Source organism: Homo sapiens, chromosome 11 (genome assembly GCF_000001405.40).
Source record: "Homo sapiens chromosome 11, GRCh38.p14 Primary Assembly".
Taxonomy (NCBI): Eukaryota; Metazoa; Chordata; class Mammalia; order Primates; family Hominidae; genus Homo; species Homo sapiens.
The window spans coordinates 104,403,706-104,475,794 of NC_000011.10; the positions used below are offsets into that span (position 1 = coordinate 104,403,706).

The following is a 72,089-nucleotide window of genomic DNA, read 5'->3' on the forward strand; positions in this document are numbered from 1 at the left end:
ACACTTGCCTTTTTGTTCCTTCTATGGTATATTGACAATTTAACCTTCTTTTATTATGATGTATGCAAATAATTTAACTCCATTAAAATCGATATAACCAAATTGAGTTTTTCTTCAAACAAGGTTGTTACCTGAGCATTGAGCTGTGCCTTAGGGAAGCTTTTATTCTGATGAAGACAGCAATTCCTCTGTTCAGAGCCAAATAAAATCTTCCTTCTGGAATTATATTGTAGACCCCTATTCTCCTGGTATCAAAATCAAGGCACTTTATAGGAAATGAAAAGGAACAGCTGTGAGATCATAAATGCCAACTTTAATTAAAAAAAACTTCATTTTCTAGTACTCCATATACATGATTGTGGAATCTGTGCAAACTGAGAGGTTTCCTAATTACTTTGCTCAGTAATATCAGGGCAGGATTCGTTTCCACGTGAAAGTGTAGGCACAAACCCAATTACTGTTGTTCTGCCAATGAAGATTATTAACCTGCTGTATGATAGTTCTACAAGCTAAGTGTTTGGTTCACAAATCTGATTTCCATATAGATTTTATAGATATACTCCTGTTTACTGAAAGCACAGTGTGTTTGGGAAATCCCTGTCACAACATACTGAGTTGGGTGATAACTTGATAAGCAGGGCTGAATTATATGACTCCCCAATATTCAGAGTTCATGGAATATCAGTGTTTGGTGGGACCATAAAGACCATCTATTCCCACCATGGTCCCACAATAAAAGTTTGTTACCAAAAAGGGGTCCCTATCCAGACCCCAAGAGAGGGTTCTTGGATCACACACAAGAAAGAATTTGAGGCAAATTCATACAGTAAAGTGAAAGCAAATTTATTAAGAAAGTAAAGAAATAAAAGAATGGCTGTTCCATAGGCAGAGTGACATGGGCTGCTCAGCTGCTTTTACTTATGGTTACTTCTTGATTGTATGCTAAACAAGAGGTGAATTATTCATGTGTTTTCCGGGAAAGGAGTGGGCAATTCCTGCAACTGAGCATTCCTCTTCTTTTTAGACAATATAGGGTAACTTCCTGACATTGACATGGCATCTGTAAACTGTCATGGCGCTGGTGGGAGTGTCTTTTAGCATGCTAATACATTATAATTAGCATATAATGAGCAGTGAGGATGACCAGAAGTCACTCTTGTTGCCATCTTTGTTTTGGTGGGTTTTGGCTAGCTTCTTTACTGCAACCTGTTTTATCACCAAGGTCTTTGTGACCTTTAATTTCTGCCGAGCTCCTATTTCATCCTGTGACTAAGAATGCCTTAACCTCCTGGGAATGCAGCCCAGTAGGTCTCAGCCTTATTCTACCCAGCCCCCATTCAAGATAGAGTCTCTCTGGTTCAAAAGCCTCTGACAAGTTGACACATTCATAATCACAGATTTAGTAAATGGTAAAGCCAGCTCCTGAGTTCAGGTCCTCTTATGATACTGGGTTCCAGGTATAGTAGATATCCTTCCAATGCCATTTTCTTTGATTATATGACTTTAGTGTAAAGATTCTGAGAGTTATGGTTGCTCATATACTACAGATAGCCTTAAGACAAGCCAGAAAAATATATTCAATACCATTCAATATAAGAATTTTCTAGAAAAGTAGATTGTGTACATGATTTGTATTAATGAGATACCATGACATAATAAAAAATTAAAGGGTGATAAGATTTAGTGTTCTTAAAATAAAGAATTCAAAGTTTCTTCAAAATACCAAGAGGGGGCCATATTTTGCTTTAGTTTGTCATAATATTGTGCAATAATCTTTGAGACAACCTTGTTAGCAAGGCAGTCGGAACATGTGTTCACTTTGATGTGTTAGCAACTCAATACTACCCACATTATTGTAAATTCTGCTTAAGTGGATAGCATTTATAGATATTAATTTTATTTGATAGTAATACAATAAGTCATAGTCACCTTTTTGATATTAAGCATTATGCTTTTATTTATAGAGTAAAAGGAAAAAACATACGTTTTCTGTTGTCTTTAAAGTTGGAGCTTCATAAAGTGTAATAATAAATTCTTATACAGTACTTTTGTTGAAATCTGTATCTAATTGAAACTATCATGTCGCAAGATCAATCTTAGTTTGTAAGTAGGCTTGATTAGTTTCCATGGCCTTTGTTAGATTTGCCAGTCTGTAATCCTTTCTGTTGATCTCCCTCTTTTTGTTATCATGGTATATTAATTAATGTAGCCCTCATTAGAAAGTTCTGAAGAACTTAGCATATCAAAGAACTTGGATGGATAAAAGGGGAAAGGAGTCGGAAGGCATTGTCTGCATGGGGTTTCTTGACTTTCTGTGACTATTACCCAGCTTTAGACACCTGAAGGTTATTGCCCTTCGGATAGCACTGTTCAGAAAAAGAGTTTATTCCATAAGCGTTTGGTTTGTTACATAATACTGTGGCCCATGATCTAGAATGTAGCCAATAAAGGGCAGAGATTAAAAATTGAGGCCAAGATGGAGAGTTTGAATACCAATTATATTTTATATTTACCATTTGACTAGCACACAATATTTAACTCTTTGAACCAACAATAATAATTGCATCAATTTCATAGAGCTTTTATGAAAATTAAACATATTCATTCATGCAAAATGCTAACCACATGCGTGGAACCTAGTAAGTGGGCAATCACAGTAAGGAATAATAATCGTGATGCTTACGGTACTCTTTCTATCCTTAACCATTGAATCCCAGAATGCTCATTGGGTAAAATCACCTTTCTGCTCTTGGAAAAAGTCCTGGTGTGTCTCCTAAACTGAGTGCCCAGACCAAAAATAAAGAGGGAGGGGTTGAGGGGGGTAAGCTGAAAAGAGAGATTTATCACACTCTTTTATAGTAAGACTGTCAGCTTGAGTCTTATTATTTATAGATATCTCTTCATCCTATTTGTAGAAGTTATATTTCTCTAGGGAATACTGCTGTGGGTGAGGAGCTTAAAAAATATATCGAAGTGACCTTTCTACTAAAGAAAATGGGGGAAAAACAACAACAACAAAAAAGTCCATTTGTCAATAGGACCACAATGCAGCTAACTCACTGAACCTCTCGGTCAAATGGAAAAATACAATTCATAAAACTTTAAAGCCCTTTGAAGAATTAAAAAGCTAAATTCTAAAATCTTAGTCCTAAGAAAAACAAATGATTGGGATGTATTGTAACATATATTTATAAAATACGTTCTTATTACTCACAGTCTCAACAAGGACATGGAGTTATATACACTTTACAAAGTTTGGTTTATGCAAACATACAAACTGGATTCAGCAGAATCAAGATTTTGTTGAATATCATTTGTTGTATCATAAGGTTTATCAGGAGAAAAAAGCTCCAGATTTGTAAAATGTTCTAACATTTATTGAGTGCATAATAGGCACTGTTGGATGCTTGAATACAAAAATATATAAGCCCTCAAGCAATTTGCCGTCTGGTGGGAGCAACACAGAATTCTCTTACAGCATTTTACACAAGCTTATTTTCAGACATTTGCAACAAAATATTGTCAGAAACTATTTGTGTGTCTGTTGCACACACTGAACGTTGATTTTCTTAAGGCACGGTGTTATGCTTTTCTCATTGTGGTTTCCCAGAACCTGGAACAAAAAACTCTTTCTAAAACACTGTGAAATACCTTTAAGGAATCATTTATTTCCCACTTTCAGCCTATTGCTTTTCTCATTGTGGTTTCCCAGAACCTGGAACAAAAAACCTTTTCTAAAACACTGTGAAATACCTTTAAGGAATCATTTATTTCCCACTTTCAGCCTATGTGGATTGGGTGGGTTGAATCCCATCTTCAGCTTCCTAGAATGTCTATAACTGATAAGATTTCGAAGTATGAATCTGGTGGGGGTTACAAACATTCAGACCATATTAGATGCCTCACTTTATTTACTACAGTCTTGATTTTGTGCTTTATTAATTTTTAATTTTTCCATAAGAGATAGATTAGGCTGGGACCCATAATCTAGGGAAGCCAGCACTCACTGACTTGTAGATACTTTTGCCTGTTTCTCCAAAAGATGTATGCACAAATAACACACTTATAAGCAATCAATTTTTATTTCAAAATGAGTTATTAATATTATACAAATTAGGGCATTTGAAAAATGAAGGGGGGCACATTTACTAATTATTATGAGTGTAAGCCATTTACTTTAGGTTTCGATACCAAACGTGAAGGTGTCCAAATAAACTTGTCATTTGTCTATGAATAGGTTTCCCAGGTCTTCTGTCCTGACCTCATCTAAGACCTTATGGAGAAACCAGAGCTCTATAAACTTGAGTGTCTCTCATCTGCCTTATAATGGTGTTTCTAATACTTCCCTTGTCTAGGTCACAGAGTTTTGTTTTTGTTTGTTTGTTTGTTTAACAAAATACAATGTGATCATTCATGTCAAGTGCTATTATAAAATATATTTAAGCGCTGTATCTTCCTTTTACATGACTTAACTTACAATTACTTTTTTAATACCCTGGAGCATCATTAGATAATGGAGCTCTGACTTCTTTCACAGAAAACAAAAAAATAATACTGAGGTTTAGCGTACTTCATCAGTAGTGAATGAAAGAACCCAGATTTCAGTTGAGGTGTGTTTTCTGTAAATTATTGTCTTTCTTCATAGACTTATTTTAGAAATCTTAAAAAGTTTAGAGTTTACTTTTATAATCTTGGATTTTGAAATTGTTGAAATCTATATATCTATTTAACTACCTATCATCTCTTTATCTGTATGTATATATGTGTATGTGCATGTGAACATAATTCTACAATGTGCTAACAAAATTATGTTAGTAGCTACTGTGCTACCCTTTCTATTCAAAGCCTCACATTTTAAATATTTGTAACTGGGAAAAATACATCCCAATCTAAATTAGGAAATGAAAAGAAAGAGACAAAACTTTTTGATGTTACAGGATGAGTATGGAACTAGACTTTGTAAGCCTTGACCATATTTGTAATGTAATATAGATGACTTTCCTCATCTATAACTTGAGGGATGTATTCAGTGTGATGATTTCAAAGGTAGTGTCCAGACCGTAAAGTTGATACCATTTTGATGTTCTGTTCATATTGGGCCTATTTTTAGACACATTTATTCCTGGAAGTCACTTTTGAAAGTGCATGCCTATGAGGTTAAGTCCACCAGTGTATCTTATCTTTTCCTGATATATGCATTGCTGATGTTTTCTCTTCTGACCCTGAAAAAAGCAATGAAACAACAGCATGCAGTGAGAAGCAATGGTTCTAAATTACATGGCTACAGATGCATAGTTTTGCAAAATGTGAAGCTCTGAAAAATGTAGCCTATATTGAATAAAACCATTTAAAGGTAAGAAGTTTTTTTTTCTGTAAATGCATATAAGAATTGACTAGCAAATGCAGTATTTAGCATAGTGATTCCAGTATAGTAGCTGTGTTTCTTATGGATTTATTCTAGAAGTTAAATCAATATTAATTATTATTTAACATTATTTACAGACTAGCAAACTGTATAGATGTGCTATAAATTTCTGAAAAATTGATATCTCAAATAAGCAATTCTCACAAGAGTTTTACTTCCTATTAGAACAGTATATTCATCACTAAAAAAGCAAGAAATCAAATGAATAAGTAAATAAATAAAATTAGATAACTGGTTATGAAGTAAAACTTAACACATTTTTAAGAAATTTGTTTTCTTTGAATATAAATTTTCTAATTTGTCTCTAGTGTTTGACTAACTTTGAATTTGGAATATTTAGAAAATCATCTTGATGAATCTCTTCTTAGTATAATCTGAGTTGATTTAGTGTGGCATTTACACATCTCTCTTTCAGTGAATAATCCAATATCAACTGTGAAAAGGCAAGAGCCATATTGTATTCAAAGCTAACCTCAAGACATTTAGAAACTTTTTATAGAGAAAAAAATTATTCAGTTTTTTAATTACCTACCCTAGCTCTGCTCTTCCAATGTTGGTATTGCTCCCACTGAAATTAATGATCTGGTAAAGATTTGCACTTATGAAACTAACAGTCTGGATGAATAAATGAAAAAACAAACTTTGGATCAAACTGTCATTAATCATAGTCAAATATGCCACTGGCAGCAAAGAATCTGTGGTGAAAGTCAAAGGCTGATGAAATTCTCCTGCATAATCATCATGAGGAATACTAAAAGCTCGTGGCTGAAGAAAGCTAAATGCCCTGTAAACAATGGAAATATGGATACAGTAAAAAAAAAAAAAAAAAAAAAAAAAAAAAAAAATATATATATATATATATATATATATATATATATATATATATATATTTTCCTTTTCCTTTTGTTTTTAAGGGGCCTGTGTTTTACTGGTTAAGACTGAACAATCAATGTTTAGTTTTCAGGGTAGAAAAATCATTTCTAAGTCTTTCACCTTTACCTAAGGAAGTTGATACATATTTATTAAATATCTACACTATGTTCAGTAGGTTTTAACTTGGTTTAGATAAAAGATGAATCCACTAGATCTAAGAAAATAGCTGAAATGTTTCCTAGGTTACTTTCATAGCATTTACAAATTAGATTGAGGTATTAGAACCACAGTTTTATGCCTGGAAAATGCAAATCCTCTCTAAACAGGATTCTAGTTGCAAAATGACACTCTTTTTTATTTAGGTATTTCAATAGCTTCTGCTAAATATACAATAGAATTATAGCATTTGATCATGTAAAATACCTATTTCACATGTTTGTAGATAAGCCTAAAGGTTCTTCACATGTAAGCACTTGCAACAGGATGGTAACATTGTGTCTGGAGTTGGTTCCTTCTGTGGGTTTGTGGTCTTGCTGACTTCAAGAATGGAGCTGCAGACCTTCGTGGTGAGTGTTACAGCTCTTAAAGATGGCATGGACCCAAAGAGTGAGTGGTAGCAAGATGTATTGTGATGAGCAAAAGAACAAAGCTTCCACAGCGTGGAAGGGGACCCAAGCAGGTTGCCACTGCTGGCTGAGGTGGTCAGATTTTATTTCCTTATTTCTTGCCTCCCATGTTCCATTTCTGTCCTATCAGAGTGCCCTTTTTTCAGTCCTCCCTGCAATTGGCTACTTTTAGACTGCTGCTGATTGGTGCGTTTTACAGAGTGCTGATTGGTGCATTTTACAAAGCGCTGATTGGTGCATTTTACAATCCTCTTGTAAGACAGAAATGTTCTCCAAGTCCCCACTTGACCCAGGAAGTCCAGCTGGCTTCACCTCTCAACATGATCACGTGGTGTTCTTTCAGGAATTAAAGAGCTACTGCAAGTTAACAATGAAGCATTTTAGCAGTGTGCAAAATGTTTCAGTGGGTGTGTGGGCTCCCGAGTCAGACCTGCATTTATTCCGGTCTCTATCATTTTCTGTGTAATGTGGGATAAATTACTGAAACTCTGTGTCAGTTTCCTGATCTGAAAATATGTGTGTGTGTGTGTGTGTGTGTATGTGAAAAAAAAAAAAACATATATATATATATTTTCTACTTCTTTCCTAGAATTGCAAAGTATATATTCTGAAGAAACCCCAGTCATAAAAGAAAAAATTAAATGGAACAAGAAAAGAAACAGTGAACTAGAAAAATAACTTAGTAGAAAACTACTCACAAACTAGGGTAGCCTTAGGGAAAAATCTGATAATCGGCCCTGTGAGCTGTCTTGTACACTTCAGGCCTCTGCAAATGATACAGCTGAAGCTGAAATCCTTGCACTAAGTTGGAACCCCAAAGGGAGAGGTTCTAAAGGAAATAAACCTAACTCAGCACTTCAGCATTTCCCAAATTAACTGTAGTTAAATATAATCTCACAATCAAAAGAAAAAGAAAAATTTCTATCCTAAAGAAACAAGTCACCATGACAGAGTCAGCAAAAACAACCACAGCAGATTTGGAACTCCAAGAACTGCAAATAATATACATCTTATTAAATAGATATCCATGAACAGCTTAAAAATTAAAAAAAAAAGACGTCTAGCTAAAAGAAAATTCTGATATGATAAAAGATGATTAGGATTTAAAAAAACCCAAATAAAAGTATTCAAAGTGAAAATGTAATCATTTAAGTTAAAAATTCAATGTCTAGATTAAACTGTGGTTAGACCCAAAAGAGAATTTTTGAACTGAAAGACAAATCTGGAGAAATTTTCCATAAAACAGCTTAGAAAGACAAGGAAATTGAATCCTGGAAAAAAAAAATTAAAAGCTTTATACATGAAAGATAAAACGAGAAATCCTTTATATCTAATCGGAGTTCTAGAAGACAAAGAAAAGGAGAAGAGACAATATTGAAGAGGTAATGGCTAAAGATTTTTCAAAGCAGATAAATAATATCGATTTGCTAATACTTGAAGCATTATCTGTACCAAGCAGAGCAAATAAAAAGAGACTCACACATAGTTTTAAGATAAATAGTAGTATATTAAACATTTTTAAATAAATCAGAGAAAACACAGATTATCCCCCCCAAAAAAGTTTTTATGTAACAAAAGACTGCAAGAGAAATAAGGAAGGCAAGAAGACAGTAGAATAGTACCTTTAAGTGTCAAAAGCAAACAATAACAGCAAAAATATGCCTTAACCTAAAATCTTCAACCTAGGAGAAATATATTTTAGGAATAAGGAATAAATAAAAATATTTTCTGATAATTGAAAATGAAGAGAATTAGCCACCAAAATACTTTTCAAAAGAAATTTAACTAAAAAGATGCATTTTAAGAAAGAGAAAAAAAAATAAGTATCACAGAAGGATGACCTAAGATGAAAGAACAAATGGTAAGCAAAGAAATAGTCATATAGGTATGCAAATTTAAAAGTAATTATGTTTTTATAAAATAATCATAATATATAATTTGTGACATTAATATTAATTGCAGAACTAAAATATAAAAAATGTCCTATTTAGGTCAGGAGGAGGCAGATGGCATTATTTGCATTCTTTTGTTGTCCTTGTATTTTCCAGGAAATTTGCTAAGATAGCAAATAATTTTAGAAATCATTAAGTTGTTAATGGAATTTTAAGAGTAACTACTACAGGAACAGAAAGAAACTCAAGTACAGCTTCTAAAGCAGTAGGTAGAAAAACAAAACTAGAAAAATAAAGTTTGAAAAAAGACAGTAAAATAAATTTTGGAAAACATTTAACTATATATGTGTATGTAACTATGTATATAATTATGTAAATGTATAACATAACTTACATATGTATACATGTTATGCAGAACTACATACATTATACATGCATGCATGCATACATACATGTATACATAACTACTATATATGTATATAAACTACCTATTAATATGCAGATACGTGTGTATATACACACACACCTTCATAATAAACATAAATGGGACTGAACTTTTCAGTAATAAGACTGTTAGAATGAATTTTAAAAAGAATACATTCTATTTATAAGACATATTAAAAATCATATAAGTTCAAAATTTTAAAAAAGAAAAAATATGCCCTGATAAATATTAAGTAAAAGGACCTTGCAGTGTCATAATAGTATTAGATAAATTAGATTTTACACCAAAAAACATTATTTGACATAATGTAACATAGATTACTATTTTAGGCAGTGGTTTAATTTATTGGGAAAATTTGTAGGTACTTAATAATCTCAAATATATAAAAAGCAAGAATAATAAAATACTAGGAGTTGATGAATCCACCATCATGTTTGGGTAATTAATGAAAATTTTGTTACTAATAGGTCAAGCAAATATTTGTAAATATACCAAGATTTCAACAAATATTAAAAATCTTTATTATAGATGTAAACAGAACACATCACTCCATAACATATTAAAACTCTTAAGCATACCCTGAACATTTACAAAAATTCCCTGCATAGGAGACAAAAAGCAACTCTCAACACATTTTAAAGAATTGATTTTATACAGATCATGTTCTTTGACCACAATTCTTAGAAATCAATAGCAGAGCACAAAAGAAATGACTGTGATATTGTGACATAATAAGAAATATATATCTGGTCTCTATCCCCAGTTTCTGGCACAAAGCGCTAAAAACTCTTGTCAATTACCGGAGCCGTAGAGGTGCTAGGTGCATCTTTTGTTCTAATATTTGGCCTTTGACCCAGGTTTCTGACACAGAGATTCTAATCCTTTGGAATTTCCTGGGTGACAGGAGTGTCTTTTATTGTAAGGGGGCAACTCTTGGTGGGCTCTTAGATAGGATCTGGTCACCAGAGACCAAGCCCTGATTAAAAGATTGGAACATTCATCCCCTCCCATCCTCTGAGAAGGGGAGAGGAATTGGAGATTGAGTTAATAATCAGTCATGGCTGTGTGATGAAGCCTTCCATAAAAAGTCCGAGAACCATAGGGTTCAGAAAGTGACCAATTAACTGAACACATGTGGAAGTCTGGAAAGGTAGCACACCTTTCAGAGGGCACAGAAACTTCACATCTCTTCCCCCATCCTTGCCCTGTGCATCTCTTCCATCTGGCTGTGCTTTTGTTTCCTTTACAATATCCTTTATAATAAATTGGTAAATGTAAGTAACTCTTTAGTTCTGTGAGCCATTCTAGTAAATGACAAAAACTGAAGAGGAGGTTGTGGGAACCCCCAGTTTATAACTAGTTAGTCAGAAGTGCTGGAGGCCTGGATATGTGATTGGCGTCTAATGTGGGAGCAGTCTTGTGGGACTGAGCCCTTAACTGGTGGAATCTAATGTTAACTCCTGGTAGTTTCAGAATTAAATTACAAGGCACCGAGTTGGTGTCCACCAGAGAATTGATGTGTGGGGGAAAAAGCCACACATTTGGTGTCAGAAGTGATGTATTGAGAGTGTTTTGAAAGTATGGTAGGAGAGAGCTGTTGTGTTTGTTTTTTCCTTACAGACCCCCATATATTTACAAATTTTAAAAATATATATGCAAATTGTTGATGGGTCAAGTAATAATTTCTAATGAAAATTGTTTAAATACTTAGAACTGATGATACAAAAAACAATACATGTCAACACTTGTGTGACACAACAAAAGCAGTATTTTAGAGGAACTCTATAGAATTAATGGATAGCAAGAAAACATAAAGACTGAAGATTCATAGACTAATGGTTCAAATGAAGTTATTTTCATTGAGGTTAAATTTACATAAATATTAAAATCATTTTAAAATGAACAATTCAATGGCAGTTAGTCATTCACAATATTGTGCAATTGCTACCTCTATCTAGTTCCAAAACAATTTATCAACCCAAAAAGAAATATCCTACTATCAAGCCCTCTACTCAGTCCCTGGAAACCGCAGATCTACTTTCTGTCTCAATGGACTTGATTATTCTGAACATTTCATATAAATGTAATCATAACGTATATGACCTTTTCTGTCTGGAAAATTAAATTATTTTTAAAAGAATAACATAGTAAACTCAGATAAACTAGAAGAAAGAATATCGTAAAGCTAAAGATTGAAATTGATAAAATTGAGATCAAAGTTATGCAAAGAACCACTAAAAATCTGGTAAAATGAACTGGGGAGGGGGACAGAGAGAGAAAATTAGAAATAATTACAAATGCAATCGAAATTAAAAATTTAAAACTACATCTATGAAAGATTGTGTTAAATAAAAAATACAAAAAGATGTTTAACCTCATTAGTGCTGAGAGAAGTAAAATTAAAATTACTGTTAGAAACTGTTCAATAAACAAAAGCTGACACCTGACTATTAGTGAGTGTGTAAATTGATCTAATCAATTTAGAAAGTGCTCTGGCATTATTTTAAAATTGGACATGTACATTTCTTACTATTCAGTTATTTTGTTACTAGAAATATATCAAAAATTTAATCTCACATTCATGTACTAAGTGAATTATGCAAAAATCTTCATAGGAACACTGCATGTAATGGAAAAAAAAATGGAAATAATCCCTGTGGTACAATCATACATGTAAGATTGTACACACCTATACAATTATACATATTGTGTTACAATCATACATACATTTACAGTATTAAAATGGTATTTAAGCACACTAGGAGATATTTTGAGTTTGATTCTAGACTACTGTATTAAAGTGAATGTCACAATGAAGTGAATACTACAATGAGGCAGGTCACAAAAATTTGTTGGTTTTCCAGTGTATATAAAAGTTATGTTTACACTACACTGTAATCTATTAAGTGTACAACAGCATTATGTCTAAAAAACGTGCAGTTGACTCTTGAACAACAAAGGTTTTAACTGTGAGTCCATTTATGTGTGGATCTTTTTCAACCAAATGTGGATCAAGAATACAATATTCATTGGATGCAAAAACCCATGTATGTGGAGGCTAACTTTTTATACATGCAGGTTAAGCAGGGCTGACTGTGGGACTTTATGCACGGATTTATGTATATATGTGGGAGTCCTAGTACCAATCCCCTGTGTATACCTAGAGATGCCTATAGATACCTTAATTTAAAAAAATTGCTAAAAATGTCAGTGATAATCTGAGCCTTCAGCAAGTTGTAATCTTTTTGCTGGTGGAGGGTCTTGCCATGATATTGATGGCTGCTGGTTGATCAGGGTAGTCATTGCTGAGGTTGGGGTGATGTGGCTGTTTCTTAAAATAAGACAACAATGAAGTTTTTTAACTCTTCCTTTCATGAAAGATTTCTCTGCAGCATGTGATGTTGTTTGATAGCATTTAACATGCAGTAGAACTTCTTTCAAAATTGGAGTCTATCCTCTCAATCACAGCCACTGCTTTATCAACTGTGTTTATAAAATATTCTAAATCCTTTGTTATCATTTTGAAATGTTCACAATATCTTCATCAGGAGTAGACTCCATCTCAACAAGCCACTTCCTTTGCTCATCCATGAGAAGCAAATCCTCATCTGCTCAGATTTGATCATGTGATTTTGGTGATTCAGTCACATCAAGATTCACTTCTAATTCTAGTAACCTTGCTATTTTCACATCTGCAGTTACTTCCTCCACTAAAGCCTTGAACCAAGTCATGTTATCTATGAGGGTGAAGATTAGCTTCTTCCAAACTGCTAACATTGATATTTTGACCTCCTCCCATAAATCATGAATGTTCTTAATGGTATACAGAATGGTGAATCCTTTCCATAAGGTTTTCAAGTTACTTTGTGCAGATCCATCAGAGGAATCATGATCTATGGTAGCTATAGCCTTATGAAATATATTTCTTAAATAATAATACTTGACAGTCAAAATTACTCCTCGATTTGTGGGCTGCAGAATGGATGTTGTGTTAGCAGACATGAAAACAACATTTATCTCCTTATACATGTCCATCAGAGCTCTCTGGTGAGCAGGCACATTGTTAAAGAACAGTAATACTTTGAAAGGCATCTTTTTCCCTGAGCAGTAGGTCTCAACAATGGGCTTTACATAGTCAGTAAACCATGCTGTAAACAAATGTACTGTCATTCAGTCTTTGTTTTTCCATTTATAGAAAACAGGTAGAGTAGATGTAGTGTAACTCTTAAGGACCCTATGATTTTCAGAATGGTAAATGAGCATGACTTCAATCGAGAGTCACCAGCTGCATTAGCTCCTACCCACACAGTCAGCCTGACCTTTGAAGCTTTGAAGCCAGCCATTGATTTCTCCCCTCCAGTTATAAAGTCCTAGTTGGCATATTTTCCCAATAGAAGACTATCTTGTCTTCATTGAAAAATCTGCTTTTTAGTGTAGGTGCCTTCATCAGTGATCACAGCTAGATCTTCTGAATAACTTGCTGCAGCTTCTACATCAGCACTTGCTTCACCTTGCATGTTTGTGTTATGAAGATAACTTCTTTCCTTGGCGAGGACTTCTTTCCTTAAACCTCATGAACCAACTTCTGCTAGCTTCAAAATTTTCTTCTGCAATTTCCTTACTTCTCCCAGCCTTCACAGGACTGAAGAGAATTAAGGTTTTGCTCTGAATTAGGCCTTGGTTTGGGAGAATATTGTGGCTGTTTTGATCTTTTAACAAGATTACTAAAACTTTCTCCATATCTGCAATAAGGCTGTTTTTCTTTCTTATCATTCATGTCTACAATGGAATAGCACTTTTATTTCCTTCAAGAACTTTTCCTTTGCATACACAACTTGGCAAAATCTTTACTATTTGGTGCAAGAAGTCTAGCTTTCAGACTGTCTTGGCATTCAACATGCCTTCTTTATGATGTTTAATTATTTCTAGATTTTGATTTAAAGGGAGAGATGTAACACTCCTTCTTTCACTTGAACACTTAGAGGCCATTGTAGGGTTATTAATTGGCTTAATTTGAATATTGTTGTGTCTCAGGGAATTGGAAGGCTGAAGAATGGGGACATGGGGAAACAGCCCGTCAAACAGCCAGTTGATGAAAGAGTCAGAACACAAACCACACTGATCAATTAAGTTTGCTGTTTCGCATGGGCATGATTTGTGGTTCCCCAAAAACAATTACCATAGTAACACCAAAGACCACTTATCATAAATCATCATAACAAATATAATAACAATAGTGTTTGAAATATTGTGAGAATTACCAATATATGACTCAGAGATACTACTTGAGCACATGTTGTTGGAAAAATGGTGTTGATTGATTTGGCTCAATGGAGAATTGCCATGAACATTCAATTGGTTTTAAAAAATGCAATATCTGTGAAGCACAATAAAGTGAGATGCAATAAAATGAGTTGTTCCTATATTGAAATGATTGCAGGAATGTATTCCTCAGTGAAAAGGCAAGTTGCAGAAGACTACATGCAGCATGCTAGCACACAAAATTAGATGCATTGTTTGGAGGTTTACACATCTGTGCTTCAAAGATGGCACAGAAATTTTCATTTTTCATTATTATTATTTTTGAGACAGGGTCTGGCTCTGTGTCACCCAGACTTGAGCGCAGTGGCACTGTCATGGTTCACTGCAACCTCCACCTCCCAGTCTCAAGCTATCTTCCCACCTTAGCCTCCCGAGTAGCTGGGAATACAGGCATGCACTACCACACCAAGCCAATTTTTTTGTTTTTATTTTTTGTAGAGATGGAGTTTTGACATGTTGTCCATGTTTCCCAGGCTGGTCTCAAACTCCTGGGCTCAAGTGATCCATGTACCGCAGCCTCCCAGAGTGTTGGGATGACGAGCGTGAGCCACCACAGTAGCACAGTGTGGTAATTTTCAGTACAGCATAGTGAACATCTCTGGGATTTGATTCAAGTGGAGGAGCAAAACAGAGGTTTAAAGGTTATAGGTAGTATTGTAGTTTATGAGCCCACAGCCTAACACAACCATATTTAATTTGCGGGCTCATGAATATTAATTTTATTATTACAATTTAGAACTTATGTAATTAGTATATATGTGGTTATGAGGTATCAAATTTTATGTATTAAAGTGAAAATATTTACAGAAATTCATGAAACTAATGGGACATATGCTCATCTGAAATACACAGGAAATATCCAGTGTCAATGAGAATATTAAGTGTCAGAAAAATAAATTATTGTTTTTTTTAAGAATTTGATTTTTTAAAATTCTAATATTTTCTTTCTCTACCCAAATGATTGTTTTGTATCCCCTCACTTTGGGTTCACCAGTTTCATAAGTGAGTAGGCCTAGCTGACCATCTAGCATCCAAGTCTCGGGACTGGTATCTTTTATTAGAGGATCATTTGTATTTTTAAAAATATCAATAGCCTGCTATATAGAAAGGAGTTGGTTAATGCATTTCTTCACTCAACAACTATTTATCAAATCTGTTGTGATTCAATCAGACATAATCCCTGACCTCAAGAAGCTTTCAGCCTAGTGGGGAAGGCAAGTGTGTAAGTATATACTAATATAATCCAGGTTGCTAAGCACTGTTTTGGAGATAGCCCCAGAATAGAATAAGTCTACTTATATCTTCACAATACTCTGGGAGGTCAAGAGTATACTAGTATTACCTCCATGTATAGATGAGAAAACTGAACGATCAAGGTCATCACATAAAGCCACAAAACTGTCAGATACCTGTGCTAACCTGAGAGCTCTGTTGTCTTGGTTTCTGGTCCAGCATGTCTTCCGCTGGGTTATGCTCACTACGTGAATTACTGAAATTGGGGAGTCGAGAGAATGTTCCACCCTTTCAAATGCTATATATTCTTTCCTTTTTATTTTTTTCATGTTTAAAAAATTCTTTATTAAGCAAAAAAAATTACATTGATAATAGGTGATGGATATATAATAATAAATAGGGAAAGAAAAGTCTGCTACTGTGTCTATGTATGAAATTTCCATAAGAAAGATTGTTAAAATATCATCTTAAGCATAGCTTCAGAATCTTTTCACAATTCAGCCACACTATCATTAAGAGTTTAGATATCATATTATATATTAAGATATTATTAGATATTTTTCTTGCGCCAACAGAAAGAAAAACAATGTTAGGCCATTTTATATCTAATTTTCAAGATGGTACAATGGGCCCTATCCACATTTTCCTCCACTGTCTTGTACACTCATCAGGGCAATATAATCAAATTTTCAGAAGCACTCAAGATAGGCAGAGTTTATAAAAAGAACTGTTAATCATCCTAAATAAATTGTAATCATTAATTAGCAAAGAATGATTATAGTAATGAAATTATCATAAAATTTAAAGAGCATGAAAGGCACTTCAAAAACATATTTTATAAATTAATTTGAAGCATTAAAGTATACTGATGATTTCCTATTAAGTTCTAAAGCTCTCTCAATTTGAATATAATCCTTTCTTATGAGCTACTGCTTTGCAGTCTGTATAAGAAAGATTTTCAGGAGAGAATATTTCACTGGAAGTGTTTTAGAATTGAAATTTCCAAACCATCAATCTCTTCTTCATTTTCTCCCATCATTTGTCTACATTCGTAAATCATGTTAAATGTTAAGCTTAGGTTATTATGATCTAATGTGAAATAAATCACCACTGAAATTATTTTCCCCCAAAATTCACAAGTTTTTAGTGAAACAAAGGCTATCTGATAAGGAAAAAGCCAAAACAATTTGTATTAAGTTGATTAGGATTTAAATAAAATATTAGGCTGCTTTGTTTCTTCCCATACACTTGTCAGGAAGGAAGTTAGCAGCTTAACTAAGGTGTCATTGAGGTAAATGAAGTAGTTGGAAAATTGGGACTCTCCCTTGGTTGTTTGTTAGTGGTTAGCCTGTTGTAGCTAGTTTTTTTCTCTTTGGTTGTTACTTATTCTTTCCCAGCCAAAGTATTAAATATGTGAGTTTCACCAAATTTACTATATTCAAAATTTTATTCTGAGACCAAATACATGAAGAAAACTCTCGGTGATCACAGTGTCAGATAGAGATAGATAGATAAATATATTTTTAGACATGGGTTTTTGCTCTGGTACTCAGACCAGAGTGCAGTGGTGTGAACAGGGCTCGCTGACGCCTTGACCTCTTGGGCCCAAGTGACCCTCCACCTCAGCCCCTCAAGTAGCTGAGAGCACAGGCATGCACCACCACACCCAGCTAATGTTTTTAATTATTATTTTTTGTAGAGACACCGTATCGTCGTGTTGTCCAGGCTGGTCTCAAACTCCTGAACTCAAACAATCCTCCTTCCTCAGCCTTCCAAAGTACTGGTGTGTCCGGAATTGGTGGGTTCTTGATCTCACTGACTTCAAGAATGAAGCCGCGGACCCTCGCGGTGAGTGTTACAGTTCTTAAAGGCGGCATGTCCGGAGTTTGTTCCTTCTGATGTTCGGATGTGTTCGGAGTTTCTTCCTTCTGGTGGGTTCGTGGTCTCACTGGCTCAGGAGTGAAGCTGCAGACCTCTGCGGTGAGTGTTACAGCTCTTAAGGCGGCATGTCTGGAGTTGTTCGTTCCTCCCGGTGGGTTCGTGGTCTTGCTGGCTTTAGGAGTGAAGCTGCAGACCTTCGAGGTGAGTGTTACAGCTCATAAAGGCAGTGTGGACCCAAAGAGTGAGCAGCAGCACGATTTATTGCAAAGAGTGAAAGAACAAAGCTTCCACAGTGTGGAAGGGGACCCGAGTGGGTTGCCACTGCTGGCTCAGGCAGCCTGCTTTTATTCTCTTATCTGGCCCCATCCACATCCTGCTGATTGGTACAGCCGAGTGGTCTGTTTTGACAGGGTGCTGATTGGTGCGTTTACAATCCCTGAGCTAGACACAAAGGTTCTCCACGTCTCCACCAGATTAGCTAGATACAGAGTGTCCACACAAAGGTTCTCCAAGTCCCCACCAGAGTAGCTAGATACAGAGTGTCAATTGGTGTATTCACAAACCCTGAGCTAGACACAGGGTGCTGATTGGTGTGTTTACAAACCTTGAGCTAGATAAAGAGTGCCGATTGGTGTATTTATAATCCCTGAGCTAGACACAAAGGTTCTCCACGTCCCCACCAGATTAGCTAGATACAGTGTCGACATGAAGGTTCTCCAAGTCCCCACCAGAGTAGCTAGATACAGAGTGTCGTCACGAAGGTTCTCCAAGTCCCCACCAGAGTAGCTAGATACACAGTGTCGATTGGTGCATTCACAAACCCTGAGCTAGACACAGGGTGCTGATTGGTGTGTTTACAAACCATGAGCTAGATACAGAGTGCTGATTGGTGTATTTACAATCCCTGAGCTAGAAATAAAGGGTTCTCCACGTCCCCACCAGACTCAGGAGCCCAGCTGGCTTCAGCCAGTGGATCTCGCACTGGGGCTGCAGGTGGAGCTGCCTGCCAGTCCCACGCCATGCACCCACACTCCTCAGCCCTTGAGTGGTCAATGGGACTGGGTGCCATGGAGCAGGGGGCCTCCACGTTGGGGAGGCACGGGTTGCACAGGAGCCCATGGAGGTGGGGGTAGGCTCAGGCATGGTGGGCTGCAGGTCCTGAGCCTTGCCCAATGGGAAGGCAGCTAAGGCCCGGGGAGAAGTGGAGCGCAGCACTGGTGGGCCAGCACTGCTGGGGGACCCAGCACACCCTCCGCAGCTGCTGGCCCGAGTGCTAAGCTCCTCGTTGCCTGAGGCCGACAGGGCCAGCCGGCCGCTCTGAGTGCGGGGCCTGCCGAGCCCACACCCACCTGGGACTCGCCCTGGCCCACAAGCACTGCACGCAGCCCCGGTTCCCGCTTGGGCTTCTCCCTCCACACCTCCCTGCAAGCTGACGGAGCCAGCTCCGGCCTCAGCCAGCCCAGGAAGGGGCTCCCACAGTGCAGCAGTGGGCTGAAGGGCTCCTCAAGCGAGGCCAGAGTGGGTGCCAAGGCCAAGGAGGCGCCGAAAGCGAGTCAGGGCTGTGAGGGCTGCCAGCATGCTGTCACCTCTCACTGGGGTTATAGCTGTGAGCCACTGTGTCGGGTCAGAAACCATTTTTTTTTTAAGCTGCTTTGTATTTAAGGTTGGGGAAGTCAATCCTCAGATAAGAAGCAACTAGTTGTAACATCCTATCAGTATTTGAGTGAAGAACTGGGATTAGAACCCAGGATATTCTTAAATAAGGACATTTTCTCCTTTATTTTATTCCCTTCACTGGCCCACTTTTTATTTACCATCGAGCAAATTTTCTTTAAAAGCCTGTGTTTGTAAAAGGAACAGGGTCTGCAAATATTTAATTTTTATTCTTCTCTCAAATCCTCCACACCTTTATTTTGATGTCATAAATATCCATTCCTTAACAGGTCTCTTGATAAGAAAAATGGGGAAATATTTGCTCAGCTAGACTGATCATCACCTATCATTAGGAAATTCACATGCATTGACACACTACACAGTAAACTTTCCTTTTTCTTTCTTCTACACCTCACCTCATCACACAGAAGCATACACAATGATTCACCATAACCAAAACCTTGTATGTCAACAACCAACCTATTCAAGCAACTAATGTCCTCCACCACAGTCTAAATATGCAAACTCTCTAAAGTTCCTTCAGGAAATAAGATGTATAAAGCAGAGACAACACAAAATATATATATAATCAGAATCCGATTATAAAACTGTACACATATGTTTATGTTAGATGTTTAAAGATCCACTGTGTGAAAGAACAACCTGGTTTAGGGGAGCAGAAACAGAGATGTCTTCTTCTGGGCCCCTTATTTAACCCGTGTATCTTTAATTTCCATCCCAAGATCCTAAAATCTCACAATAGTCTCACATTCTTTTAAAGTCCAACCACTGATTTTCTATGCTCATCTCTGCAGTGGACTAAATGTTTATTTCCTCCCAGAAATTATATATTGAAATCCTAACTGCCATGGTAATGATATTAGGAGGTGGAGTTTTGGGGAGGTGATTAAGTCATTAAGGCAGGGTCCTCATGAATGACTTTAGTGTTGTTATAAAAGAGGTCCAAGAAAGCACCTTCACCCCTTCCACCACTGGAGGACATAGACAGAGGGCATCATCTATGAACTAGAAAGTGGGCCTTCACCAGGCCCTAAATCTGCCAGCACCTTGATCTGGAACTCCTTAGCTTCTGAAATTGTGAGAAATAAACTTCTGTTGTTTATAAACTACCCAGTTTATGCTACTTTTTTTTATGGCATCCCAGACAGACTAGGCAATCTGATCAAACCTCTCTTGAGTAGCTCCTATTGTATACAAGCCTTATACTCTGTCAGGGATGTGGGGAACCTACCTAATATGGAAGGTTCTAAACTATAGACAATTATGCATCAAAGCTCACCACAAACTTTGGCATTCATGGCATAGTTTAAAGAAGTCATAATAAAAAATTTAGAAATAATATTTTACAGGGCATTTTATTTTTAAATCAAATCTACTCATCTCTTGACTTTATATTTTATTATTGGCTTAATTTTCAAGAAAGCTAAATAGTAGTCTTTGGTCCAGCAATCATTTTTTGTTATAATTTTATTCTGATTCTTTCCATTTCAAAGCTAATAATACATATTTCATAATGCACTACCCTTTTAAAATATTAGCATGCAGAAAAGGTACTTTACTATTTTAATTAATGTACCTGTCATATTCTGAATATTCTGATACACTTGCAAGGGGTGTGAAATATTAGGAACATAAATAAAAATATTCATTGTTGCATTTCATTAGTGCTCAGACAATGAATAGAAAAGGAAATTTCCATAAATTGATGTGTTAAAATTTAGGGTGATTTTTTAACTGAAGCCTGTAATTTTCTATCTTCAATATTCCTTTGATAAAATTATTTATTTATTTATTGATAATGACCAAATTGAAAAGTTGAGAACTACAGGAACTAGTAAGAAAGAATTGTGTGTGTGTGTGTGTGTGTGTGCATATATGTGAGTGTGTGTGTGTCTGTGTGTGCTTATATATCTGTGTGTATTTGGGATGACCTCTATCATATGAGAGGTTTTCTGTATGAAGTTATAGTAGAGATTATGGCATGGCTGGTACTCCAACCACTAGAGGCTCCCTGTGGAGCTGCTCCTTCTACCTGGAGCTGGGAAAATGAAAAGAAGTCCAGACTGGAGTCCTTGCTGCCTTATACTGCTGGGGAGATGCAGACTCCACCTCAAAGCAGGAAAGGCACTTTATTTTCCCTTCATCCACCTATGGTAGACACTAAGGGGAAACCAGTTGGCAAAGAAGCCTGGAGTCTCAATGCCAGAACTGCAAGACAGAGTATAGAAGGGTGATTTCAGATATGTGACATATCAGGGAAGTGGCTGGCTCAGAGATTCAAGATACAAGAAGAGACATGTAGAGGGATGGGTACTTCTCCACCGTTTGAGATTATTGAACTTGGAAACAACTTAAATGTTAAACAGGATGATGAAAAATAAAGAAAAACATGAGTAAATTTTAACATCATGTATTAAGTGGGTAAACATAAAAATATAAAGTTGAAAAAATGCTTATTGCTAAAGAATACATGCAATGCAGTTCACTTACATGATGTCACAAAAGAAAAATAACACCCTAGAGATGTTTATGGACAGGTCAATAACAAAGAATGGTGGTTGATTCTGGAAAATGTCAGAGTGAACACAATTTAGAAGAAATCCAGAAATGATTCTCCTGGGTTTTTAATGTGTTTGATTCTTTAAAAAAAGAAATTATGATGTATTGTATATTGTTGAATGGTAAGTTTATTATATTTTTCTTTATTACTTTGTGAATATTTGAGTTATTCCATGGTTTCTGAAAGACAAAAAGAACAAAATAGTCAAGCGTAGCTCAGTCTCACTGCTTTCCAGTGGTTATATTTTGGTCAGTCACTTGTCATTTCTAATGCTAAGTTCTCTTATTATAAATCTCCTACAGTGTCCTTGAAAGACAAGAGATAATGAGTGTAAACTGCCTGTCACTTGAAGGCCCTCAATAATCGTGACTCTTTCATTATAGTTAATAATATTTGCCCCATTTATAATACCCATTTGTTAAGTGAAAATGAGTAACATCAAGCAACTGAAAAATATATTTTTTCCACATTTTTCATACAAGACTTCTAATTCTTTCACTAATGAGTCAAAATTTGGTTATTTCAGTTTTATGGATTCGAAAATTGCGGCTCAGATAAATGAAACAACTTGTCAGGTTAATCTATTCTTGTCAGTACAAATATGGAAAACTTGATTATTTTGCCGGTAATACCATAGCTCTCATAAACTCAGAAGGCTAAGGAAAACTTATATTACATTAGCAGAAAAAAATCCAATTAAGGAGGCTGGAGCATACATCCCTCTTTGCCATGGACAGACTTATTTTATGCCTGTTGTTCTAGTGTTAGTAGTAGTGCCCTGTTTCACTCTTAAAAATATTACCATTTGAATGATAAATTACATGTTAATCCTACAGATTTAGTAGAGCAATAGAGGAGCTTTAGTTCATGCTGGGTGACATACTTACTGTATTTTGTCCTATTCTGATAGCATTATTTTAAGAAGGATCCTAGCAAAATAGAATCAATCTAAACAAAATTAAAGATCCAAAATCTTAGAAAAACTTTTTGAAAGATTCAGGCATCCTTGCAAGAGAGCACATTTTGGGGAATTGTGAAGCTATTTTTTGGGAAATTTTTAACAAAATATCAGGCAGGAAATTTAGACTTATTCTGTGTATCTTCCTAGAGCAAAATGAAGATCACAGATGGTTGCTTAGAAGACAAAAATTTTTCTCACTGTAAAGAAGAACTTAGACTAGTGAGAATACACAGATAATCATTTCTTCTTTCTGATGAGTCTCTTAGCTTTTCCAGGTATACTATCAAGGTACCTGCAAGTAGAAGTACTTTTACTAGTTTTACTTCCTTTCCAGTACAGATGTTCTCGTTGTTTTCTCTTGATTGATTGCATTGAATAAAATTTCTAATACAATATATAATAGAAGGTCACGGTACAATGTGTATGTAGTTCCAGTTACTCTGGAGGCTGAGGCAGGAGGATAGCTTGAGCCCAGTAGTTAGAGTCCAGCCTAGGCAGCATAGCAAGACTCCATCTCTTTTTTTAAAAAATCTAATAATAAAAGTGTTATCAGAGGTCCTTGTCTTGTTTCTGATTTTTGCAGAAATGTGATCAGTGTTTCACTATTATGTTATAACATTTATTACTTTTAAATCAAGAATGGATGTTGAATTTGTTGAATATGGTAGAAAAATCATAGTATATTCAACTTTAAAAAATATTTGAATGGATTTCTGAATATTTACAATCATAAAACTAGCCAGAAATGATCCTGGTGGATTATTTTGCAAAGTGATATCGTATGCTATTGGATTCTGTTTGCTCATATTATCTTTGGGATTTTTACATAGGCATTTATAACTTAGGTTGATCTTTAATTCTTTTCCTGTTTTATATTTAGAAATCTTTATTAGGTTTGACTATTGATGTTATAGTTAGTTACCAACAAAAGCCTTTTGAAAACTTTCTTATTTGGGTGAAAGAGTTTAAAGAGTACTTAGGATTATATGGTCATTGAAGAGTTCACAGAATTCCACTGTTGAAATGGGCCAGATGTTATAGAGGCATTTTTAGAATTTTCTCATTATTAGAAATTTATCAGATTTAGCATTTTTAGATTTTTGGAATTTCTCATTATTTTCCTATAGAAACTGGGCTGTTTATTTTTTTCCACATATCTACACATAGGTAAATTCCAGTAAACTATTAATTTTTAGAATATCATTTCATCATTTCTCAAATACATTTGAATAGATGCATGCAATATAGACTTTTAAATCTCCTGTTTCCATGATCATTTTATTTTTCTTTTTTATACTCAAACTTTTTTTATAGATTTTCATTTTTCTATAGTTGAACCTTTTTCATTTATTTTTGATTAGGTTAGCTATCTATTTGTTTATCTCAAGGATTCAAGGAAACAGTGCTGTAGTTTAATAATTATATGGTTTTCTGATTTCTAACTCATTTTCTACTTTTTATGTTTTTCTCTTTCTGCTTTCATTATGAATTTATAGTTTATTTTTATTTCTTCCTAAGTTATTTTGATGCCTTTAGAATTATGAACCTTTTTATATTACTGATTTAGTGTTTTAAATAAATCTTGATGTGTATTATCATTATCATTATTTTCTAGGAAGTCTTCAATTCTACAATGTCAGTGTTTTTTCCTTTGTTGACTCAAGTTAATTAATGTATGTGTGTGTGTGTATGTGTGTGTGTGTGTGTGTGCAATTTTTTTTTTTTTTTTTTTTTTTTTTTTGAGACAGACTCTCGCTTTGTCACCAGGCTGCAGTGCAGTGGCGCCATCTTGGCTCACTGCAGCCTCCGCCTCCCGGGTTCAAGTTATTCTCCTGCCTCAGCCTCCCAAGTAGCTGGGACTACAGGCACCCACCACCACACCCGGCTAATTTTTGTATTTTTAGTAGAGACGGGGTTTCACAATGTTGGCCAGGATGGTCTTGATCTCTTGACCTCGCTATCCACCCGCCTTGGTCTCCCAAAGTGCTGGGGTTACAGGCGTAAGCCACCGCACCCGGCCCTGTGTGTGCATTTTTAAGAGATAGGAGTTTTTTGTATCATTCTTTCGATATGATTTCTACAATTTTTAATTTATCTTTAATTTAATTTAACAAATGTCTAATTTTAAAAATATTAGTGTGGACTTGAAGAAAACTATGTTTTTTATCAATAACATGCAATGTTTCATATGTGTCCGTAATATTTATCCAACTGATTATATACATTAGGTCTTCTTAATCTTTTATTATTTTTGCCCAGGTGATATATCTTGGACTGAGAATTAAGAACTCCAATTATTAGTGCTATTCTGCAGATTGCCCTTTGGATATCTTGTAGTTTCCTGTAACAGTTCTTGTGTTTTTGTTCATAGCTATTGATAACTGTTAATATCTCAATTGTGCATTACGACCTTTAGCATTACAAAATCTCTTATTTTTCTTGCTAAAAGTCTTTGGACTGGACTGTAACTTGTTAGATAACAAAACCTTAACACTGTCTTTTTCTTTATAAAACACACACACACACACACATTTTATAAATTAAATGGCTTTAGCATTACAAAAGCTCTTATTTTTCAGTCTTTGGCCTAGACTGTAATTTGTTACACAGCAAAATCTTAACACTGCCTTTTTTTCCCTAAAAAAAAAAACCCATATTTTATAAATTAAATTATTGAGGTTTAATTAACTTACAGAAAAGCATTGATTTTAAGTTTATGTTGTGATGTTTTGACACATTTATACACTTGTTCACCACCACTACAAGCAACATGTAAAATACTTCTATCGTCCAAAAAAAGTTCACTTTCTATTTATTTATTTATATTTTGGGGGGATAGGTAAATGACTTTTACTAGAACATACAAAATGCATTTTAAGAATGATGTACATTCACAAGTGGCCATTGTTCTTCTCCAAACATCATTCAGCTGAGTGTTACTAGACTATCAAACCCAGAACATAGCAGAACAATGCTATGATCATTAATGTGTATGTCTTTGTGTATGTACTATATGAAATGTCTTCTTTGTGCTTTTCTAATCTATTTTTTTTGTAGCATCCTCAGTGATCTTGCATTTATTTATTGTTATTATTTTCATAGGTTATTGGGGGACAGGTGGTGTTTGGTTACATTAAAGTAAGATCTTTAATGACAATGTGTGAGATTTTGGTACACCCATCACCCAGGCAGTAAACATTGCTTCCTACTTGTAGTCTTTTTCCCCTCACCCCCTTCACAACCTTTCCCCTTGGGTCCTCAAAGTCCATTGTGTCATTCCTATGCCTTTGCTTGCATCCTCATAGTTTAGCTTCCACTTATGAATGAGAATGTGTTTTTTTTTCCCATTCCTGAGTTATTTCACTTAGAATAATAGTCTCCGATCTCATCCACGTCTCTGTGAATGCCATTAATTCATTTTTTTATGGCTGAGTAGTATTCAATTGTGTATATATATATATATATCAATTGTATATATATATATATATCAATTGTATATATATATATATATCAATTGCGTATATATATATATATATATATATATATATATATATATATGAACACCACAGTTTCTTTATCCATTTGTTGGCTCCACGTTTTTGCAATTGCGAATTGTGTTGCTATAAACACGCATATGCAAGTATCTTTTTCATATAATTACTTCTTTTCCTCTGGGTAGATACCCATTAGTGGTTGCTGGATCGAATCATAGTTCTACTTTAAGTTATTTAAGGAATCTCCACACTGTTTTCCATAGTGGTTGTACTAGTTTACATTCCCACCAGCAGTGTTGAAGTGTTCCCTGTTCATCGCAGCCACGCTAACATTTACTATTTTTTTTTTATTATGGCCATTCTTGCAGGAGTAAGATGATATCACACTGTGGTTTTGATTTGCATTTTCCTGATCATTAGTAATGTTGAGCATTTTTTCATAGGCGTATTGGCCATTTGTATATCTTCTCACCAATCTGCTTCCTTTCCCTATGGATTACTTTTCTCAATTTAAAAAATTTGTATAAAGGGAATCATAAGAAATGTTTTCTTTCAAGACTGCCTTTTTCACTAAATGTTATTGAGAATCATTAATAATTTTGCATGTGTTACTAGTAGTAATACGACTGCTAGTAGTATTTTTCTTACTAAATAGTATTTCATTGTTTAGAAACACCACAATTTGTTTATCCAGTTACCTGTGGACAGACATTTGGACTACTTCCTGGTTATAACTATTATGGATAAAGTTGCTATGATTGTTAATGTATATGTCTTTGTGTGTGTTTTCATTTTTCATGGTAAAAATTCAGAGTGACATTTCTGGGTTATTTAGTAAGTGCATATTTAAAATTTAAAAAAACTTCTAAACTGTCTTCCCAAATCACTGAAACATTTTTTATTTCTCCCACTGGAAGAACATTTTCATTTCTTCATGTTCGATTAACACCTGTTATTGTTAGACCTTAAAATTTTAGCCATTCTAAGAGGTGTGTAGTAGTTTCTCATTGTGGTTTTAATTTTCATTTTCCCAATGATCAATGACATCAAGCAGTATTTATAATGTGTATATTGACCATTAATATATCTTATTTAATGACTATCTGTTGAACTTGTTGCCCATGTTTTCTTGGGTTGCTTATCTTATAATTAATTTCTTCACATTCTGAATTAGATCTTTTAACATGTATCTATATGTTAAGAATATTTCCCCACCTTTGAGTTGCCTTTCCATTTTTATCAAAATTTCTTTTGAAAATAAAATATTTAAAATTTTGATGATGCTACTTAGTATGGCACCCTCTGCTTCTAGGTAGGTATAAGCTGTACTTAGTCTTGTTTGAAAAAGCATAAACTTGCCACATTTCCCTTTATTAAAAGTAAATTCTAACTGACTGTCTGCTCTGTTACAATCTCTGCAACCTACTCTGTTCCTTTTGGATTTTTATGTTCCCAGTTACATATGAATTAATTATCATAGTAAATTCATTTTCAGTTTTGCTGTAAGGATGGACTATTATTGGTAATTTACATTTTTAAATTTCTCTTATTTTGCATACATGTGCATTCACATGCACACACTGTAGATTTTAGAAATTAAGTTGTCTTCATTATTAGACCTTTCCTTCAAAATTTTAATTGCAACTAAAATTTCACCAGCGCATTGATGTTCACAGGGAAATAATCTCATTTGTTGGTACTATAATTCCGGAAAAGTAGACATGAGAGGATTTAATTATAGTTCTACTTTAAAAAATTTAAACAAAAAAGAGATTCAGCAATTTTAATCAACTTGTGACCAAACGAAAATGCAGGAAAAAAGCAAATTAATACTCTTCCCGTTCTACTATGTTGATTATTTGTAGCTATTTTGCCCTTGGAAAATTTCAACCTATCTTAATTGAACTAAGAGAACTATTAACATTATAAAAGAGGAGAAATAGTCTATGCTGGGGACTGAGTCAGAATTACCAAAGAGTCAAAGAAAGAGAATGAAGTATGTATGTGAGTGTGCATGTGTGTGTGTGTGTATGTGTGTGTGTGTGCCTGTGAGACAGAGATGGGGAGGGGGTAATTGTTGGGGGTCTGAGATGTTGAGAATGGGTGTTTTTTTGTGAGTCAGATTTCAAAGTCTCAACAATGTGGTCTAATTCATGAAATATATACACACTTTTACTTATAATCCAAATGCGTGTCATAACTTTAGTGACAGTGGTATAAATTATCAATGCACAAATTCTGTAAATATTCCTGTTATAGAGACATTATCCCAAGTAACACTTTGTTAAGGATTTTGTGTAACTTTTGTTTTCTGGAAGTCATTGAAAGGATAAGGAGGACTTTATAGGAGGTTTTTGAACATTAGATAAACATTTGTTCCTCAAGGTGTATTAATGAAGATTGTAAACACTAATGAGAGTGAGATTTTATGAAGGTAAGTGCAGGTTTTGTGGGCCCACACCTGTGTGTAATCCCAGCGCTTTGGAAGGCTGAGGCAGGAGGATCACCTTTGAGATCAGGAGTTAGACCAGCCTGGGCAATATAGTGAGACACTATCTGTAGAAATTTTTTTTTTTAATTAGCCAGGTGTTGTGTTGTGTGTCTGTAGTCATGACTACTCAGGAGGCTGAAGTGGGAGGATCCTTTGAGCCTAGTTCTTTGAAGCTGCACTTAACTATGACCATGCCACTGCACTCCAGCCTGGGCAACTAAGCAAAACTCTGACAAAAACAAACAAACAAAAAAAACAACAGGAAAAAACGGTGGTAAGAATCATAGCAAATAAATTCCATCTTTCTGAATCGACTCATCTGTTGGTGTATGGTAGCCTATCGCATAGGAATGTTTATATTCATGGGCACCTTAAATTCTGATGTTGATTTATAATTACAAATTCTAGTGAAATGGATTTCACACAGCTCAGCTGTGATATAGAGAAAAAAACAGATGTGACAAGTAGCTCTGTGAATTCACTTATTTTGTAATCATCTTGATCAACTAGATATTCTTGATGGCTCTAGTTCAGTGGTTATCAACCCTTTCTGCACATTATTATCCCCTGGGGAACAATTTTAAAATAGCAATGCCAGGAGATACTGGGGGTTGTCAGGAATAGTGCTCATGTCATTTCAGTTAGGTCTTTGGGTATGTGGATTGTACAGACAGGACTGAAACCACAGCTTGCTTTCTTTTACTTTTTTTTAAAGAGTGTGTTAAAGAGAAAAATAGCATCAAAAAAGTCTCGTTCATTTATTTCCCCCAAAAGTATGAGTTTATGTTTTAAGACTGCTGCTCAATTGCAACAGTGGTTCACTTGGGAAAACATGAGGTTTTAAATCAAAGATTTTGTGATGTAATAAAGGAGATTAGGTATGTTTCTACTTAATTCACAAATAGAAGGAAGAAAAGCTCTGTACAGCTGTGAAGAAACTGTGTCTAGAAAAGGAAAGGTACATTATGGGGAAGAAATAACTTTTCAGGATGTAAGGGGATATTATAAACGGTAAAAAGATATGAATACAAATGTTCTTATGATTGCTTTACACATTCTTGTATTAGATTATCCAAATTTCTTTTATAATGGAGTTTGTCTCATAAAATGAAATGTAGCCGTCTACTGAAGGAGTACTTCATAAAGGTTTTCTTTTGACCACCAAATTATGGAACCAACATAAACATACCTCAAGTATTTAGACTTTCCAGATATAATGATTTCCCACATTTCTTTTTACTGAATCGTTGCGTAGATAAGAGGGTAGAAAAAACACATTAATTCCTAGAGAATAGGCAAATACTACACATACATTGAATCTTGACTTGGCAATGTGATTCTGAAAAAAACACAAATCAAGATAGGGAGTAATGTTTTGGAAGCTAGTAAGCCCAGCATTAAGAAATCTTTTCCATGTGTAATCCATTGCCACCACAAGAAGCATGCATTGTAATTGTTTTCGGGTGCTACATGTACACTATCTTTATGGGTCAGGAATATTGCTATAAGTTATCTTTGTTCTGTGAATATTGTCATAAAGATGTTATGAGCCTTTGTTCACACTGGTTCTTTGTGATAATGTTTTTATTTATGTGTTTATATTATGTGTTTGAACCCCTTAAAGAACAAAGTGTGGTATTTAATGAAGTATAGGTAGTCTTCTCTTAGGTTGTATTTATACACTAAAAAAAGTATATTCCCCTATTAATTCACATGACAAGATGCCCAGATCAATATTGCTCAAAGAGTTTGTTGTCATAAAGATCATGCTACACAGTAGCTGGTTTTCTACTTATATACATAGTTGTTTTCTCTGGCTAACATAAAGAGAATGGATAAATTAGTAATTGTTTTGATTATTTGTCTTCTATTGTACAATGTACACATTTAGAGAAGCATAGAAAAGAATGTAAGCACACACGAATTTTCATATTTAGATCATGTATATTTAAATTTGTCTAAACTGATTATATGAAACAGCTGATTCTCTTTATGCTTTGTACTGAGGAGATGCACCTTTAGAGAAAACAATAAATCATTTTATCTTCTGAATGTTTGAAGTCAAATTGAGACTGCATCCTGGAAATAGCTAAGATCAGATTACCTCTTGGCAGAATCCAATGCACGTTAGAAAAGCAGAACCCATTTTGCTGATACAGGTTTTAGTAGAGGAATGAAATATAAATAAATTTTAGCTTAGGCTACTACAAAAAAAGATCAAATAATCAGAGGCAATAGCACTTTTTTCCTCCCAGGTTCCCTGTGGATTTTCTTTGTGATGAAGTCGGGGTACTTAGGAAGTACATGCACAGAACTAAAATGAGCTGTGGCAACCTTGTCAGACTGCATTTTACAGCCTCCTTTGTAGTCTGCTATATGAGTTGCCCTGGCCAAATATAGTTTTCTTAGGCTTCATCTAAGAGAATTAAAGAAAGGTGACCTCATTCAGCCAAAAATACTGCCTAGAAGTGAATTTTCCCTTTACATCAGCCTATTTGCAAACTATAGAAAACTCTATTCAGAAAGAGTTGTGCAGGGACGATTCAATCTAAACATGGCTTTCTTGAATTTGAACACTTGGAATCTTTTTGACAACAGAAGTTTGAGAAACTTTTTAAAATGCAACACTTTTTTTAAAGAATGGTTCAGAGAAATGCTAAAATTACTATTTCTATTAAAGAAGTGGTCTTAGCAGAATGTTTTATTTTTTTAATTTGTTAAAATCCTGTTCATGTGTTTTAAGCAAAAAAGTTCAAACAAGAACACTCAGTATCTTCACTTATTCATAAAATGTTTAAATAGTACAAACACAAATTATCTTATAAATGCTATATTTTGATAATATCATAAGAATGTTCTTTACCCCTGAGTTTATTTTTGTAAACTAGAACATAGTACATGCGCAAACTAGGAATAACAGCACCTACCTCAAAGGGTGATTGTGACCATTTGATAAGCTGGGTCATGTGAAGCACTTAGAAGAGTGCCCAGCACAGAATAAGGGCTCAGTCAATATTGGCAATAATTATTCTTTTCTTAAAAGGATCATTAGAAGTCCTCACATTCATGGGTAAGGATGGTAAAGTACAACAGTAGTTGTCCCCAAACCACTAACAGTGTGCAAGCCACAGATAAGAGGATTGGCCCCACACAGGAGTCAAATTACATTCTACCAACAATTTTGCCTGGACTCTCTTTATTTTTTCATCAGGATTACTGCTTAAAAAGCATAAAACAAATTATTAATGTCAAATTAATGTTCTATTCATTATACTTCAAGTGAAGGTGTTCTTCCTGTTGACATAAGCATTTTTATAATCAGATCACAAAATACACAAAAATGATGTGAAAGGAAGTAAAAAAGAATTTAAATGATGAGGGGGAAAAAGGGCCATCATCTTCCTCTTGGAGAAGGCTGAAAGCAGATATTCACTCAGGAACTATTTAAAAGAGACCGTGATTGAAGGCACTATAAATTCAACTGAGAGTGGCTGGGGCTGCACCAACACTGAATACCGGAGTGGGGTGTGTGCCTATGCCATTTTAAATAAAATATATCTTTATGAAAAAAAATCACCACATGTTTTTTTCAAGCCCTGAAATTGGGTGACAAAATAATGATTTTGTGTTTTACTGGGCTCCAGAGGCTGTCTGAGAGATATTAGTTGAACATAAGAAGTTTAGAATTTTTCGACCCTTTGACACTTGATGTCTAAGACAGAAAGTGGGGGAATGGATAAAATTTAGGGAATCTGGGTTGCCCTGGACAATGATCCAATTACTGGTACTTCAATGCAATGGAAACAGTATTGTGGGTTAGCTAGAGATCAATCTAGTCTCAATGAACTGTTATTATTTCTGGTAATGTTATGGCTATGGGCTTGAATCATATATGGCTTCCTCAGTTTTCTCAATTTCAAATTACAAGTGATATAATTTCAAGAGTTCTATGCTGGAATACTTGCTTTATGCACTAATAGCTAATACTTCACAGGTACTTTTTCCTGTATGCTCCCTGGAAGTGGTTTACGTAATATGGCTCATTACAAGGAAATATGTTTCTTCCTTGACCTAGTTTAAAAAATTCTGTCGTGGGTTTTGATTAAATTTGTATTCCATATCTGACAATGGTGGTTAAATTCCTAAATATATCAACCGATATCCTTGTAACACTTACAGCTTTAGAGGAACCCATAAACAGACTGGGTTAGAAAATTAACTGAAAAGGATGCCTAGTTGATCGGATTAAGCAAACTGCAAAATACTGACTAGCTATGGTTTATTAATTTATGATTGAATTCCTTTTAGGGGCCTAGATATGTGCCACCCTTCTTGAGTAATTCAAATTAATGATTAATGGTTTACACAGTATTATTAGTTACAAATGACGGAAACTAAGACAAAGACATTTAGTATAAGTATTCTTGAGTAGGTTATATAATTTACCTAAATGTGGTTTGGGAGGTACTTAAGGGAGGAAAGGTACAGCCAAGAGCCTAAGGCTTATGATGTCACTACCAGAATTGCTACCAGGGTTTGGAATCTGTAACCCCTGAACACTTGCTGCAGGGCTCCAACCTTGATTCTACTATCACGCTTGAAAATCATCTCTATTTGACCCTCTGCATCTCTGTTCACTCTCTCTTTTTTTTTCTTTTTTCTGTTATTTATTTATTTATTTTTTATTATTATACTTTAAGTTTTAGGGTACATGTGCACATTGTGCAGGTTAGTTACGTACGTATACATGTGCCATGCTGGTGTGCTGCACCCACTAACTCGTCATCTAGCATTAGGTATATCTCCCAATGCTATCCCTCCCCCCTCCCCCCACCCCACAGCAGTCCCCAGAGTGTGATGTTCCTCTTCCTGTGTCCATGTGATCTCATTGTTCAATTCCCACCTATGAGTGAGAATATGCGGTGTTTGGTTTTTTGTTCTTGCGATAGTTTACTGAGAATGATGGTTTCCAATTTCATCCATGTCCCTACAAAGGACATGAACTCATCATTTGTTATGGCTGCATAGTATTCCATGGTGTATATGTGCCACATTTTCTTAATCCAGTCTATCATTGTTGGACATTTGGGTTGGTTCCAAGTCTTTGCTATTGTGAATAATGCCGCAATAAACATACGTGTGCATGTGTCTTTATAGCAGCATGGTTTATAGTCCTTTGGGTATATACCCAGTAATGGGATGGCTGGGTCAAATGGTATTTCTAGAACAGGCAACCTACAAAATGGGAGAAAATTTTCGCAACCTACTGATCTGACAAAGGGCTAATATCCAGAATCTACAATGAACTCAAACAAATTTACAAGAAAAAAACAAACAACCCCATCAAAAAGTGGGCGAAGGACATGAACAGACACTTCTCAAAAGAAGACATTTATGCACCCAAAAAACACATGAAAAAATGCTCACCATCACTGGCCATCAGAGAAATGCAAATCAAAACCACAATGAGATACCATCTCACACCAGTTAGAATGGCAATCATTAAAAAGTCAGGAAACAACAGGTGCTGGAGAGGATGTGGAGAAATAGGAACACTTTTACACTGTTGGTGGGACTGTAAACTAGTTCAACCATTGTGGAAGTCAGTGTGGCGATTCCTCAGGGATCTGTTCACTCTCTCAAGACTTAACTCTGGTCCATTCACCTGCCCACTCCTTTAGGCAACTATTTTATATGATCTCATGTTTCCTGGAGTATCCAATATGCCCTGGTTCCAATTTTCAGCTGATAATCTGACCTGAAATTTCACTAGCTTAAAAAAATTTTTTTTAAGTAAACAGCAAAACAGTAGTGGAAGCAAGCAGAAGAGAAATTAGATGTGCTCACATTACTAAATCTACTCATGTAATTGCATTGGAAACTGTATATTCTTTTCCATTTTCATGGATGGATTATTTGTTCTTCTGTTTACAGCAAACTCTTCCGAGTGACCACTGGATCCCACAAATTTCCCTCCAGGACTTTGATCCTGAAATTATCCCCTATCTTTTTTCATTGTCACTTTTTTCTCTGTATCGGATAGCTTGCACTGTTGTATAAATATGCTTTAATATCTTGCTACTCCATTTTCATGCCCATTTTTACAAAGTCCTGAAAACCTGTCTATATTTCCTATACCTACCTCATCTTCTGTCTTCTTTTGAATCAAGTCCAGTGAAGCTCATCTCTCCATCATGCCATTAAACTATTCTTTTCATATTTCCTAATTATCTATGTATTATCTAATCCAATCACCAAGAGCATGTCCTAATTTTATTCAACTTGTCCACAGGATTTGGCAAAGTCTAGAAGTTTTTGACTCATTTTCTTTATTTGACTTTGCTTTTTCTCCTCCTCCCTGGCCAACCTCTGTCTCTTTCTCTCCATTCTTCTTACCTTGCCAACTTCTAAATATTGTAATGCATCAATACATATTCCTTGGATATCCTGTTTTTTTCTACCTACAGTCACATTCCAGCAGATCTTATCTGGTCTCATAGTTTTCAATGTTCTGACTTATGACCTTCATCTACTTCTTATCTCTAGCCTTACACTCCTGCTCTTCCCCACCTTTTTGTTTTAGTAATGTCTAGTCCATTCGACCACTGGCTGAAGCTAAAACCTTTTCCATTTCTTTTTTCACGTGTGTCTTCAATTCACACTCCAAACTCAAACCATCAAGGAAAAAATATTGTAACTACCTTCAAAGTATGTCTAAAATTTTATCATCCCTAACCCGCCTACATGACTACCACCTCTGACCAAGTCACCTTCATTTCATAACCTGGAAGTTTTATCAAGCCTTCTAAAATGATCCCCTTGCTTCCAGGCTGCCCCAATATAGAATGTACTCCACACAGAATTATAAGAGATCTGTGTAAACTCTTAAGTCAGATCATGCTACTTCCCATGAGCTTTTCTCAGCTCTTACGAGTCACATGATCTTAGAGTTTACAAAGATCTCTCATATTTCTGTGTGTAAATTCTATATATTCTTATGAGAAAAACAATACCTGACATATACAAGAGACACTCCTTTGTGTCTTTTTCTTTGTTGCTGCATTTTCTGCATCAGCCCCTGGAACAGTGAATAGATAAATATTTATTAAATGAGTAGCAGGACTGGGCAGCCAAATCAATACATGCATTAAACATTCTTTCTTTTGAATTGTTTTCAACTAAACAATTTTTTTAAAAAGCTGGAAACTCAGAACAAGGGTCAAGTAATCAAGTAGAAAGGCATTTAAGTTGAATGTCAAACTGAGGCTATGTAATATTTTCAATCTGCACTCTACAAGCAATAGAGATTGTTTCCATATCACATTGAGAATCTAGTTATCTGCTTTAATATTACGCTCTGAGAACTTGCTGAACCATGAGTACAGTTGCATTCATGTTGCAGAAGCAAGTATTTTATTGTAATGTTATATGGTTCAATGGTTAGCTCCCAAAATACATTTGCTCTTCAGGTTTGTTTGTTTATCTTTTGACAACACTGAAGCATTTTTTTAAATATATAGAATTCTAAAATAAAAGAAGATAAAGCATTATGAAGAAGAAAAATCTTTAATAGAGCTATTAATCGCACATATTGAAATCCCACATTACTGATGGCACTGTGTTATAGAGTTTAGATGGCTGCTGGAAGATTACTTGAGTAAATAATTTTTTTCTTTTTTTAAAAATTTCTTTTATATATATATTATTATACTTTCAGTTCTAGGGTACATGTGCACAACATACAGGTTTGTTATATATGTATATTACCTAGAAGTTCAGTACTTGTGCTAAATACTGAAAGGGACTTTAAAATGAATATTATAATTCGTAGATTCTGGATATTAGCCTTTGTGTCAGATGGATGGATTGCAAAAATTTTCTCCCATTCTGTAGGTTGCCTGTTCACTCTGATGATAGTTTTTTTTTTTTTTTGCTGTTCAGAAGCTCTTTAATCTACAAAGAACTTAAACCAATTTAAAAGAAACAAACAACCCCATCAAAAAGTGGGTGAAGGATATGAACAGACACTTCTCATAAGAAGACATTTATGTGGCCAACAAACATATGAACAAAAGCTCATCATCACTAGTCATTAGAGAAATGGAAATCAAAACCACAATGAGATACCATCTCACAGGAGTTAGAATGGCAATCATTAAAAAGTCAGGAAACAGCAGGTGCTGGAGAGGATGTGGAGGAATAGGAATGCTTTTACACTGTTAGTGGGAGTGTAAATTAGTTCAACCATTGTGGAAGACAGTGTGGCGATTCCTCAAGGATCTAGAACCAGAAATACCATTTAACCCAGCAATCCCATTACTGAGTATATACATGAAGGATTATAAATAATTCTACTATAAGGACACATGCACATGTGTGTTTACTGCAGCACTTTTCACAATAACAAAGACTTGGACCCAACCCAAAGGCCCATCAGTGATAGACTGGATAAAGAAAATGTGGCACAGATACACCATGGAATACTCTTCAGACATAAAAAAGGATGAGTTCATGTCCTTTGCAGGGACATGGATGAAGTTGGAAACCATCATTCTCAGCAAACTAACACAGGAACAGAAAACCACACCCCGCATGTTCTCACACATAAATGGGAGCTGAACAATGAGAACACAAGGACACAGGGAGGGGAACATCGCACATGGGGGCCTGTCAGGGGGTGGGGGGCTAGGGGAGTGATAGCATTAGGAGAAATACCTAATGTAAATGATGGTTGATGGGTGCAGCAAACCGCCATGGCAGGTGTATACCTATGTAATAAACCTGCACATTCTGCACATGTATCCTAGAGCTTAAAGTATAATAATAATGAAGATGAATATTATAATTCAATAAGCACTTCTGGGGAACTACAAAGATCCAGGCATATGCTAAATTCTAAGGTAATTTAAAAGTGAATTAGAAACAAAACATATTTCTTGACTTTGTGTAACTTATACATAGAACAAGACAGTGTATGTTCTTAAGGAGTTTATACATTAGTGAGAGACAGATATCTACATGAGCTTCAGTTTAATATTTAGTGTGATGAGAACAACAATATTTAAAAGGCTAGCCTGGTGCTGTGACTCACACCAGTAATCCCAGCACTTTGGGAGGCTGAGGACGGAGGATCACTTGATCCCAAGAGTTCGAGACCAGCCTGGGAAACACAGCAAAAGTCTCTCTCTCTGTATGTGTGTGTGTGTGTGTGTGTGTATATATATATATATATATATATATATTTATATATATTTATATATGTATGTATATATCTCTATGTATGTGTGCGTGTGTATGTATATATGTATATATATATCTCCAGGTGTGGTGGCCTGCGCCTGTGGTCCCAGCTACACAGGAGGCTGAGGTGCGAGAATCATTTGAGCCCAAGAGGTAGTAGCTGCAGTGGAGCATGATCATGCCACTGCACTCCAGTCTAGTGACAGAGTGAGACCCAGTCTGAAAAAAAAATAAAAAAAAAAGTTAAAAGATTAAGAGATCCAGAGGGGAGTGCTGTGAATTCTGACCATATGACCATGGAACTAGGATACCAGGGAGCACTTCATGGGAGAAATGTCATTTATGTTTATTTTTGTAAAGCATATGTAAAAATTTGACAGGTGAAGATAGAGAAAGTAAAAATTGAGTATAAACAAGAAAAGGAAAGGGAAATTTCTAAAATGGTATCTTTTAGGGGCATTAAAGCTTACAGAAGTTAGGGCAAAGAACATATCATAATGGAAGAAGCTTTTTATCAATAATACCCAGTTTACTTAATTTGTATTAAGTATATATACATATGTTTGTGATATATATGTACATATGCACACAACCACACAATTCTGAGTTAGCTTATCAAGAAATACAAGATTTGCATAATTTTGCTTTATCATTGAGCTAGGTTAATATTGCCTTAGTAGTCAGAGAAGCATGATGCAACGAGGTGGAGGAGTTCATTGTATTACCACAAAAGGAGGAAGTACAGCCAGCTTAATCTTTAATACTGTATGCTGACTAAAGTTTTCAAAATTATTATTATTACTGTACAGAAAGTCAAATTCTTGTTTTCAATGTTATTAGCATATTTTATAAATTTAATTGAAAACAATTCAGATTTGGGGGAAAATGTATGTTTTTTATGTACTATTATTTTACATATTTACTTAATAATTTATTATCTACTAGTGTAAGACATCCAGTCCTATAAAATAAGTGTTATGCTTAAAATTGAGTCCTAAAAAGCTTCTAGAATGACTAAATTAATCAGTTAATTGATAAATATAACCAATGAGTAGTCAAGACAATGAATATTAAATACCAATGGCATGGCATATGTTACCCATTATTTTGGAGTAAAAATGTCACATTCAAATCTGGCAAATGTGTAAAAATACATATTTTCACAAGTAATATATAAGAGTATGAAACATTACAGAAATTTTTGGAAGTATTTTGAGAGTATCTATTAAAAGTTCTGATAAACATAATGTTTGACACATTGTAAGAATATATCCTGAGATAATAAGAGATTTTTGGTATAAAGTATTATGAAATATTTCATACTTATACAAAAGAATACATTAGATAATTCTGGTTTAAGAATTTACAGTTTTAATTTTGTTTTTCAACACATAAATAATTCAAAATAAATTAATTTTTCCATAAGTCAGCTTGTCCCTCTATTACTTCATTTTCTTCTATTGTTTTTTTTTTAAACTGCTTTGATTCATAGTGCTTTTCTATGGAAAGAAATGGATTCAAAGTGACTTAGAAATTAAACCTTCAAAGATAAATTTATATATATTTTCTCACATATGTACATGAAGAAAAGGGGCACAAATTATCAGAAAATGTTTTGAATCTTTGACAAAATTAAAACCAAAAACTCTGGTACTAATAGAAAGCTCCTATTCAAAACTCTTGGCTCATTTTTCTCTCAACTCATTTCCTGCTGAACAAGTTATTTTCCTTGCCAATGGAGTTCTTGATTCAGTGCCATTTCTTTTTAATGGATTGGTTTTCTTTGTTAGGTTTATTAGGCAGCACTCAGTATTCACCCAAGATGAGTACTGATAGGTAATAGATCTTAACTTAGTAAAGCTAATTGACAGGAGTCCTGATTATAATTGCAAAGTTGTTATTAGAACAAATGACAAAACAACAAGCTACTCTTGTTTAATTAATTTTTACTTAGCAGCTTTAAAGGTAAATTTGTTAATATTCAAAAGAGTGGAAGGCCAAGCCGTCTGCTCCCATCTACTATCCTGTTACTTACTATGAATAATATTTATGCATTTGAATGCTGCCAAGACAATTCAAAGTCAAGAAGCTTCTACTTATAAACACATTTTTGTTCTCTCTTGCAGGTATGGTATCTCTTATCTATAGTTACGAATGAAAACTCTTAACTATTTCATTCTCTAATACAATTTTGAATTTACCTGCATCCTTTTCCTGGTTGTTTCCTCTTCAAAATTCTTGTTTTTTCTGTTATAATATTATTCATACTGATGATAGTACTGTTACTAAATTATATTTATCTTTTGATAATACATAACATTTTTTGAGACATGTAAAAGAATGACAATTTTTATTGATCTTAAATCAAGGTATAACTAAGTTAATTTGATTGAAAAGTTAAGTGACTTCTTTAAATTATGGACATGAACTAGTTACATTTCAGAAAGTTCTCCCAGGCTGTAAAACTATTTCTTAGTGGAACTAATGCTTAATATCAAATGCATAATATCAAATGATATTATGTTTACTTGCATGCATAGTTTTAGGTTTTCATTATCCTGTATCTGCAAGGCAGGCAGGCACAGTGTCTGCCAACAGTAGTTTGTTGAAAAAGTAAATAAATAAAAAATAAAAAGAAGACTGTAGCTATATACTAACTTAAGCTTTACTCCAAAACACTGTTGGTGTTTCTGCCTCCCATTTCTAAATGTTACATGATTTCAGGCCTTTCCTCATTTAACATCTTACGGAAATAATGAGAGAAACAAATGAGAAAGTGAGGGGGCTAAATCCATGCTTACTTATCTATGATTTCACTGTTCTTCCCAGCACTTCCTGGCTTAAAAGGGAAAAGCTCTTTCCACTTATAAAACTGTTTTGGATTCCTTCTTCTTCATATCTTCCCAACTGAAGAAACTGAATTATTAATAGAATGAGGGTGTTATTTCGATGTTGATAATAAACTTCTCCTTAGAACGATAGTCACTCCACTTCCTTACTTTTTATCTCCTAACCTGTAATAATCAGAGAGTTGTCTTCACAAACACATTCAAATTTTTTTTGAAGACTTCCGTCTTGATAAATCTGTTGATTGTATTTGACCCTCATGTTGCCCAATAGTAAAGTCTGTGCCCAAATGTCACCTTTTCAGAGAGGGCTTCATTAACAATTCCACCTAAAGAAGATTCCCCACTCCTCACCCACTTCATCTTATCACTTTGCTTTATTTTCTGCACAATATTTCTTACTATTTGACTTCTTCCTTCCTTCCTTCCTTGCTTGTTTCTTATATAGGCCTGTAAATATTCAGGAACAATATTAAAAAATTACAAAAATTTACTAAAGACTACACATGCATATTAATCAGTGAGAATATTCTATATTATTAATGCCAATTTTTCTAAATTAATCTATGTAATGCAATCTCAGTCAGACTAAATATGCAGATGATGTGGAAGAGAAAAAGTGAAAGAATAGAGAAGAAAAGGAAAAAAAAGAACCAATGGAAAAAGAATGATTCATTTGAATGAGAGAAATTAGATTTCTAGTTCATAACATTTTAAAATCCACATTGATTAAAGAACTAAGTGCAATAAAATAATTATGAAAATACTGTCAAGAATATTTTAGCGTGGGGGGCCTTTTGCAGTAGAAAACAAAACAGACAGCCATGCAGGAAGAGAAGATAACTTTAACAAAATAATGATAATTTTAAACTCTTCTTTATGAAGAAAGATACCATGAGCCAAATAAAAAGACAGCCTAGCACAATAGAAAAGATGGAAGATAAATATTAAAGCTTAATCATATATAAATAATTTTCTTAAATCGATATGGTAAACACAAAAAACCCAACAGAAGAAAAATGGTCAATGGCTGTTAACAATTCACAGAAAATCAAAGTTTCTCAACCTCATTTTCAATGATGGTTATATAAACTATAACAGCACTGAGATTTTATTTTCCCGTTCGATTTGTAAAATTTTTAAAAATGCCTCAATACTTTCAGTTGGGATAAAAATAATAAAAAACAGAAAATTTCAAATACTGTTTGAATATAAGTTTTATAAAGTAATCAAGAAATTTCTATCAAAATTTAAAATGTGAATACCCTTTATCTCTCACTTCTTCCTTCCTCAATTTTCTTCTAGATATTCTCCCAAAAAGGGCATTTAATTGCAGCAAGTTTTCTAGTAGGAAAATAGAGAAAGATTAAATAGTTATTGATTTGTGTAATTTGATAATAGATTCTGTAGCCATAAAAACAATTGGAAACAAATATACTTCTCTACCTATGACAAATATACTTCTTTACCTATGACAAATTTTGTAAATCATTAATCTTATCTATTATATGAACTGCAAAAATTATCTTCATTCATGTATATATGCGTAAATATGTATGTAAATGTATAAGAACACTAAAAACATGTAGAATGTCTTAAATCTTTGGATTTTATTGTGTATATTTCTTTTTTATGGGGGTCTTATTTTAACTTGTGCATACAAAAATTTTAATTTTGAATTGCTTTTACAAAATGTGTTTAAAAACATATCAAAAGTTAATACTAATAATTTTTGTGAATGAGGGAAAAAACTAGTCTCTTTAGTAACTGTAGCTACATAATCTCTATGGTAACTACACTTAACCAAAAACCATACCCACTACTTAATGAACACATACATGTGTCAATTACTATATTTATTAAATTTTTGATTTTATAGATGAGAATACTGAGCTAAGAAAACTGTCCAGATTTACAGAGCTAAGAGTTCTCAAAGATGTTCACTATTTTTTTTAAGTTTTTTTTTTTTCCTTCAACTTTTGTCTTAAGTTCAGGGGTACATGTGCAGGATGTTCAGGTTTGTGAAATAGGTAAATGTGTGCCATGGTGGTTTGCTGCACAGATCATCCCATCACCTAGGTATTAAGCCTAGCATCCATTGTCTGTTCTTCCTGATGCTCTCCCTCCCCACACAACCCCAACAGCTCCAGTGTGTGTTGTTCCCCTCCCTGTGTCCATGTGTTTTCATCATTCAGCTCCCACTTGTAAGTGAGAACATGTGGTGTTTGTTTTTCTGTTCCTGCATTAGTTTGCTGAGGATAATGTCTCCCAGTTCCATCCATGTCCCTGCAAAGGACAGGATCTTGTTCTTTTTTATGGCTGCATAGTATTCCATGGTGTATATGTACTACATTTTCTTCATCTGTTCTATCATTGATGGGCATTTAGGTTGATTCCATGTCTTTGCTATTGTGAATAGTGCTTCAATGAACATACACATGCATGTATCTTTATAATAGAATGATTTATATTACTATGGGTATATAACTGGTAAACATTACAAGCTCATGGATAAGAAGAATCAATATCATAAGAATGGTCATATTGCCCAAAGTAATTTATAGATTCAGTGATACTCCCATTAAACTACCATTGGCATTCTTCACAGACTTAGAAAAAAAAACTATTTTAAAATTCATATGGAACCTAAAAGGAGCGCAAATAGCCAAGAAAATCCTAAGCAAAAACAAAGCTGGAGGCATCACACTACCTGTCTTCAGATTATACTGCAAGGCTACCTAACCAAAACAGCATGGTCTTGGTACAATAACTGACACATAGACCAATGGAACAGTAGAGAATGTAGAAATAAAACGGCACACCTACAACCATCTGATCTTCAACAAACCTGACAAAAACAAGCAACGAGGAAAGGACTTTCTATTTAATAAATGATTCTGGGAGTGCTGGCTAGCCATATGCAGAAAATCAAAACTGGACCCCTTTTTTACACTGTATACAAAAATTAACTCAAGATGGATTAAAAACTTAACTGTAAAACCCAAAACTATAAAAATCCTAGAAGAAAATCTAGGCAGTACCATTCAGGAAGTAGGCACAGGCAAAGATTTCATGATGAAAATGGCAAAAGCAATTGCAGCAAAAGTAAAAATTGACAAATGGGATCTAATTAAAGAGCTCTGTACAATAAAAGAAACTGTAATCAGAGTGAACAGACGACCTACAGAATGGGAGAAAAGTTTTGCAATCTATCCATTTGACAAAGACCTAGTATCAAGACTATACAAATAACTTAAACAAATTTACCAGAAAACAAACAAACAAACAAACAAACCCCATTCAAAAGGGGGTAAAGAACATGAACAAACTCTTCTCAAAAGAAGACATACATGAGGCCTACAATCATATGAAAAAAAAAGCTCAACATCACTGATCATTAGAGAAATGCAAATCACAACCACAATGAGATACCATCTCACACCATTCAAAATGGCTATTAGTAAAAAGTCAAAAAGCAACAGATGCTGACAAGGTGGCAGAGAAAAAGGAAAGCTTTTATTATACATTGTTGGTGGTAGTGTAAATTAGTTCAACCATTGTGGAAGATAGTGTGGTGATACCTCAAAGACCTAGAGGCACAAGTATCATTTCATAATCACTATTAATAGTTTAATTTTTTAAAGGTGAATATTTAGAATATATTTTATTTAGATATATTTTAATGTAATGTATTATAAATACAAAATATGAACTCACAATAGACAAATTAAAAATGTTGGGAGAGATTAAATAAATACCTGTGCTCTTCACAAAGATCTTAAAGCTTTTATTGATCTGATTATTTAGAATTATGCACTACAAAAATGGGGAAAACTGTTTTAGCTAACATAGCATGATATAAGCAGTAAAAGCCACTTTATTCTTGGTTGCTTGAGTTCAGGGGTGATACTCTGTATTTGCTTTAGGTTCCAAGGTTTACTATATGTTGAACAAAACTGCACACATTTAAGAAACAAACACCAAGATGCAGTTTGAAGTACAAAAGGATCGTTGGGAATAATGCTTTGAAAAATATGGACAGGAGGGGAGAACAGGAGTAGGCAGGGAAGACTGTTAGATCATAAAAAGATTTGGCACCTATTGAAGGAGAGGAAAAAGGAAGATGGTTGCATAGGAAAAGCCTTAGACTGTGGTGGTGCTCAGAGAAAAGTCTCAGTCCACTTAACAGAGTGCTTTGGCACAACATTCCATGTAGATGAGTTGACAATGAGTAGAAGTGTACCAAGCCCTGGTACCATCATCAGGCTTTAATGTATTTTTCAAGCTGTCAAAGGAGAGAGTGGCCTTGGCTCCAATATCACAGTGGATCTTAAAGGTGCTGTACTGGGAGGCTCTCAGCTAGCTCCTTCCCTTTGGGAGGCTCTCAGCTAGCTCCTCCCCTCTGTGGCTGATCCACAAAGGGACCAGCATAGGTCCCTGGCTGCCATACCACATGACACGTTACTTGGGGAGAACTTTAAAATATAGCTTAGTTAGTACTACCTGCTGACCATTTAATTCTCTTGTGTTGTTGTATACAGTTTGCCGTGATTGGAATATGGTTGTATTTTATTTATATATTCTATTCAATATAACTGTGAAAAATACATGAATTAATAATACATTACAGATTCATAAAAGTGATTCATCTCAGCATACCTTTTTTATCTTTTAGACCACAAAGGTGCAGTAAATGATGTCCTGGAGGAGTTACATCACATTTCACATGTCTAGGGGTGTCACTTGTCATTAACATGCTCAAAGTATCTAAATCAATGAGCCATGAAGTGTTTGAGCAAGCTGGGAGAAATTCACTACGTGAATTTAATTATTTTCCTAATTACAAAAATATACGCATTTGAGAGAAATGTGTTAGATTGCTGGAGTGCTTTTCCATAGCCAATGGGCACATGTTTGTGTATCTGTGGGAAGGCTTTCTATCTGATGTGACTGATTGGTTTAAGAGATGATTAATATTTTAGTATTACCAAAGATTTTTTAAATAGGAAATGATTTCATTGGCTTTATAAACAAGCTAAAACTATAATTCATTTACTTTTGGCCAAAGTCATTCCAAAAATATATTAACTAGTCTAAATGTAAAAGTTTAATTACTTTTTTACCTACTTTTGCATACAGATTTTAGAAGTACCCTATGTTTATACATTAAAGATCTATTTATAGGTACTATTGCTTAAATGTGTTTCAAAATATATTTATCCATATCTCTAGCTCAGTGTCTAGGACATTGCCTCATGCAGAGGATGACCAATAAACATTTGATGCAAGAGTTAATAGTTATTTTTTTCAAATATGTAACATACTCATTAATACTTTTATATCCCACAATATCTAAGGAATATTAGAATTAAATTTGGTTCAAAGGTTTTCTTGACAAAACTAAGAAATATATTATTAATTTTGTGGTAAAAAAGGTTAAAAATGATATATGACATATTTCTTTCTTATATTGGTTATTGGTAATAGTATTTTTTCATTCACATCTTGTGTTTTGGCACTGGATGCCTCTTGGGGGCAAATAATCAGAAATTAACAATGATCTTCAAAGTAAAATGCTCTGTGAGAATCTGTGAACAAGCTTGCAAATGACACATTTCTATCCCCATTTTCATAAATGTCTATTGCTATTAACATCACTAATTAATATTGTGCCACAGAGAGATTTGCATCTTTCTGAAAATTATTTCTCACATAAAGCTTAGCATAAAGAAAATTTAATGGAATGAAATGATGCTGTGGTATGTTGACCTTGTATATCGGTGCTGACCCTCTTTTATACCTGCTTACCAATCACTCATTAACCTTTTGTCCTGTTCTTTTCAAATCCTATGTTGATAGCCTAATAATCATGAACAACTTGGTTGTGTTTAATTGCAATTTATCAGCTAATATTGATATCCATCTTGATAAATTGTGAGACGATAAAATACAATTACTTTGTATAGTCTGTGTTCAGATGTAACCAATGTAAAAGAGACCTGACTTAGCCTCTTTTTATGAAGACTTTTCTCTTTATAATATGGTATTGATAATAACAGACTAAATTTGTCTTCATGTATGCCCTTTAGAGAGATGGAGGGCAGGCTAACCTGGCAGGCAGGCCTGTCAATTCACCAGCACTATGTTGATTTCCAGGAGGTCTGCCCCCTTGGAAGGCCAAGTACAAACACCAGAGGGCCAAGAGCAGAATATTCTGTGTTTATTATATGTCAGGAATTATGCTTGGGGTATTATATTATTTTCTCAGTTAAGTCTTACAGTAGAATAGATGGCTAAATGCTATTATTTTGTTTTATCAATAGAGAAACTGAAACTCAGTAAGTCAAATAGTAATTCTTGAGTAAGATTCAGAGGAAAATTAAAATTTGGTCTAATCATAAAGTTTATGTTCTTAACTGTTAAGCTTTAGCCCCTGGGACAGAAAAACAGTTTGAAAACATATATGTATATGAACTTTACAGTGACTCCAGCTTTCTTAACCACAGAGAATTCACCCACCAACGGAAGAAGAAAGTTATGGAAGCTACTAGGTAATTTCCTTTAGGTAATAATATCCTTGTACCCTTCCCAAATGTGTCCCATTCTACCTTTCCTCTGCCCAGTCTATCTGACTATGATCCTTGGCAAGGCACTGGGAATCGGGCTCTCATTCTGTTCCTGGCCTTCTGGTGTTTGTACTTGGCTTTCCTGGAGTGTGGCTGCTGGCTACTGACAGGTTTGCCTCTAGTTCCGCCCCTTGGAAGTGAAGACAAGTGCTGTTGAATTGACAGACCCACTTGGCAGGTTAGCCTCCCTTCCATCTTTCTCAAGGGCATATCTGGAGACAAATTTAGTCTGTTACTATCAGCATGTTATGAAAAGAAAAGTCTTCATTAAAAAATGAGTTTAAGGCAGGTGTCTTTTACATTGGTTTGTGAATCTTGGCGTAAAAATTTGTCTCTGGACTCAACATCCTTAACCCTTTCCATAAAAATGTGTTTTCTCAAGATAAAATGAACTTTGCATTCTGTTCACTCTGGGATTCTATATTTTTAGCTTTCCTGTGATTTTACTCCCCATCTTTTTGTTGTTGGATGTTGTCTCCCTGGCTTCCATGCCTGGTTACAGACACTGACAAACTACTCTTGTTATCTGCAGACGGGTAAGTATTTTATAGTTCAAGAATGTGAATGGCTGAGTTAAATTCTTGAAATGTATCAAAATAAGAATAATCTCCCTTCATATGATATTATATAGAAATCACCTCTACAGATATGTTCTGGAGGAATATTTATTCTGGCTGTTTTCCAAAATCCTCTTGGGAAATTTCAGCTGGCTAGTGAGCACTGGACTGAGAGATGATGTCAAATCCTGCCTCTGCTATCTTCTAGTTATTTTACCTCCAAGTGAGTCACATCAGTTTTATTCTTTTTTTTTTTTTTTTTTTTTTTTTTTTAGCAGAGTCTCACTCTGTTGCTTAGGCTGGAGTACAGTGGCGTGATCTCAGCTCACTGCAACCTCTGCCTCCTGGATTCAAGCGATTCTCCTTCCTCAGCCTCCTGAGTAGCTGGGAGTACAGGCATATGCCACCACGCCCAGGTAATTTTTGTATTTTTAGTAGAGATGGGGTTTCACCATGTTGGCCAGGGTGGTCTTGAGCTCCTGACCTCAGGTGATTCACCTGCCTAGGCCTCCCAAAGTGCAGAGATTACAGGCATGAGCCACCACACCCAGCTGAGTCACATCAGTTTTCTATACTTTGTTTCCTCATTTGTAAAATTGGTAAATAATGAGTGGATTTTAACTCTCTTGATCCTGGGGTATAGTCTTGGGAAAAAATGGGTTTGTTCCAGAATATAAAAGCTTATTTATAACCCTGTGTCCTTTGGGGCTCAGGATCTCACCTTTCCTTTTCTTAAAGGCACTGATTCTCTACCTCTGGTGCTTAGTACCACATTGAGATTTTCTGTCCCCATGGAAACAATGAAATTGAAGCATTACTCATGTCCCAGAAAGTGGTGTGTGAAGACTTGTATGTCCAGAAGAACCACCAGCTTCCAAACTTGTGTTTGCTGGTGAACTATAGAAGAAAGGAATGTGGCTCACATTTTACTCCAGTTATGTAACTGCCTTTGTAGATTAAATTCATATTCAACATTACCTTTGGCCATTGACATAAAAGCTGCTGTAGCTCCACTATATCCTTCTTTGCTATATTCCTCCAAAAGAATGAAAAAGTTCATGTATGATAGGCTGACTATGACCACAGTGAGGGTGAAATGGAGACACAGGTATTGAGGCTGTTAATGTTTTCTCTCCTTTGTCTGGTCTTGTTTTTTTTTTTTTCCCAGTCTTCTACGCCTAGCATTCCAAATCCAGGGATTTAGTGATTTTTAGCAGTCCTTCTCCTGCTTAAAATTATTCTAACACACCTGATGCTATTTGTACCCAAATTCCTTATTTCCCTCCTTCCTGGATTACTTTCCTTATCAACTAGTTGTTGGAGGGAAAGTGAGAGATTAAATTCATTTCTTGTATATGTAAAGAGCTCAGAGCTTCTTATAAGTTGAACTTTGTATTGAAAAAAGGATTAACACATCACAAAAGAAAAAAGAAAAATACCAGTGATGGGGAATTTTCTGGTTTTATAAAATTCTAGATAGTTGAGATAGAAAAAACATATTTTAAAAAACAGAATAGTTTTTCTAGGGCCTCATAAATCACAGCACGGGAGTGTCTAGCTCCTTTACTTACCTTTATACCATACACTTTATGGTTATAATCTTTAAACATAAACACACAAAACCCTCTCTGTTTCATCCTTTTCTACTAAATGTCAATTGCTAGTTCCCTTGTTTAACTTCATATTTAGTTCAATACTTTTACTTTTGTCTTCACAGTATAAGTTTTATCTTTAACCCTGGGGATTTTAATAATAATCTATTGTTTTTGAAATGATTATGTTTTCAAGATTTAGTATTCTGGGAAACTTAATATTAAATCAAAGTTTGAACTGTTCACTCAATATTACTCTATGAATTTATATTAAAAAGCTCTTAATACTCAGGTATTAGGATAAACTTACACTGAACCCAAAGTAACTCAGTCTTTAAAAACTTTCAGTACACCCATTTCCCTTTTATTATTGATAAAGCTAACAATTATATCTTGATGATCTAGAACTATATAGATAACGTTTTTTAATAAATGCCGAGTTCTCATTTCCTGAATCACCTTCATTCTTTTGTGTTCACACTGGCAGAACTTGCTGTTTCTACCAGAAGAATCATTTTGATTGGGAATGCAGTTTTTAGTAGAGATGGGTCAGTGTGGCTATGACAACATGGTGCTATTAAAACTAATAGAAAAAGGACTCATGAGAACTCTATCTTTGTTCAGGTTATGATCACTTCCTTTCTCAGAACCATTGTTAGTAGTGAAACAGGAGACAGAAAATGGCCTCCAGAATGATTGTCTTCTGGTGGATTTAATGATATCGTATCACTTCTCAACGTGGCTCATCATTGTCCTCCCATATTCTAGTCAACATATAAAACCCATCATTCCATTCATTTGATTTATTTTTAATATCCCCCCAGCTTCTATTATGATCATATTTTTCTTTTCCTTGTCATGAGCTATTGGCCAAGAAGTGTGATGCAGATTAAGGGGTACCATCTTAGTCCATTTAGTGTTGCTGTATAGGAATACCTGAGGCTGGGTAATTAATAAAAAGAGGTTTATTTGGGTCATAGTTCTGCTGGTTGGAAGGCTGGGCATCTGGTGAAAGCCTCAGGCTGTTTCCTCTCATAGCAGAAGGTGAAAGAGACTCAGGGTGCTCAGAAATCACACATTGAAAAAGGAAGCAGAGAGAGTGAGAGGGGAAGTGCCAGGCTCTTTTTAACAACCAGCTCTCATGGTAACAGTAGAGTGAGAACTCACTTGCAGCCATCCCTCCCTCCCCCACCCCAGGCCTCTTTCCTCCAGGAAGGGCACTAATCTATTCTTGAGGTATCCATCCCCATGACCCACCCATCTCCTGTTAAGCTCCACCTGCAAAATAAGGGATCAAATTTCAACATAAGAGTTGGCGGGAACAAACATACAAATTATAGCAGGTACATTTATTCTGATCTTCAGTTTTAATCTATAGCATTCTTGAGTCATGTGACTTTAGGTGTCTTTTAAAAACTTTTATGAAATCACGATGAAATAAATACTATTATTTTCCTAGTTTCATAATAAAAATTGAGACTCTGAATGTTAAATAAAGTTGTTCAAACTCACAGCAACCTTAGGGGGCTTCTGACTCCAAAGTCCACGATCTTATCAATGAGAGTGTTTATGTGTGTGGTGGGGTGAGGGGCGCTGAGAAGGAAGAGGCAATGACTTGATTCTGTTTATCTAGAAAGAGGTAACAGCAAGTCTTTGGCATTGGAGGCCAAGCTTCAATCTCTAGCATTTACACAGCTGCTTTACCTCTTAAAAAGAACATTCACTTTCTGTCCCATGAAGGATGAATCTCCTGTCTCTAAGCAACTGAAGAGAGGGCGCCTAGAAGGGCATGATGTGTTTGGGGAACTGGATATTGTCAATGAGTCTGAGATGGTATATCCAACACGGAAGGGTCAAGGCTTCCTGTCATCTGCTGTGTTTGCATTTAGCACATAGCAGATACTCAATGGACATTAACTAAGTGAAAGGGGCAGATTATAGGAGCTGATACTGGAAAGGCCAGCACATGAATGGCCAGGATTTCAGGCTGCAGACAACATATGGCCAGTTTCTTACCTATGGTGACTTATGAGTTTACTACTAAACTCTGAATATTTTCTAAGGTCTATTTGGTTGGTAATTTTTAAAAAACAGCTTATGGAACATAAGAAATAATATGAAAGTTCTAATTGCTTGAGTGGCTATTGCAAGAAACAGAATAATAGAAGGGACTGACTATGTGGGTGGTGGTAAGTGGCTATATGAAATTCTGACTAAATTATACCCTAAGGCAAAGGTGGTATAACTGAGTTTTTGGAAGTATTAAAAAACTAATTAGAAGGATTATATCTTTAATATTCATGTTTCTGCAACTACAAAAGCATTCTGGGACAATATAAAAGATTAATTTATATATGTTTTTCTTCTTCTCCAACTCCCCACCACCTCTGTCATACATTGGTATTTTGCTCCTTTGCTCTCCTAAAATCTTGGAAAATATTCTTTCTTCATCATACTTTATTCTAAGCAATTAGCTGTTTCTGAATTTCAGCTAAGAAATAATTATCTCCAGAATTCATAGGTATGAATTCCCCAATGTTTCCTTAGCTTTTGGGCCATTTTTGATGCCAAACTGATGTAGAGTCCCTATTACATAAGAATTGGTTTTACAAATTAATTTAACAAATTTAACAAATCTAGAAAGAACTGGAAAGATACAACAATTTAAAAAGATACTCCCATTGTTTAAGTGAAATTATATTTGCTGCTAAAATTTCCAAAATTACATTTAAATTGTTTCTCGTAATGCATAAAATAAAGACTACCTTTCATTAAAATTTCATACAGTGATGCAGTGGTATAAAGAATATATGAAACACAAGTGTAAAGTTTAATATTTACTTATGAATGAGGGTGAGATGAACTCTTTCATTCATGATTTTAAAATGGAATAAAAAGGAAATATTTGCCTTGCTTTTTAAAAATCATATAAAACTTGGATAATTAGAATTCATGGTAGAGATATTCTTCATGTACACATATGATAATCTGGTGCTAAAAGTAACTAATAAGGCATTTCTATATACTTTAAAAAAAATATGTTCATTTTATGTAACTTGAGTAGCAATACCGTGACATAGATATTGTTGTGGTCATATATATGAGAGTATTGGGCCTCGGTAGAAGTTAATAGTCTTCTTCAAGTAGTTATTTATTCCTATTGAAGTTTTTGGTGTGGCAGTCAGTACATGTTGAACATCCTTAATACAAAAACTGGAAATCCAAAATGCTCCAAAATCTGAAACATTTTGAGTGCTGACAATGATTGCCACAAGCGGAAAATTCCACACCCAACATTATGTAATGGGTTGCAGTCAAAATGCACAGAACACACAGTTTATTCAGTGTCTGCAAGAAAAAATGAGACCCCTTAAACCCGTTTAGCTGCTATATATCTTTAACATGCATACTCAGATTCCCCCATTCAAGCAGGCCCACAAAGAGTAATAAAATGGCACATGTAGTGATGATATGCCATTTCTTTATGAATTTCCATTAAAAAGTGCGGAAATAGCTGTGGAAAAACTGCCTTTAGACAATATGGTGAAAATGTGCGATGGGCTTAATGAAGGACTAGAGCCATGTGCACTTACCACAGAACAATAAATTATGTCAGTTAATAGAATCAAAAAGAGACCTCTGAGGCATAAACTGTTGTTACTGAGTTAGATGACTCTGAAGAAGACATTTTAAAAGGCTATCTAACAGAATGCCTCCTCATCCCTGCAGGACCCACATTTTGGGGCCCTCAAATGCTTCTGATATTTCTTCTCACTGAAAAAATAAAATACGGTACACACTAACCTTTTAGCCAAATACAGCATTGTAGGTAGGGACAGACCAAAAGCCTGCAGTTGTTTGTCATTGCTTTTGTTTAACAGCTGACACGGGTGTACTCTGGTGATGCTACCATGCTGCTTAGTAACCCTGAACACATTGCTTTTTCATTGTATTATTGGTATGTCATACTTTTTACTTTTAAGTGATTATGTGTGAATAAGTGTAAAAAATGATTGCTTATCAGTGGCATACAAATTTAGAGTCAGGAATGATAGTGACACCAGACAACACAGATTGTCCACATGGGTGGCTGTGATAGTGACACCTTTGCTTTCTGATGTTTCAGTGTGCACAAACTTTGTTTTATGTACAAAATTATTAAAAATATTTTATAAAACTACCTTCAGACTACGTGCATAAATATATATGAAACATAAATAAATTTCAAGTTTAGATAAGTCTCATTACCAAATATCTCATAATGTACATGCAAATATATTCCAAAATCTGAAATCTCGAACACTTCTTGTCTGAAGCATTTAGAATAAGGGATGCTTCACCTGTAGTGGAAAATATATTTGGGTTTAAAAGACCCTGGAAGTTTCAGTTTTCTCATATAAATGACAGTCTAGATGGAGGTGGTTGCTGGTATTGCTTAAGAATATCAGGGCTGAGTTATTTGCAGCTCTCTGTTTCTTTCCCTCATGGTAACTAAATGCCAGGGCAGCCTCAGCCATTATGTTTGTGTTGTTGTCAGCATAAAGAAAAAAAAAAAGAGAAGAAAATGTGGTGCCAGTTTCAGGAGAGCAAAGGTTTTCTCTGAACCTTCCAGCCGATTTCCACATAGATTTCGTTGGCTATAATTGGACTCCACGGCAATACCAAAGCTCAGATGAGTCTGGAAAGGTTGGGTTTGACTTTTCCAGTGTCTACAGCTGAGGAAGGCAATGAAAAGGGGGTTGGGAGAGTGGAGAGCCAAACTGTAGTGGCTGCCACAGTGTTTACCACTGTCCTGAATTCTGATATAAGAAGTTCGGCTGTCTTTCCTTTAAAACATACTGCCTTCTAACTTATACAAGTCAACAAGAAAAAAACAACTCCATTAAAAAGTGGGCAAAGGACAGGAACAGACAGTTCTCAAAAGAAAATACACAAGAGGCAAAGAAGCATATGAAAACATGTTCAACATAATTAATCATCAGAAAAATGCAATTTAAAACCACACTGAGATACCATCTCACACCAGTCAGATTGGCTATTATTAAAAAGTAAAATAAATAACAGATATTGGCAAGCATGAAGTGAAATGGGAACACTTATATACTGCTGTTGGGATGTAAGTTAGTTCAGACCCTGTGGAAAGCAGTATGGAGATTTCTCAAAGAACCAGAAATAGAACTACCATTCATCCCAGCGATCCCACTAGTGGGTATCTAACCCAAAGGAAAATAAATGGTTCTGCCAAAAGACACCCACATATATGAGTCAAAAAGACAGAAACATATATGATTATATGTTTATTGTAGCACTATTCACAGTATCAAAGTCAGGGAACCAACCTAGGTGCCCATCAATGGTAGATGACTAGATAAAGGAAATGTGGTACATATATACCATGGAATATTACACAGCCATAGAAAAGAATGAAATCATGTCCTTTGCAGCAACATGGATCCAACTGGAGGCCACTATCCTAAGTGAATTGAGAAACAAATATAGTATGTTGTCACTTATATCAATGGGTACACGTGGACAGAAAGATAAAAACAATAGACACTGGGGACTCCAAATGGGGGAGAAAAAGAGGGAGACAAGTGTTGGGAGACTTATTGGCTTCTATGTTCACTATTTGGGTGACAGGTTCCATAGAAGCCCAAACCATTAAACAATAATATATCCATGTAACAAACCTTCATGTACTTCCCAATTTAAATTTAAAAATATAAAATAAAACACTCTGCCTTCCAAAAGTATACCAATTTTCTTTAAAAGCTATAATAAAAATGATGAAGCAAAATAAAATTGTTGCTATCCAAAATAATTATTTTTCCCCTTACATAAGTAATTATCTTCTATATTTTGAGTATAAATATGATTTAATGATTACATTTGAATTGGGATAGTGATCTACAATACTAGGTGTAAATTATTACTGGAGATTATTCTTAGAGAAAGGTGTGTGGATATTTGGTGTGGCTGAATCTCCTGGTTAGTCACAGTCCTGTTGTTTTCTCTTACTGAGTTCATAACCAGGTTCCTTTGGTCCATTTTCCTTGCTATTAAGTGTAGCTGTATAAATATGTTCCCGCTGGTGGGAGTTGCCCAGAAGTGTTGTGTGCTGTTTCTCACATCAACTTTCCAGGCAGATCTATCGTAACTCCACAACTGTTGGAGTAGACTTGATGGTGCTAAGAAACTGAGGGGCCACAGGTTTGAAGGAGCTATCTGCAAATAAGAAACACTGACACTGGCCTCCTAGGTGAGCAAGAATAAACATGCATTGTGTGAAGACTGAACTTTGGGGTTTTCCAGTTAGAGCATTTATAGCATTGCAGAAATGGATACATTTGGATGAGTATAGGAAAATAAGAATAATTCATTTGTAGTCAGATTTGTCCTCTGCCCAACTTTCTACAGGGTCATGAGCAGAGAGCAGCCCTCTACCTCAAGACTGGTGGCATCTAGTCAAGTGGGACAGATTTTGAATATTCTTGACCAACTCAGTCCATACATAACTCTCAAGTCTGTCCCAGTGAGTTGTTCTTTAACTCGTGTTCACAAGAATTTAAATGTATTAATACATAGGTATACTTCAATTTGATTTTCCAGGTCAGGAGCCAGACAGTCAAACCATGTGAATAGATAAAAACAAAACACTTTTATCAAACAAATATACACAAGTATCTATTTGAAAAAATACAAGTTTTGCATTGTATATGTTGCATTTCTTTTGATTTCCCATGTGTTGTGGCTCTGCATTTCCTATAAGAATTGCATAATGTCTAGACATTTATGAGCCACTAGATCACAGATTAAATACCATCATGATAAAATGTTCTTGTCAATGTCTTTCTAAATAAGGCTACCTTGGCTCTCTTTAACAGGGTACATTATGCTCAGTTTAATATTCTAGTTACCTGCTTTGGGGCTGGTCACTGCTCACCAGACCATTAGTAATTTCAGGACAGAAGTTTTATCTTACTCATTTTTGCATTCTAACAACCTATAATAGTGCCAATACCCATAGCAGACATTTAACAAACATGGCTGATTAAATGAATAAATAATTTAGAAATGAGTGCAAACTATTATAGCTCTGTGTGTGATTTGAAGTTTTACTAAATAACAAATTGTTTTCCTATACCAGTTGAATTCAGGCTTCAAATACTGATATTCAATAAAGGATTTTTATGACATTGTGCATAATACATAATAGCATTGGTAACTGAATTGATCATAAAGACAATGTGATCTGAAAAGAAAAAGTAAATAGGTGAGCCAGATTAGAATGCTTATGGGGATAAGGAATGATGGTAGCAAGAAAATGAGCCTGTCACATGTTACTGCCTGTGGTGATCAGTGCCCTAAACTGCCACATGAGGTTGCTTACTTCCATTTGTTCTGACCTAGCCTCTTTGATTTTCCCTAGCATGAGGTACATATGAAGATGTAGAAAGAAAAGGGAGATCTAAAAGTTTCAAAAGTCACTTGTCATGGTATTCAATAAGCCTGCCCATCTGCCACTGCCTAACTTTGCAGCTTCTATCTTCCAAGCTTGTCCAGGACCATCATTGCCCCACTCCCTACCCTTCTGTCTCTTAGAATTGTGTAAGGTTTCTGATGAGCACGGGTTTGTCCATTCTTCATCATTTGCATAAAATTTCTCTTTCTGGAATGCCCAACACCTGCTTGCTGATCTGATGAACTCCACCTTATTGTATAGGATGTGGTGCCACCTCTTCTCTGAATCTTTTCCACGCTTGTCTCACTTCCAAAGTACAGTAGGTTGCTGCTTGATGAGCCATGCTACAGTCTTTTCATACCCTTTATTACGTTTGTCATATTCTATCTATGGGTATGTGTTTGTACATGAGTGTCTTTTACCTATTTGTTCCTTGACTGTTGAGATTGTTTTGTACTTGGTACATCACATGGTACGTGTACTCTGTATAGAAAGGTAGTTCCACGAATGGTGGGATGGCAGAAGAGTCTATTCAAAAACAGTCCTTGGGCAAGATGGACTGGAATGTGTCCCTGTGATGGTCACATAAATGTCCTCTAAGTAGAGACAATAATCAGGGATGCATCAAAAAGTATATATTGTGTCTGGGCAAACTTCAGAAAGAGATTTAATAGTTCACGAAACTTCTCAAATGCTTTTATGTTTTCTAAAAATCCATTGAACAAAACCACTTGGCATTGCACCCAGAAGCCTTTGCTCGTCTTTCGAATTAGAGTACTTCAGAAATAATTGCATGTATGATAAGGGCTGCTGTGATGAACTTGATTAATTTTACTCTTTTAAAAACCTCTCGTGTTTGTTTTCCCTTGGATTTCCTGACAGCATATGCTGGGGGGTGGTGGGGAGTGGGGAATGGGGTGTGGACAGCACAGGCCAAGGGGTTGCTGGCCTTATAAAATATCTGTTCTTATCCTCTGCTTATTTTTCTGCTATTAACCTTTACATCAGCAGGCTGCAATCTTCATTCTCCCCACTTCCCAGGGAGCTTTAAGAGTGCAGCCTCACATCCCACCTCCGAGGACCCCGAGAGCCTAATCACTTTGATATCAGCTGTTTTTTGAGTAGCATGCACCTAGAAGGCAGCAGCAATTCCCACATGTCAGAGGGCCATCTCTATCTTCAGAGAAGACACTTTGAAATAAGGCTCTTCTGAAATTTGACATGGAAATGTGATCTATAGAGCGTTGAGGATTTATGTTTCAGTAAGTTGGGTCTTATGAGCAGGATGAAACTAAAGGAATGAGAGGCTTGTGTGTCAACACACCCTTTGATTTTACACTCTTCATAGATGTATTATTTATAATGGGTTTATTACATATGTCTAATATTCTTTGAAGTGTCCACATGCATATACATGCATACACACGCTGTTCTTTGTAAAAGAAAACAAGACCTAAATCCTAAAGCCAAGGCAAATGGAAAGTTAAAAACAGATTTCTGGGTAAAAGTTAATTTTCCAGTGTTATATTGGGCACTCCTTGCTTGGCTCTGCTCTTATTTCCCTCCCTTAAGTATGTCCATATCCACGCAAGGGGTTGGGGAGTGGGGAGTAGCTTCTACAGGAGTTGCTGGAGAGGAATCAGCTGAAGTGGGTGCACTGACTCATCCAGCCCAGCTGTGTTTGGTAATTGAGACCAGAACATTGCGCCAACAGAGAAACAAGAGAAGTTTTTCTACTCATTTCATCTTCATTCACCTCTATGCTCTATCTATCTATCTGTCTATCAATCTATCTATCTATCTATCTATCTATCTATCTATCTATCTATCTATCTATCTATCAATCATCTATCTATCTATTATCTATCTGTCTTTCTGTGTGTAATCTATCACTCATGGACTGTGTAGTCAGAAGATAGCACATTTTGTTTGGGGCCTGAAAAGTGATTTACCCAGGGTATGTGAGAATCTTGGACAACAAAGAAATAAACATACCAATCTCACTCACATTTCCCAGGCTGGATGACAGAAAGAATTTTCTTCTTTTCTCAATTCTCCTTAGCCTAATGATGAAGCTTATTCATTTTTGTGGCAAATTTATTTTTTAGAATAATATAAATTCTGGACACTTCATTGATGTACATTTTTTTACTGGTTGGCTATACAGAAAACTATAATATCCAGGTTTGCAAGCTAGCTGTCCAATCCCTCCATCTGATTGCTTTATTCTTTGTGTCTGATTTTGTGTTTGAATTCGCATCATGCTATAGATTCATTATTTATAAAATATACAGTTGCAAATCATTTCTGATATTAACAGTTATATTTTCAATGTATAGACATATAGTTATGTATGGGTAGATGTGTGCATATTTTGTACATGTAGATATCAGTTTCACATTTTTATTTTTGGAACTTTCAAGTAGCTGAGTTTGTTCTGCATTAAAAATACTCTCAGTAATACTTTTAGTGAGAAACATTTTTCTTCACAGTAATAACACTCTCATGATTCCCCGTCACCCACAGAGTATAGAGTAGGTTCTCTAGGACAGCAGAATAAGCCCCCTCCCACTACTTCCCATTTATGAAATCTGTGGCATACTACATTACTATTTTCTATGAACCTTTCCTGGATCACTTAACATGTTTACTACAATGTACTTATTTCTGTAATAGTGTCCTCTCCTAGACTCTAATTTACTAGAGAGGCCCCTGTCCTTGTTTTCATATTCCCACTAGTATGATGGCTGTCATATGGAAAGCACTCAAATGAGGCTCACAAGCTGAACTAAAACTCTTGTTTGCATTCCCTTTGTTGGTTAAAACACAAATGATAGAAAAGCAACAATGATACAATAATTTTTCATTTTATCTTAGATGTTAATACAGATACTCCTTGACCTACAAAGAGGTTATATCCTGAAAAGCCCATTGTAAGTTGAAATAGTGTAAGTAGAATATGAATTTAATACATCTAACTTACTGAACATCATAGTTTACCCTAGTGCCTACCTTAAATGTGCTCAGAACACATACATTAGCCCACAGTTGGGCAAAATTATCAAATAAACACAAAGCCTGTTTTATAATAAAGTGTTGAATATCTCATGTAATTTATTGAATACTGTACTGAAAGTAAAATACAGACTGGTAATATGGGTACTGAATGTATATCACTTTCGTACCATTATAAAGTCAACCGTTGTAACTTGAGCCATCTTAAGTTGGTAATGTCTGGCTATGAGAAATTGAGGTAAATGCTTTATAAGGACTAGCAGACCAGAAGATCACTGTCAAGCATGACATTCAGGATGAATTCCCTGATCACTGTAAGGCCAGGCTAAGGTCAGTTATTGTTCTGGAGCAAGGGTCTGGCTCTCACCATTTAAAAAGAACATCTAAAGCACCATGAGCAGAAGAACCTACTTCCAGAGCAAAATCAACAAATGTGGGTAGAAGGGAGGTGAGAGGGAAGGGATGGCGAGAACAAGCAGAGCATTTGAGCAGCCATTATTTGGTGAAATTTGAAGTTGTTTTTATTTTGAATTAAAATGTGGCATGATTTTGAACAGCAATAATGCCAAGCAGAACTATCCTGGATACTGGATCTCATTATTTTACCCGCACCTAGGAAATGCCACCGAGTGAGCCTCTTGGGGTTTTCTTTCTGGAATATGTGCACTGAGGTTCCCCAGCAGGATAGATGCAGTAAGATCTATCTATGTACTCTGACCTCAACCTGACCGAAAAAGAGGAGTCTTTTCATAGCTGGTAGGCAAAAGAAAATAGTTTAAAGTAGATTTTTATTTTCCAGTGATGGCTTTTTTATTTCATGTGCTCATTTGATTTTATTATTTTTTCCATCCAGATGTCTCATTTTTTTGCTGCAACTGCTTCCAGCTGTATCCCTCTGCAAATGGAAACAGAATGCTAGCAATAACCACTACCAAATGTATAAGTTCTTATGTCCAGGGTCCTAGAGTGCTGCAGAAATGTGTTTGGAAAACAATCCCTTTGAGGAATAATAAATTATAGCTGACAGTCACAGAGCATTTGGTAGCAGGTGGGCCGGATGCAGTTGTTATGTTACAAATGTTTGGCACATTCACATCTTGTTTAATCCTCACAATACCATGATGAAATCACTATTTTTCCCCATTTCACAGATGGAGAAGTTGAGTCACAGAGAAGTCAGGTAAATTGTACAAGAGAGAGTTAAGGATAAGGGTTTCAAAACTAGGAAAGTCTAATATCAGAACCTAAACTTTTACCCTACGTTATGTTGCTCCTGGTAAGAAATGCATAGGATGAAAGGGCAGAACATACAATGTTTCCTTCCTTCTTTCTTTCTCCTTTCTGTCTCCCTCTCTTTTTCTCTCCCTCCCTCCTCCCTCCTAATTTTCTGTCCTCCTCCTTTCTCTCCCTTCCCAGCTTTCTTTCTTTCATTATCTTTTTTAAAAACTCATACATTTTCTTCTTTTAAGGAAGATAATACACTTGGAAAATGTAAAATATGTGAAAAGAAATTAACATTCTTTTTGAGTGAGACAGACACCATGACAGACAATATATATGTTTTGTCTTGGATATCCTCCACAACATTTTTAGTAACTGTTCTAAAGCCCAGTTTATAGACAACCTGACACACAAAGGGATTATTTGCCTGCCTGCTCTATGTTGGGCTGTGGATCTTACAGGTTGTTGTTACACATAATCCTTAGGCAAAGAAGTGTCATCGTGGATATGCACACTGCAAAAATAATTTGAGCTTTAGATTTTATTATTGTAATTAACAGCTGAGGCTGCAACTCCTGAACACTGGAGACAAATTGGCAGGAGAAATAGGCACAGAAAGGAAAGTGTAAAAACGATGGGAAAAATGATTCACAAAGTTTTCCCCAATTTGAAACATTTTATACACATTGTTTTTAACATTTATCTTGCAGCTCCTAGAAGTCTTTAGGTACAAACAATGAGCATTTCTTGATCCATTAAAAGAGCTCTGTGATTAGCTCATTATATGCTAGGCAGAAGCACTTTAACTGGATCCATCTCTTTAATTTACAACTGATGCAAATTCTAGGCCTCATTCCACTGTTCTCATATGAGAAAATACATTCTAGCCTGTAAGAGAATAATGGATGTTTATCAGTGGGATACATGGCCCCAGTCTACAGAAGATGCAGTGAAGTGTGATATAACACAGAAGTGAAGATCAGGAAGGGGTGTAACACTGAAGTTTTTGTTATAAACATATATTGAGAGCCCAGTTCAGTGCTGCAAACAGATCAATAAAACCATGTTGGATCCAGTCTTAAGATGTATAGTCAAATTTTTTGTTTGTTATAGCTATATAGCTTTAAATTAATTCAGATATTAATCTAACAAATTCCATTGCACTATGACTCAGTTACAATTATTCTGTTCTATCATTATAAAGCTGGACTGTACAATGTGGTAGTCACTAGTCGCATGCGGCTACTACTGAGCACTTGACAAGTAGCTTTCAGAATCGAGATGTTCTGTGAATGTAAATACATGCTTGATATTGAAGACAGTATGAAAATAAAATTATAAGATTTATCATTAATAAGTTTTATGGTAACTACATGTTGAAGCAAATAGTATTTTGAATATATCAGATTAAATCAAATATATTATTAAAGTCATTTTTCTTTCTTTTTTTTCCTGTTTGATATGGCTACTAGTTAATTTAAAATTACTTATGTGACTTACATTGTATTTCTGTTGGAAAATACTGTTCTAGATTCCCCTCTTCTCCTTTCCAGCTGTCTTACAGATATTTTGAGTAATAGAATGTTATATGATGATGAGGATCAGTGGGTCCATGCATCTTCATTTGGCTCATGGAAAATAATAATAAAAAAATTGCCCAATTAGTAGATGAAGTGTTTGCTGTTTGTAGAAAACAGCAGACATTTCAACAAGGGTCTTGAATTTGACCTTTAATGTGATTGAACGCACATTTAAACAGAAGTTTCAAATGCTGTATTTAAACATATTTCCACGTTTAAATAGGATTTCTCAGAATCATTGTAAGAAAGTTCTAGAATATAATTTCAGATCAATCATAGATATTGAAATTACAAGCAAAATATTTATAAAAATATATTAGCAAAGAACTTTTTAAGGGAAGCAAGGTTTTCTATAAGAACACAAAGGCATTAAGAGTGATATAATGGACTCTGAGGACTCTGGGTGGGTTAGGGGGTGGATTGGAGGGATGTGGGGGATAAAAGGACTACATATCAGGTACAGTGTACACTGCTTGGGTGATGGGTGAACTAAAATCTCAGAAATCACCACTAAAGAACTTATCCACATAATCAAAAGTCACCCAAAACCATTGAAATAAATTTTTAAAAAATAAGCTTTTCGCATTTTGTGCTATGCTGTCTCTGGATTGTCAGCTTTTTCTTTTGGCTAGTTTCTCAGTTACTCTAGGGTGACAGTTCTAGAAGTCATCTATACATGAGAAACCATTGGAAGAAAGGGAGTCATCTCTTCTATGAATTTCCTTCTAAAAGCAAGAGAAAATTTGGCAGAATCTAGACAATAGGCTTTTTCTCAGGTTTTATTGGTTGGAATTGTGTCAAATACTCATGATGAAACCAGTCATTGCCAAGGGACAGGAGATAACCACAGTCAGCTTAGAAATGTTAGGACACTGTCACAGGATGCAATATGCCTACTCAGAAGCACATAGCCTTATGGAGGAGGGAAGATAACTGAACAAAGCATAGATAACAAAGCAAAGATAACTGAACAAAGCAGAGTACTGATTATTAGAAAGAAGGAGGCAGAGGTGGTGAAGTTGGATGTTGGGTAGATAAACCACAAGTGACTGTTGAAACTACAGCTGAAACTTCTTCCACTAAACAGGCATTTTGAGTTTTACATTCTGAATGCCATGCCTTAAAATAAGTTAATTTCAGACAAATGATTCCAGGAATAGAAAATTCCTGTTTTTATTCAATGAAGCACAATTTTTCAAGGACTCTGAAATCATTGTTTTTATAAAAATTAAATAGTTGTATGTGAATATATTTTAATACTTTTGAAATCAACCATTAAATATTATTCCTAAAATTTTAAAAGGCCATTGCCATGACAGTATAAGAAACCCAGTGCATTTCAAACAAGCATGAAAGCTAGCCCATAAACCTGGTCTTTGATTCCTTGTTTTACTTACTTATTGTTTGTATGGTAGTTAGTATATTTCTCACAGAGTTAAGTGACCCAGCAAATCAGTTCTGATCTTGTTTACTTAAAGATTTTGACTTTGTTTTCCAAACTCTAACCATTTTTTCAGTTTTGTATGCTGGGTTGAACAAATAAGTATTTGATCAATTATGAATTTGATCAGAAAATCAAATAATGTGAGAGTTGGAAAGTAGTTTATAGGTGTTCAACCCCAAATCCTTTCATTTTACAGACGATAAAACTGAGGTACAAGGAACACATAAGTACTTAGCATTTACAAATTCAGTCATCATGTATTTAATGAGTGCCTGTGATACAAGGACTGGATTTTCACTGTTACAAGTGTGACAAATATTATTATTAGCGTTTGCAGGTGGGTGGTGAGGAAAGACAGAAAATAAGTAGTAAGAAAAAAATTAGATAATTACCAAGTAAACGAAATAATAAAAACAAATAAAGAGGATAGAGTGTCAGATGGTCTCTCAGACCTCAAGGATGAGAAATACCAGAGCATGAGAAGGGAATGAAAGATAGCATTTTTGTCAGCAGTAACAACAAAACCAAAGACCCAGAGGCCAGAAAAAGCTTGGTCTGTTTAATAAAATCACAGAAGTCAATATAACTTAAGGAAATAGAGTGGTCAAGGTAGAGAAACATCTAAACTAATGTCTGGAATGTAAGCTAGGGGAAGATGATGGAAAGCTATTAAAAGTATGTTTGTTTTAAGGTCATTCTAAGGACATTAGGGGTTTTAAACAGAAGAAGGAATCATCTGATTTACATTTTTAAAAGATGCCTCTAGCATAGCTGTTATGTTGAAAATATATTAAAGAGTGCCACCAGTAGAAATGAGATCAGCTAGGAGGTTGTTGCAACAGTCCAGGTGAAAGATCATGGTGACTTGGACTTGGACTAATTTGGTAGCTATGTAACTTGTCTAAAAAAATTTTAAAAAGTGGTTGTATTCAAGATGCTTTTAAAAGATAGAACCTACAGGACTTAGTGATGGCTTATATAAATGATATGGGAAAAAATGGTGAAGAAAAACCTGGGTTAGTGTTTTCCAGAATTACTAAGATGGATACATGGCATAGGAATCAGGGACATGGAAGCATTTCCAATATTGAGAAGCCCATGACAGAGCCAAGTGGAGATGACAAGTAGTTGGTCGGACATATGTGTCCTCTGTACTGATAGAGGAGAAGGCTCAGGCTAAACCCCTGAGATATGTCTGTCACAAAGACTGGAGAGAGAGGAGGCCAGGAAAGGAGAGTAAAAGGAAGCCAGTGTTATAGAAAATACTAGGTAAGTGTGGTACCTGTGGAGCTAAGAGTTTATTTCAAAAGGTGAGAATGTTGATCTAATAACATAAAGATTAGTTCTGATCAGCCACAAGTCAAGTTAAGTATAGTGAAAGATAGAAGCCAGGTTACAGTGGATTGAAGAAACATAGAAGTTGAGATATAAAGACAATATATGAAGACAATTTTTTCCGAGACGTATGACTGTTGACAAGAAGCAGAGCATAGTGGCCCTAATTGGAATGAATTGCTGAATCAAAAAAATGAAAAAACACATTTTACACCCAGTTCAGTCCTGATACTATCACAACTAGTTCAGTAATAGTACTACCACACTGAAAGGCTTCAGGAATAATCCCCATTTTGTGGTTCTTGTATAAATCAAATAGTTTCTTATTCTCGACTTCTCAGTATGTGACTGAATGAATCCTTTATTTGTTGATCCAATGTTTAAGAGCCTATTACATGCTGGGCCATGTGAGTGGTACAGGGGTACAACAATAAAGGCAGCCCACATTCTCAAAGTGCTGGAAAGTAGTGAGAGAAATAAGCAAGTCAACATATGAGAATAGTGTGCCCACATAACAAAGTGTAAGAAGGTGCTGTAATTTGTGAGAAAAAGCCACTAGTTGTTTTCATTCAGGGTTATTCTAATCCTATCAGAGCAAGTTAAAATCTGAAGATTTAGCAGATACTAACCAGAAAAACGTGTAGGTGGGAGAGGTTAATGTGAATAGGAAGGTAAATGTTCAAAAGAGTGAGAAATAGCCTATAAAATGCTCCTGGAGGGAGCAATGGGATTTGGATAAGTTTATTGGCCAGAGCACAGCCCAAGAGGTGAATAATGGTGAGAAATGATACAGTAGAGATAAATTGTTCATGTGCATGCCTGTGTGTGTGCACGTACATGTATGTGTGGGTCTGCTTCTGTGTTAGGCACACAGAGGTACCTGTGATGGTGGGCTGGGCTGGTATGGAAGAGGGAGAAAGGAAGAGGGAAGAGGATCGAGATGGAAGAAGGCAGAGATAAGGCCATTATTAAAGAGTTTAAACTTTATACAAAAGAACCCTATAAAATGATGCTGAAATGACACCACATCCACCTTCTTTCATAAGGTTTTTTGAAAGAGCTTTGTAAATGTATAGCATTACATTGGTATTAATAAGAGCCAAGACATCGAGGAAAGAAACTGGTGTTAAATGCTGAGATAAGAGATTCTCAAACACTCTGTTTCAATTGACTCAACATTTGTAAAGTGAATTAATATTTGCAGGAAATTCAGTTTTATAATTGTAATAAAACATAGTAATTTTTATCATTGTTCATCATTATTCTAGTTTATGTAGAAATTTATATCACCAAAAATGTAGTCCATACCTATGAAATACTAACTTTAGTACATTATGGATTTCTATTTTTCTTCTAGAGAAAATAAATGAAAATTATATAAATTATGGACAATATATCTTACAAAGATATTTCTCCTACATAATTATTTCCTAAAAAGATGTGACATTTAACTTCAATCATACCAAAGTCTATGATACAAATTAGAGAAAAATGAATATGTCAAAATGAAGTACACTATTTCCAAATAATAGACATCTTCATTTAGTATAATATTTTTACATCTGTATATTTCCATTAGTACCAGGACTTACCAACATAAAGAAGTGGGAAATCATCAAGCTGTGAAGATGCAAAGTGACTGTACCATTTTGTATTCCAACCAGCAATGAATGAACTTGTTCATTGCTTCATATCCTTTCCAGCATTTGCCATTGTCAGTGTTCACATATTGGCTATAATGTAGTTTGGCCATAGTAGGTGTGTGGTGTTCTCTCACTGTTGTCTGAATATGGATTTCCCTGATGACATACGATACGGAGCATCTTTTCTTGTGCTTATTTGCCATCTATATATCTTCTTTGCTGAGGGGTCTATGCAAGTATTTGACCTATTTTTTTAAACATACATAGTTTTAACATGCAAAACAGCAATCACACGCCAAGGAGTTGAAAACATGTCCGTGCAAAAACCTTCACACAAATATTTATAGTAGCTTTATTCATAATTACCAAAACATGAAAGTAACCAACTTGTCCTTCAATAGGTGAATGGATAAACTGTGATACATCTAGATAAGAGAAAATTACTCAGTGCTAAAAAGAAATGAGCCATCAGGCCATGAAAAGACATGGAAGAACCTTGAAGGCATATTACTAAGTTAAAGATGCCAGTGTGAAAGGCTACACAATGTATGATTCCAACCACGTGTATATGAAATTCTGGAATAGGCAAAACTGTGGCAGCAATAAAGAGATCAGTGGTTGCCAGGGCTTGAGGGAAGGAGGGAGGGATGAATAGGCAGAACAAGGAGGATTTTTAAGGGAGGGAAAATGTGGCATATCCACTATAATGGTGGACACATGTCATTATTCATTCGTCCAAACTGATAGATTATAAGACACCAAGAGTGAACCTTAATGAAAACTATAGGTTTTCAGTGGTAATGATGTGTCTGTGTAGGTTCATCAGTTGTAACAAATGTACCACCTGTGGTGGGGAGTGTTGGTAACTGGGGAGACTGTACATGTTTTTGTGGGGAGAGGATAGATATAGGAATTCTTTTTACCTTTCTCTTGAACTTGCCATGAACCTAAAGCTGCTCTAAAAAATGTTTTCTAAAAAGGTATTCTTGACAAATTTTCCTACCAGAGAAAAAAAGACAAATGAAAATAAAACCCACAGATCCTATTCCCAGCTTTAAAACATGTGATGTAAAAATTATTACCTAACCTAACAACTCAGCTATAGATTTTCACCTCTCACAGTAAATGCATCCAAAGGAAATAAACTGTGAAAACCTCAAAATCTTCAAGGTTGTTTTTGTTCTATGAAAAATAACTTACCTAGTACTAGTTATTTTATAGGGCTGCTTTTGAAATTCATTAGAATTCAAAAAAAATCTGTAAGAGTTTAGTAAAAGCTTTGGTTATTTGGCATAATGACTGTCAGGCTTTAGAAATAGATGTAAAAAAGTTTTTATATGCAGCAGTTATGAAGTCTGTGTTCTTGTTTCTCTTGTTGAAAGAAGCATTTATATGCTAATGAATTCTACTGCAATAGAATTACATATTTTACAAGTATCTAGTTGTATTACTAAAGTGTAAGTGTTTCCTGTACTAACCAATATCCTCTACTCTGCAAGATTCCTAAGCATTGTTTTCAGAAGAATAAATTAGAGGCCTTGTCATGGTTTAAAATAAAAACCTGGTTAGGTTTTATGAGTAATTAACAACAATATATTAGACTGAGTACTATTTCCAGGGTGGTATTTGTTTTATATATAATATATATGTACACACAAGTATAGGTATAATACCTACGTAGTTTATATTCTTCACAGCAAATCTAAACTGTAGATACTATTATTATTCATTTGTTAATGATGAGGAAATGGACACAGAGAGGTTAAGTAACTTGGTAATACCTCACAGTTATAAGTGGTGCAGGGAGGGTTGCTTGATAAAATACAGGTCCCCAGGTAAATTTTAACTTCAGATAAACAAATTTTTATGTGTGTTCTAAATATTTCATTGGGTATAATTAAACTTAAAAATATTCACTATCCGAAATTCAAATTTACCTACATATCCTATATTTTATTTGCTAAATCTAAAACTGTAGGTGGAACAGAGATTTCTATCCGGACTGCCTGGCCCCAGAGCTTGTGCTCCTTCCCACCACCTTACACCATTACTTGTATCAGAAAAGAAGCTTAATATACATAAAAGAGATGTATTGGGGCAAGTATAAATTGAAAGTGAAAAATGCAGCATAAAAGTTTTTTTTAATTTGCACATCCGTCATTATCATTATCATGGTTGTAATCTCTACAATAAGAGCTACCTGTTTATCATGCACTATGCTTCTTGCTTTATATAAATTAATTCATTTAAATATTACAATTATTATTTCCATTGAACAATGAGGTTTAGAGAAGTTGAGATCCTCTTCCAAGATCACACAGCCATAAAGTGGTTTGACCCCAAGGCAGGTGCTTTCATAAACCTTAAATTGCAGTTGGTACTATGGCATCCAATAATCCTGAAACCTTCGCATAAATCAGAATCACCCAAAGGATGGCTTATTAAAGCACAGATTGCTGGGCCCCACCCCAGAGTTTCTGACTCAGTTGTTCTAGAGTGGAGCTGGGAATTTGTATCTCTAAGTTCCTAGGTGATTCTCAAACTGTTGGTCTGAGACTACGTTTTGAGAACCATCTGTTGCCAGCAATTCTGTCTCTGGGCTTTTTGTATTGAATACTCAAATTTCAGTGAAAACAACATTAGAAAATAGAAGATATTGTAGGAAGATAAATAAATAGCACCTCTCAGAAAGCAAAGATGGATAAGCAAATTGAACAGGTAAGAAGGTACGTGGTATCCACATGGCATTTCATGAGAATATTTTAATGGAACTCAGAATAATTGTGAAAACCAGATTTTATGGGTGCAAAGGGATATAATTCAGGGATCAGGGTGGCATGGGTTCATCAAAATTTTATGTGTTACAAATGCAAGGTAGGGCTGAGTTGGGTGGATCATGCCTGCAATAACAGCACTTTGGGAGGCCTAGGAGGGCGGGTTGCTTGAGCTCACGAATTTGAGACCAGCCTGGGTAACATGGTGAAACACCTTCTCTACAAAAAAATAAAAATTAGCTGGGAGTGATGGTGTGTGCCTGTGGTTCCAGCTACTTGGGAGGCTGAGGTGGGAGGATCGCTTGAGCCTGGGAGGTAGAGGTTTCAGTGAGCAGAGATCATACCACTGCACTCCAGCCTGGGTGATAGAGCCAGACTATATATATATATATATATATATATATATATATATATATATATATATGACTATATATTTATGTATGACTATATATATGACTATATATATATGACTATATACATATGACTATATATGACTCTATATATGACTCTATATATATGACTATATATGTCTATATATATGACTCTCTCTCTCTCTCTATATATATATATATATGCAAGCTAGTTTTAGAAAGACTGCAGGACTATTTTTTCTTCTATTTGGCTTTTGGGGATAAAATTTTTCTCTTTAACATGAAACAAAATGTCAACAAAATCCATCAGGTATCAGGTATCACCCAATTTTTACTAGTGAGTACTAAACTAACCCTTTCTTCGGGCAATTTGAGATTGTGGAAAAAAAATCTTATATGAAATAATATATATATCTCATAATCTTAGACTTGACGTTTAGGAAGTTGATATAAGGAAATTGTTAAATTTTGACAGATTTGTTGACCTTGATTGCAGCGTTGCATCTAACAGAGGCGATTGTGAACAAGCTAGATTGAGCTGCTTACCAAAGCACCTCCTCCCTTGTGCCGCATTTGCCAAATGCACTGGGCTTTTCACTTGAGTTTGTCAAGCTCCTCCCTCTTCCAAAAGAGTCTCATGGGCTCCTGTACATCATTCATATGTCACCTTAAATGAGGCTACTCTGTGTTTTTCTATTTCATAAGTTTATCATCACTAGTTATATGTATGTGTGGTCAATTTATTTATATCTTATTTGTATTTATACGTTGATTCTAAAATTTCCATGAGGGTAGTGGCCATCTTTGCTTGTTCAGCAGATATCACATAATGTATGGCACTTAATAAGCAATAAATACTTACTGAATAAAATAGTGGATAATTGTTTTCCAGACTTTTCCTTATATAATTATTTGTCTGAATTTTGTAAAATGTTTAGAACCTTTGCTCCCAAAAAATGCCACATGTTGTGTTGCCTTAAGTCACTTGACTTTGTGTACTTGCTGTTTTCTAGGAGCCACATTATTAAGTTCTGTTTTTCTTTAAATGATTCAATTACTTCTCTTCTGTAAAAAAAAGGAAATATCATCTAATTAGTAGTAGGTTGAACTGGAACTTCTACTTGCCTGTTAATTTATCCTCAATCTCACTAATCAAAGAGAATGCAAAAAGTAGTCTTCCAGGAATAAATTATTTGAAAAACTCAACTGGAAAGAGGAGATAAGCAATGCATCATATACATTTCTGGTTCAATGCCTTAGGCATATGACTGCTTGCAGGGACTAGATGCTATTTTGCTATGTAGTTGAAGTTGTCAGTTAATTGAAAAATTAAAAATTAGCCCTAAATAGGGAAATAAAATATGCCAACCACTCCCTCAATAAAAAACAAGAAGCAATATTTATATGAAAATGCTAGAGAATATGTTCATTTAAGGTACTTTTTAGTAAAGCAATCAAATGAATACCCCACAATAACAATTATAATTCTAGGTTGTTCTGGGCTAT

General features: G+C 35.1%; 1 annotated feature.

Annotated features, from left to right (window-relative positions):
* Window positions 47,927-49,126: an enhancer, noted in NCBI's record as "CDK7 strongly-dependent group 2 enhancer chr11:104322360-104323559 (GRCh37/hg19 assembly coordinates)". NCBI's record gives its function as "activates an origin of replication core promoter dependent on BRD2, BRD4, P300/CBP, MED14 and CDK7 cofactors, with strong dependence on CDK7, by STARR-seq in HCT116 cells {active_cell/tissue: HCT116}" and the evidence as "EXISTENCE:reporter gene assay evidence [ECO:0000049][PMID:35650434]".